This window comes from Onychostoma macrolepis, chromosome 22, assembly GCF_012432095.1.
Source record: "Onychostoma macrolepis isolate SWU-2019 chromosome 22, ASM1243209v1, whole genome shotgun sequence".
NCBI classification, from domain to species: Eukaryota; Metazoa; Chordata; class Actinopteri; order Cypriniformes; family Cyprinidae; genus Onychostoma; species Onychostoma macrolepis.
The window spans coordinates 30,356,547-30,421,289 of record NC_081176.1 but is presented as its reverse complement, the minus strand read 5'-3'; the positions used below and the strand labels follow the sequence as shown (position 1 = coordinate 30,421,289).

General features: G+C 34.8%; 3 protein-coding genes and 1 long non-coding RNA gene across 7 annotated transcripts in view; 2 read left to right on the top strand and 2 right to left on the bottom strand.

Annotated features, from left to right (window-relative positions):
• Window positions 1-7,997: 7,997 nt before the first annotated feature.
• LOC131529725 (mucin-2-like) lies at window positions 7,998-11,435 on the bottom strand (the record flags this gene model as incomplete). The annotated part of the gene is made up of 2 exons (XM_058759581.1): window positions 7,998-8,908; window positions 11,375-11,435. Coding segments are annotated over 2 exons (852 nt in total), but the record flags the coding sequence as incomplete, so codon positions are not given.
• Window positions 11,436-16,701: 5,266 nt separating this feature from the next.
• LOC131530893 (uncharacterized) lies at window positions 16,702-22,388 on the bottom strand. The gene is made up of 4 exons (XR_009268540.1): window positions 22,191-22,388; window positions 19,003-19,401; window positions 18,814-18,899; window positions 16,702-17,480 (listed from the first exon to the last, which is right to left on the bottom strand). It is a non-coding gene; the product is annotated as an uncharacterized LOC131530893 (long non-coding RNA).
• A 5,414-nt stretch (window positions 22,389-27,802) lies between these two features.
• On the top strand, window positions 27,803-42,550 carry ttc14 (tetratricopeptide repeat domain 14). Its single transcript, XM_058761143.1, has 12 exons — window positions 27,803-28,347; window positions 29,575-29,693; window positions 29,909-30,108; window positions 33,987-34,071; window positions 34,164-34,293; window positions 34,373-34,528; window positions 34,610-34,681; window positions 35,915-36,034; window positions 36,128-36,250; window positions 38,051-38,168; window positions 39,292-39,398; window positions 41,509-42,550. Exons 1-12 carry the CDS (start codon window positions 28,214-28,216, stop codon window positions 42,236-42,238), a joined length of 2,094 nt encoding a protein of 697 aa, XP_058617126.1. The 5' UTR covers window positions 27,803-28,213; the 3' UTR covers window positions 42,239-42,550.
• A 16,205-nt stretch (window positions 42,551-58,755) lies between these two features.
• The window catches only part of fxr1 (FMR1 autosomal homolog 1), an 18,494-nt gene continuing 12,506 nt past the window's right edge, over window positions 58,756-64,743 (top strand). For 2 of the 4 annotated variants that reach the window (XM_058760555.1, XM_058760556.1), the window contains exons 1-9: window positions 58,757-58,866; window positions 61,041-61,093; window positions 61,184-61,277; window positions 62,258-62,329; window positions 62,405-62,553; window positions 63,832-63,925; window positions 64,008-64,124; window positions 64,226-64,396; window positions 64,482-64,560. In XM_058760555.1, coding sequence (XP_058616538.1) covers window positions 58,816-58,866; window positions 61,041-61,093; window positions 61,184-61,277; window positions 62,258-62,329; window positions 62,405-62,553; window positions 63,832-63,925; window positions 64,008-64,124; window positions 64,226-64,396; window positions 64,482-64,560 — 880 coding nt within the window. In that variant the 5' untranslated portion in view covers window positions 58,757-58,815. Of the gene's footprint in view, window positions 58,867-61,040; window positions 61,094-61,183; window positions 61,278-62,257; window positions 62,330-62,404; window positions 62,554-63,831; window positions 63,926-64,007; window positions 64,125-64,225; window positions 64,397-64,481; window positions 64,561-64,743 lie in introns of all 4 variants that reach the window. The other 2 variants (XM_058760554.1, XM_058760557.1) reach the window with 2 other exon arrangements.

Below are 64,743 nucleotides of genomic sequence, written 5' to 3'. Positions count from 1 at the left end.
TCAACTACAGTTGTTGTTGTTGATTCAGATGTAGATGCTGACGTAGTTGATGTTTCTGTCACAGTTGTAGATGGAAATTCAGTTGTTGTTTCAGCTGTTGTCATTGGTTCAGATGTAGATGCTGACGTAGTTGATGTTTCTGTCACAGTTGTAGATGGAATTTCAGTTGTTGTTGTTGTTTCATCTGTTGTTGATTCAGATGTGGATGCTGAGGTAGTTGTTGTTTCTGTTACAGTTGTAGATGGAAACTGAGTTGTTGTTTCAGCTGTTGTTGTTGGTTCAGATGTAGATGCTGGTGTAGTTGTTGTTTCTGTCACAGTTGTAGAAGGAAATTGAGTTGTTGTTTCAGATGTTGTTGTTGATTCAGATGTGGATGCTGAGGTAGTCGATGTTTCTGTTAGAGTTGTAGATGAAGTTTCAGTTGTTGGTTCAGTTGTTGTCATTGGTTCAGATGTAGATGCTGGTGTAGTTAATGTTTCATTTGTAGACATGGTTTCATTTGTTGTCGTTTCAGCTGTTGTATTTGATCCAGTTGTTGTTTGTGCAGCTGATGATGTAAATGAAAATAAAACAGCATAACTTCAATAGATGATAGAAGAAAAGAAGATAGAAGAAAAAACATTTACAGATGGCAGAGAACAGTGACCTATGGTGGAAATAAAGCAAAAATGAAAGTGGCATCCATCTGACCTATAAATGAGTTGTTTTTCAATACTTGTGTCACTCTGTTTGAAAATGGTTTCAAGTTGATTAGATCCACTGGTCAACACTCTAATCAAGCAGCAACGACCCTTGGTGGCCAATAAGTAATCTCAGTAATTAACTGCTGCCCATTTCCATACAAGCAAAGCATTGACCAGGGGGTGTTAAGCTATCGGAGACATGTATCTTTAGCTGCTCCAGATTGGTCACCGTCTATCACAAAGGCATCCTACTGGTGGGACAGGGCTATGAACAATGAAAACTGATAATGTGGGACCAAATACAACAGCTCAATATCCTGTGATTGATTTTAAAACTGCCTTTGGTAACAAGCAATGCAGTACACAACCATTAACTATGCTACATATTTCAGTTATATTATTGAGTGTTTTTCCTTCTTTGACACTGACATCAAGTGTTTGTTTTTGCAGGAAGTGCTTTGATTTTGTCTTTTCTTGGCAGTTTGTTTTAGAATGTGATGAGCAATAATTAAGAAATTTAGGGAATTATAATTATTGTCACGAATCTGGTCTGTACACTTCCGTTCACTCACCACTAGAGGTCACCCGCTCATCACATGGACTCTTGCACTTCACCATCTAACTACATTTCCCATCATCCATTACTGATCACAGCTGTCACCAATCACTCATTGCACTGATCACACGCACACAGCTGTAACCAATCACACACTCTATTTAAGCCATGGACTTTCTCTCCCTCATCGCAGAGTATTGTATGCATTATCACTGCCCTACAGAGCCCCGTTAGCCTAGCCTAGCCTAGCCTAGCCTAGCCTAGCCTAGCCTAGCCTAGCCTAGCCTAGCCTTTGTTGGATTGTGTTTTCCCCTACTTGGACCATCGCTGACGTTTTTGGATTACCTCTCCTGTCTCGCCCCTTTGGATACTGTTCGCCGATCGTCGACCCACGCTTGTCTCTGTTAACTCTTTGCATTACCTCTGATATACCTGTCTGCCATTGTTTGACCCTGCCTGTTTGACCACGTCTCTGCTCAATAAAGTCTGCATATGGATCCGCACGTCTCTCGTCTCGTCAGCCCCGTAACAGATATAGAGCAAGAGTTGATTTAAAAGGTACAGATAAACCTGCAGAATTACAGATCATCTACTTTAACAAAGAGCAGTTTCACTTCTGAATCCCTGTTTAATCTACTCCCACATGTTGTAAAAGTCACACAATTTTAGTTTTTATTTCAAACACTAAAGTCTGTCAATTTTGGCATCAAACTAAATTGCGGAAATAATGACAAACAGGTTTCCAGAACACTAGCCAAGTTCTTCCTCTGGTTAGGCAAACAGAAAGATGTGACAGTGTAGCCAGTGTCCATATTTTACTGTAAAATTGCATTAAATATAATTACAGTTATTCACTGTACATAGAATGGAAAGTTACTATTAACCAATTAACAGGTTTTTACTGTAGCATTTTTACAGTCTTTTATTGTTAAAATCACGATCATGATTTTTTAAAAGTGCAGAGTTGTATTAAACCCATTATTGTTGTTTCATTTGTTTTATAATTTTACTATGTAAAAAGGGTCAGAGTACTCTAATGTCAGATTACTAAATGCAAAATATATGCAAATTGGCAGTATTAATTGTTCTCAGAATTTTAATTTCTTTGTAACTAACAATTTACATAAAAAATACATAGATTTTTCAGAAATGGCTAAGGTCAAGGTCAATTTATTTATATACATTCATGCATTTAGCAGACGCTTTTATCCAAAGCGACTTACATTGCATTCAAGTTACAGTTTTTACATTTTGTCCGCTCTTGCTTTCCCTGGGAATCGAACCCATGATCTTGGCGTTGCTAGCGCCATGCTCTACTATTTGAGCTACAGGAAAGCCTTATATGGCACTTTTAAAAGCAACTAGTGTATACCAAAGTGCTGTACAAAACCAATAATATAAAAACAAGAAGAAACATTTTGAACCAACTGCAAGCAATACAATGAAGACTGATTGAGACCCATATAGAGATCATTGCAATAGTCTAGTCTGGAAGAAATGAATGCATGGATAACAATCTCCAAATTAGAGCATACTTAAATAGACCATAGGTTTTAATTTGGCTATTTGCCTTAACTAGACAAAGCTGTTCTTTTTTAGCAAACGGATGAATATTGGAAGACAGAAAATCTAGATTACTAGAAATATCAGAGACAACACCAGAAGGCCCAAAGACGACAATCTCAGTTTTGCTCTCATTTAATTGGAGGAAGTTTATTGAATGGTACAGTATAGAACACAGATATTTTAAATTCCTAAATAAGACTTATTATACCAGGACAACTCACAGTATATTTCTATTTTTAAAATGTTTTGTGACCCTGATATAATTCACTTATTTAAAATACATTAAATGCATAAATATTTAATAATAAATTAGTAATATATAATCACATACATATTAAGAGCTTTTTTGCAGATTAACATTTAGATTCAAATATTTCGATTTAAATAGACGTCTTACCTGTTGGTATTGATCTACCAATCAGTAAAACCAATCCAGTAAATATAATAAATCGAAACATCTTTCAGGTTTCTTCAAGATCTCTAAGAAGAAACCTAACATAAGCAATGCAAACTTAAGGATTAATTATCTTCTCCTGCCTGGAAAATTACTGAAGACTGATGTGTTTGACTTCAAACTAAAACTTGTCTTTAAACTCCACCCACCAATTCATTTGTACTAATATAACAGGTTCTCAGAGTAAGTGACTAAGAGTTCAGTGATTTTTTTATTTATTTATTAATAAAAATGGGGACTCATTATTCAATTTCTCATTCTGATCATCAAATGTTTGTGAAACTTGTTCAATTTATGTCTCAGCTGTTTATCTTTTATATGTTAATAACAATATCTACGCATTAAGAAATTTGTTTTCATTTAAATTTTCTTCACTAAGTGTTTAACTACTTAATATTACATTTTCTTTACAAAAACAAAATTTGCAGTAAGCTATTAACTCATAAATGATTTTACTGGAAAATACTAATAATGCAAAACTTTACAGACTGGTTTCTAGTTTTTTAACACATTCTCACTGAAAACCCTCAGGTCTAATTATAGTCAGCAGAATCATTTTTGAATGCAAAATGTGGTAGTTGTAGTCTTCTTAAAAGTCTTATTTACTAATTTTTATAAATCAGAGTAGATTTTGCATATGGATACATGTCGCAAGTCAGTAACGAAACTTGCAGCAAAATTTCAGTATGAGGAAACATCATGTAATCAGTCATTCTCTGTAACACTCTATTGACTGTGCACTAGTTATTTAACTGGGGAGGAAAAGGTTGATGCATTTATAATCGATATCATTGTCATCTATAATCTTGTCATTATAATCTGTCATCTATGTTTCTTAATAATCTTGATGAAATATAGCTGTAGAAGAGATGAGATATAAAGAAGCAGAGATACTTTGGTGAACTAAAACAGGCCATTCAAACTCCAAACTATTTGAATGAAATTGGTTTTAAAGTAAATGTGAGAAGAAAATTAACTGATACATCATTTCCAAATATATTCTCATACAGTGAGTTTATTTAGGATTCTTGAAATTTCCCCATGGCTGACTCTGGTTAATCAGCATTTCACTGAGTTGCTATCTGGATAATAGCCAAGTTTCTGCAAGATACACCTTTTTCAAGGTGAAGATTGTTACCAAGTGTGACTTCCCAACATATACTAACTTCTTCCTCATTAGATAAATGTAAATGCACATATCTGGTGGATTACAATTAAAGAAGCAGATTGCCCAAAATGGACAATTTTCTGAAAATGTACTCACCCTCTTGCCATGCAAGATGTAGATCAAGTGAGAAAATAATGTTCACTTTCTCCAAATCTGTTCAGATGAAAAACAAACTCATCTACCTCTTTGGTGGCCTGAGGGTGAGTACATTTTCAGCAAATTTTCATTTAAGGGTGAACTATTCCTTTGAGATTAACCTTAGCAAAATAAGTAACAATGTTATGTTGGTCAGAGAAAATAATTGTCAGATCTTGAAGTCAAAAACATAAATATATTTACAATGCATTTAAATATATCACATTGCCTATAAATCAGCATCAGATTTTCTCATTGCATGATAAATATCAAATTATTAATGTGAATGATGTGGTCTTGAGTGAAGTTTTTTTTTTTTTTTACACAAATGCATTTGATTAGAATTTGTCAGCGCTTCAACATGCTATTATTGTAGGGACATTTTCCATCAGATCCTTAGGCCAACAATTTTCTTGATTTCTTCACAGTAATCTTTATGGTCCCGTTAATGTTTGCTTGAATGTGCTTGACAAACTGCAATGAAAAATTACAATTAAATGTACAGTAATATTTGTTAATTTAGCCCCAAAATAAAACAAAAGCTTCTATTTCTAATTATTATTGCTAGCCAACTATTTTTTTCTTGTAAATATTGGAAATTAATATAACATGTAGGTACAGGCAGGCTGAATGTATAAAAATGATTTCTGATATTAGCATGCTTAACAAGGCTCTTTTTTAACTGTTGCTCTGCCATGCTTGTGCATTTTTTATTTTTTTTTCATTCAAAGTTAGTCATGATTATTACCCAGACTGTTGTTATTCAGAGAAGTTTCCCTTGTCAGCAGTAAATCACTGGTTTAATATTTAAGAATAGTCTTTTCGCTGACATGGCATAGATTTTAGACTTGCAGCTGCAGGTCATTCTACTGTCTGCCAACTTTTTCTCAAAAGTCACACTCTAAAGTCTTTATGAGAGTTGTTTTCCTGCTGTGGGTACATCAAATTTCCATTGTAATTGCTTAATTCTTTCTTTTTTTTTTTTTTTTTTTAATTAACAGTTCGGCAACACAGATGCTTACAATTAGGCAAAAATGTTAATAACAAAATAACAGCTTACCTTTTCAATGTAAGTAATGATTTCATCATGGCTAAGCTCAGCAGAGGATCTCAATTTAAAAGTTGCATATGCAAATGCGGTCCTATCTATAAAATGAAAACTTCAATTAGATTCATATTATCATAGGTGAATAAAACTCTAATAACAAAATCTGAATGGTGTTTAATGAAAAAAATATATATCTTTGCTTACTCTGTGGGACAACATCTGGAGATGAAGATGTAGACTGGCTTGCTGGTTGAGTTGTTATTTGAGAAGTATGTGTTGGTGTTCGAGTAGTTGTAAAAGCAGTTGATATCAATGTTGATGCAATTGATCTCAAAGTTGGTGCAGTTGATGAAGTTCTTTCAGTGACAGTGGATGAAGATGCTGGTGAAGTTGTTGTTGATGATTGAATGGTAGATGTTGGCACAGTTGATCTCAAAGTTGGTGCAGCTGTTGTTGATTGAGTAGTAGATGTTGGTGCAGCGGATGTGGATGTTGTTGCAGTTGATGTGGATGTTGCAGTTGTTGTTGACTGAGTTGTATGTGTTGTTGCAGTTGATGGAGTGGCAGATGTTGTTTGCATAGATGTAGATAATGGGACAATTGATGCCGTTGATGTAGTACTTTGAGCCACAGATGTTGATGCAGTTGATGAAGATGCTGGTGTAGTTGATTGAGGTGTAGACGTAGATGTTGTTGATTCAGATGTTGAATCAGTGGTTGGTGAGTGAGATGTAGATGTTGTTGTAGCTGATGTAGATGTTGGTTCAGTGGTTGTTGATTCAGATGTAGATGTTTGAGCAGGTGTTGTTGATTGAGTTGTAGACGTAGATGTTGTTGATTCAGATGTTGATTCAGTGGTTGGTGAGTGAGATGTAGATGTTGTTGTAGCTGATGTAGATGTTAGTGCAGGAGTTGTTGTTGTTGATGATGGTGGAACTGTAGATGTTTCTGTAGCTGATGTAGATGGTGCAGGGGTTGTTGCTGATAAATTTGTAGATGTTGATGTAGATGTTGGTGCAGGGATTATTGTTGATTCAGATGTAGATGCTTCAGCAGCTGTTGTTGATTGAGGTGTAGGTGTTGTTGATTCAGATGTTGATTCAGTGGTTGGTGAGTGAGATGTAGATGTTGTTGTAGCTGATGTAGATGTTGGTTCAGTGGTTGTTGTTGATTCAGATGTAGATGTTTGAGCAGGTGTTGTTGATTGAGATGATTCAGTGGTTGGTGAGTGAGATGTAGATGTTGTTGTAGCTGATGTAGATGTTGGTTCAGTGGATGTTGTTGTTGGTGGAACTGTAGATTTTTCTGTAGTTGATGTAGATGTTGGTTCAGTGGTTGTTGGTGTCGTTGATGTAACTGTAGATGCTTCTATAGTTGATGTAGATATTGGTTCAGTGGTTGGTGAGTGAGATGTAGATGCTGTTGTAGCTGATGTAGATGGTGCAGGGGTTGTTGCTGATAAATTTGTAGATGTTGATGTAGATGTTGGTGCAGGGATTGTTATTGATTCAGATGTAGATGCTTGAGCAGGTGTTGTTGATTGAGGTGTAGGTGTTGGTGTTGTTGATTCAGATGTTGATTCAGTGGTTGGTGAGTAAGATGTAGATGTTTCTGTAGTTGATGTAGATGTTGGTTCAGTGGTTGTTGTTGATTCAGATGTAGATGCTTGAGCAGGTGTTGTTGATTCAGATGTTGATTCAGTGGTTGGTGAGTAAGATTTAGATGTTGTTGTAACTGATGTAGATGTTAGTGCAGGAGTTGTTGTTGATGATGGTGGAACTGTAGATGTTTCTGTAGTTGATGTAGATGTTTCAGCAGGTGTTGTTGATTGAGGTGTAGATGTTGGTTCAGTGGTTGTTGATGATTCTGATGTAGATATTTCAGCAGGTATTGTTGATTGAGGTGTAGATGTTTGTGTTGTTGATTCAGATGTTGATTCAGTGGTTGGTGAGTGAGATGTAGATGTTGTTGTAGCTGATGTAGATGTTGGTTCAGTGGATGTTGTTGTTGTTGGTGGAAGTGTAGATGTTTCTGTAGTTGATGAAGATGTTGGTTCAGTGGTTGTTGATGATTCTGATGTAGATGTTTCAGCAGGTGTTGTTGATTGAGTTGTTGATGATTCTGATGTAGATGTTTCAGCAGGTGTTGTTGATTGAGTTGTAGATGTTGGTTCAGTGGTTGTTGATGATTCTGGTGTAGATGTTTCAGCAGGTATTGTTGATTGAGGTGTAGATGTTGGTTCAGTGGTTGTTGATGATTCTGATGTAGATGTTTCAGCAGGTGTTGTTGATTGAGGTGTAGATGTTGGTTCAGTGGTTGTTGATGATTCTGCTGTAGATGTTTCAGCAGGTGTTGTTGATTGAGTTGTTGATGATTCTGATGTAGATGTTTCAGCAGGTGTTGTTGATTGAGTTGTTGATGATTCTGATGTAGATGTTTCAGCAGGTGTTGTTGATTGAGTTGTAGATGTTGGTTCAGTGGTTGTTGATGATTCTGGTGTAGATGTTTCAGCAGGTATTGTTGATTGATGTAGATGTTGGTTCAGTGGTTGTTGATGATTCTGATGTAGATGTTTCAGCAGGTGTTGTTGATTGAGTTGTAGATGTTGGTTCAGTGGTTGTTGATGATTCTGATGTAGATGTTTCAGCAGGTGTTGTTGATTGAGTTGTTGATGATTCTGATGTAGATGTTTCAGCAGGTGTTGTTGATTGAGGTGTAGATGTTGGTTCAGTGGTTGTTGATGATTCTGATGTAGATGTTTCAGCAGGTGTTGTTGATTGAGTTGTTGATGATTCTGATGTAGATGTTTCAGCAGGTGTTGTTGATTGAGTTGTAGATGTTGGTTCAGTGGTTGTTGATGATTCTGGTGTAGATGTTTCAGCAGGTATTGTTGATTGAGGTGTAGATGTTGGTTCAGTGGTTGTTGTTGGTGGTGGTGGTGGAAGTGTAGATGTTTCTGTAGTTGATGTAGATGTTGGTTCAGTGGTTGTTGATGATTCTGATGTAGATGTTTCAGCAGGTATTGTTGATTGAGGTGTAGATGTTGGTGTTGTTGATTCAGATGTTGATTCATTGGTTGGTGAGTGAGATGTAGATGTTGTTGTAGTTGATGTAGATGTTGGTTCAGTGGATGTTGTTGGTGGTGGAACTGTAGATGTTTCTGTAGTTGATGTAGATGTTGGTTCAGTGGTTGTTGTTGATTCAGATGTAGATGTTTGAGCAGGTGTTGTTGATTCAGTTGTAGATGTCAGTGCAGGGGTGGTTGTTGTTGGTGGTGGTGAAACAGATGTTTGTGCAGCTGGTGATGTAAAAGAAAAGAAAATAGCAAAACTTTAATAGATGACTGATAGAACAAAAAGCATCAATAGATGGCAGTAGGGGTGTCCCCGACTAAGGATTTTCATAGTCGAATCGGAATTTTAGAATCATGCCGATAGTCGACTATCGAATCATATATTTGGGGGCGGGGCAAAATACATTACCAAGAGTCAAGTCAGACATTTGACAGTCATAAATACACAGGGAAAATGTGTAACGGATGCCTCGCAGATAAAGGGTGAATAATGTTTTATGTTTTGATTAAAAGATAGTTAAAGGTCAGCGAAACCCTTAAGAATTCACAACATATATATATATATACAGTGAGGAAAATAAGTATTTGAACACCCTGCTATTTTGCAAGTTCTCCCACTTAGAAATCATGGAGGGGTCTGAAATTGTCATCGAGGTGCATGTCCACTGTGAGAGACATAATCTAAAAAAAAATCCAGAAATCACAATGTATGATTTTTAACTATTTATTTGTATGATACAGCTGCAAATAAGTATTTGAACACCTGAGAAAATCAATGTTAATATTTGGTACAGTAGCCTTTGTTTGCAATTACAGAGGTCAAACGTTTCCTGTAGTTTTTCACCAGGTTTGCACACACTGCAGGAGGGATTTTGGCCCACCTCCACACAGATCTTCTCTAGATCAGTCAGGTTTCTGGCCTGTCGCTGAGAAACACGGAGTTTGAGCTCCTCCAAAGATTCTCTATTGGGTTTAGGTCTGAGACTGGCTAGGCCACGCCAGAACCTTGATATGCTTCTTACAGAGCCACTCCTTGGTTATCCTGGCTGTGTGCTTGGTCATTGTCATGTTGGAAGACCCAGCCTCGACCCATCTTCAATGCTCTAACTGAGGGAAGGAGGTTGTTCCCAAAATCTCGCAATACATGGCCCCGGTCATCCTCTCCTTAATACAGTGCAGTCGCCCTGTCCCATGTGCAGAAAAACACCCCAAAGATGATGCTACCACCCCATGCTTCACAGTAGGGATGGTGTTCTTGGATGGTACTCATCATTCTTCTTCCTCCAAACACGTTTAGTGGAATTATGACCAAAAGTTCTATTTTGGTCTCATCTGACCACATGACTTTCTCCCATGACTCCTCTGGATCATCCAAATGGTCATTGGCAAACTTAAGTCGGGCCTGGACATGTGCTGGTTTAAGCAGGGGAACCTTCCGTGCCATGCATGATTTCAAACCATGACGCCTTAGTGTATTACCAACAGTAACCTTGGAAACGGTGGTCCCAGCTCTTTTCAGGTCATTGACCAGCTCCTCCCGTGTAGTTCTGGGCTGATTTCTCACCTTTCTTAGGATCATTGAGACCCCACGAGGTGAGATCTTGCATGGAGCCCCAGTCCGAGGGAGATTGACAGTCATGTTTAGCTTCTTCCATTTTCTAATGATTGCTCCAACAGTGGACCTTTTTTCACCAAGCTGCTTGGCAATTTCCCGTAGCCCTTTCCAGCCTTGTGGAGGTGTACAATTTTGTCTCTAGTGTCTTTGGACAGCTCTTTGGTCTTGGCCATGTTAGTAGTTGGATTCTTACTGATTGTATGGGGTGGACAGGTGTCTTTATGCAGCTAACGACCTCAAACAGGTGCATCTAATTTAGGATAATAAATGGAGTGGAGGTGGACATTTTAAAGGCAGACTAACAGGTCTTTGAGGGTCAGAATTCTAGCTGATAGACAGGTGTTCAAATACTTATTTGCAGCTGTATCATACAAATAAATAGTTAAAAATCATACATTGTGATTTCTGGATTTTTTTTAGATTATGTCTCTCACAGTGGACATGCACCTACGATGACAATTTCAGACCCCTCCATGATTTCTAAGTGGGAGAACTTGCAAAATAGCAGGGTGTTCAAATACTTATTTTCCTCACTGTATATATATATATATTTTTATTTTACAATAGTGCTCTCATTATAATGCTATGTAGTCTATATGAGTTATAACGTTCTGCATTTCTGTTTTGAGCTGCGCGCGCTGAAGATGAATGAAGCATAATAGATGATATTTAATCAATGGGATTTAACTCATTTATCTCACATAGAATACGCTTTGTTATTTATATAACATAACTTTAATTTTACAACTTTAGGCTATCTGCACAAAATGCCCCGAATGCACACGAACGCGTCTGCGCGGCTCTGAATGAACTCCTTTTGTGGACGCGTTCTTCACGCAATAACATGCAGAAACACAACTAAACACTTAAAAAATAAATAAAAATCATAGCGTTTTATTATAATAGAGTTCTCATTATAATGGTATGTATATGACAGTGCCAGTCATTTATTAATATTCTGCATTGTTGTTCACTGTAGCGTAACTCAAACAAATACATCTTATACGAGATACATAATATATACACAATATAAATAAACCGACTGAAACGTTTTGAAATCACTTGTTGTACCATACCTGATCGGAAAAAAAAGAAGAAGTTTTCCACTCTGCCTTTGTCAATTTGAGTCTTGTTAAAGATTTAAATCCCTGCCGCCAAGGATGCTCCTCTGTCGGTGACGGATTAGAAAGCGAAACTTTAATCTAAAGTTGGATTTATTCACGCACGTTAATATTTATTTAAAGCTATTTTAAGATTCTTATTTACAGCATTATCATAATAGGCTGTATATAACTTATTGGGAGAAAACCGGTAGTTCGATGTGAAATCAGACACTGAGCACCCCTGTATAGCCAAAATGGCATGACCATAACACCCCGCGAATATTCGACTGTGAGATTGGGAGTCGAATCGAAGCATCGAATCGTCGACTATTCGGGGACACCCCTAGATGGCAGGCAACAGTGACCTATAGTGTAAAACAAAACTGCAGCAGTGAAAGGAATGTTGATTACGAAGGGAGTGATTAAGTTTTGTTTGTTTTAATTTTTGTTGTTCATGCAACCATTGACAATATTATTTCCTGGTTTCATACCAGTTTTAAAGTGCCAATACAGTGTCAAATTTCCTTAACAACAGAAACATTTTCTTTTGTCAAAACACTAACCAGTTCAGGATTCGTCACCTGTTATTATAAAGGCATCCTAAAGGACTATGAACTATTATGAAAACTGATACTGTTGGACCAAATACAGCCGCTGAATGTGCTGTGACTGAAGATGGGAAGACTAGTTCAAAACAACAACCATATTTCATTATCAGTTATATTACTGATTTCATGTTTTTATTTTTTATTTTGACACTGACAGAATCATAATAACTAGTATAGCAACTTGTGTTTTGTTTGTAATTGCAGGATGTATTTTTACTTTGTCTTTTCTTGGCAGATTGATTTGTAAAGTAATGCACAATTAATGCATTTAATGAATTTACTCACATATGTTTTGTGAGCAAAACTTTTTTAAATTCCTTTCTATTGTACCTGTTCTTGGTGTTTACTATGCCACTATGATAAATATGTTACTATGATATAAACATATACCTTAATAACAGTAGTATGAAGTATTTTTTGTTTATTTTGCTTTATTACATCCCAAAGTTCAATACTAACTGTAAAGTATGATAAAGTATAATATTTAATATAATAAAGAAGCATAATATTTAACAATAAGATATTTTAACAATATAGTAATAGTGATGCTTGAGCAACACAACTCAAATAAAAACTACCGGCATTTCACTATTACAATTCACTGTTAATATTAATAAGTGAAAATATGTGCACATTGTCAGTATTCAGATTGTTCTCAGAATTTACATTTCTTCATAGCTGACAAGTTAAGGGTAATTGTATTAATTTTATGTTTAACAAAAATACATAGATTATTCAGAAATGGTAAAGCTATGGGAAAGTGATATATTCCTAAATAAAGCCTATTATATCTCTCGGTACTATTTTTTAACATATACGATATAATTCACTTACATTATATGCATGCATATATATATATATATATATATATATATATATATATATATATTTGCATCAAAGACTGTAGTTATGATTATACTTCCATATATATCACATAACTCAATTTAGATTTAGATTTAAATAGACGTCTTACCTGTTGGTCTACCAATCAGTAAAGCCAATCCAATAAATATAATACATCGAAACATCTTTCAAGTTTTTTGCTTCCAAACCTAATGGCAGAAAAGCAGCCTAACATATTCTCATAATGTACTCATAACATACTGCCCTTAAACTCCACCTACTCATTAATTTTCACTAATATAACAGGTTCTCATAATGAGTCACTAGTGAAAAATTATTTAAAAAACAGAAATATGTTATGTATTATTTTAAAATTTATTTATAAAAAATTCACATAGAGTGTAACGTTTCGAGCACACAGGCTCTTCATTATTATTATGTTTACAAATAATAGAAATACTAGACAGAGTATGTAGACATTTTTTTTAGACAGAGACACCCAAACATTTGTACAGTGTCATATCAAACTGCAAACAATAGCATATGCAAATGTTATAATTGTCCTGATACAGTTGAACACTTTCACTTTCTGACTGCATTGTCACACTTCCCATTAATTAAAGTAACACTGACCACTCCTTAACGGTAAGGAACAAAAAAGTGTCCTAGTAACCCAAATAGAGATGCACAGCATAAACTGTATACAAGTGTTAATGAACAGTTCAGATTTCTTTCTGAAAGTTTAGCTGTCCAGTTGAAGAGGAGCTTTGAAACCTGTGCATTATTTCCTGGTTTTGTGTGAATAATAACAATATATTTGGCGCTTTGTGTTTCTATTGACATAATGATTCTGGTTCACGGGTGGATCTGCATTCCAACAAACCTGAAAGTAATTTACAATGGGTCAAACTATGTCAGTAATGCTGCTCTTCAGAGACACACAGAGAGAGAGAGCCAGCAACCTACTGTTTTCTATAGTGTACAATGTGTTTTATTATAAAAAGCTTCTTCATAATACAGATTCCAAGCAATTAGCTTTGGTTTTAGAAGATTACAAGGAATTTGGTGTATTTGGAACTTTTGTTGATCACAGTGCCTAAATGCCGCTATTACTCAGCTAACGGGAAACGTTTTGGCAGGATTGTCTCAAAGTTCTGAACAAAAGTTCTTCCACATTATTAGAATGTTCATTTAAAGTGATCTTAAACTATTAAAAAATAATAAATAACTTTAAATAACGTTATCAAAAATATATTTATACATTGTTCATTGAACGTTTTTCTGAAACAATTCAAGAGCATTGGGGATTAAATTTTATGGAAGCCAATTTCACTGCATAAAAAAGGTAATGGTGAATTTTTATCTCACACTTCTGACTTTTTTGCTGATATAAACTTGCAATTGTGAATTATGAAGTCAGAATTGTGGGATATGAACTCGCAAGTGCGTGAAATAAAGTAGGAATTGCAATATATAAACTCGCAATTCTGACTTTTTTCGCAATTGCGAGTTTACATTTATTTTCTTAGAATTGCAGGATATAAACTTGCAAGTTGTAAAGTCAGAATTGCGAAATATAAACTCGCAGTTGCGAGTTATAAAGTCGGTATTACCAACGCTATCTCATGACCAATTCGTAAATATGTGGCTAATTCGTACGAATTCGTATGACCTCACTCGTACGATTTTGTACGATTTGTCTAAACCCGTGACGGGTAGGTTTAGGGGTGGGGTTAGGTGTAAGTCATTCGTACAAATTCATATAAATTGTGCAACTCGTACAATAGGCATATGTACGATTTAGCAAAAATCTTATGAATTTGTACGAGTGAAGAATTCGTACGAATTAGCCACCTCGTAAAAAATGTACGAATTGCCGTGAGATCGAGCTGTAATTGCAGGATATAAGACAATTGTCAGGGCTTTCTGGTGGAATGATCTTCCCATCCCTATCCAGAATGCTGAATCAAGCAACACTTGAAAACTCATCTCTTTTGTCACTGTTTGAAAAAGAAAAAGAAAAAATCACCTCAATCTCTCCCTGTCTAGCTTCTATTACTCTGAACTCTGTACAAGCACTTCATGTGTTTATTTGCCTCTTTATGATGAATCGCTCATTGTATTCCTCAATTGCAAGTCGCTTTGGATAAAAGCGTCTGCTAAATGAAGCCAATATGTAAAGCAAAATAAAATGGACTGAAAATGACTGTTGAATATTATAGATTGTATTTTTAAATCTGAATTGTGAATTTATTGAATTTTTAATTATGAAAATGTGAAAAATGTTTTTAATTGAAATACTCACATCTTAAATATACAACCATAAAAATGCAAACACTGAAAATACGGTGCATTAAATGCTTTTTGTTATAAATAATTGTTTTTTTAAATAGTGCAATTATGCTTATTTTGTTTCAAATAGACTACATTTCTTATTTACTTATGTAACTCACTATACTTTAAATAAACTGTTAATTATGTTACTGACAATAAACAAGTCATATGTAATTGGTTTGAAACCGGTATAAGCAAGAGGTGAGTCATATTCTGGAGCAAGGAATGCTGATCTTCTGTTTGCACCATCATGGAAAACTATCATGAATGGCATCAGGAGGTGAATTAAGGTGAAATGCCTCGTTAAGTTCTAATGGAACTCAATATGTAATGTGTTACAGTGATTTTACAATGATTTAGGCTTTATTTACATTATACTCCACCCCAAAATGAAAATTTTGTCATTAATCACTTACCCCCATGTTGTTCCAAACCCGTAAAAGCTTTGTTTGTCTTCGGAACACAATTTAAGATATTTTGGATGAAAACCAGGAGGTTTGTGACTGTCCCACTGACTGCCAAATAAATACCACTGTCAAGGCCCAGAAAAGTATGAAAGACATCGTCAGAATATCTGCCATCAGTGGTTCAATCTGAATTTTATGAAGCGACAAGTATACTTTTTGTACGCAAAGAAAATGAAAATAACGACTTTATTCAACAGTTTGTCTCCTCCGCGTCACCATAGCACCAGTTTGGAGAATATCCGCTGGACGCAAGCAGTGTATGCTGTTCTGTGTCAGCCGCGCCTCATTGATACGCTGTTTTCGTTCAAATCAAAGCGTAAATAAATGTAAAAAACATATCCATGTGGTGCGGCTGATAGAAACAGCGTACACAGTTTGCATCTAGCGGATACTCTCCAACATAGCACTACGCTGACGCAGAGCGGATGAATTGTTGAATAAAGTCTTTATTTTCATTTTCTTTGCGAACAAAAAGTATTCTCGTCGCTTCATAAAGTTCAGATTGAACCACTGATGGCAGATGGACTATTTTGATGATGTCTTTCATACTTTTCTGGACCTTGACAGTGTTATTTACTTGGCAGTCAATGGGACAGTCACAAGCCTCCTGGTTTTCATACAAAATATCTTAAATTGTGTTCTGAAGACGAACAAAGCTTTTATGGGATTTGAACGACATGGGGGTAAGTACTGACAACATTTTCATTTTGGAGTGGAGTAACCCTTTAATGCTCAGATCTAATCTTTTGAGGCTTCTTTGTTTGTTTTTTTAAGTGCCTGCCTCTTCAAATATACTTCATACAAGACTTTGACTTTTTATTTCCAGATAATGTCTGTCAGCACTATCAATTTATAGTCCTCATCTATGCCATCAGACAGGACCTTTATTTTATGTTCATCAAGACATCAGAAGAATGCATTTAAAAAGGCAGCTCCCTCTGTGAGTCACCTGTAGAAATTCAATAGATCAGAATAGAATACATTTGATCCAACATGTTTATCACATGACATTTACATAAAGATTACAATTAATGTGATTCTTCTGGTTTTTATTCCAAACAAAAGATGAAATGCATCCGTTCTGAATATTCCTGTATGTGTGTCTTGTTTCTTACAGTTTGCTTCTTGAAATACCAGAGATGCTCACTCATTTCATTTGTTGTATATTATATATTGCAATGCAAATGCAACCATAGAGCCCAGATTTATTAGACACATAATTTTTTCACATATTTTACATTAATGCAGTCTGTCTCGAACGCTGTTTAGTTAATGTTTCGCTGAACATTTCAACTTCCAAAATACGAAATGTCCTCTGATTTGTTAACAGTGCTGAGTAGTAATTGATTACACGTAATCTCGACTGCGTAATCAAATTTCAAAAAAATAAGTGCTTGTAATTACTGTACAGTACTGTAGCAGTCGCCACTGCCTTCGGGAAGTGTGTACTGCTCAGACACACACAATGGCAATTACCATCATGGGAAGTGCAGCTGATGGTGGAAGGACCACCAAGCTTGAGAACACTGAGGCCATGGGGCTTGAGCGTGAAGGAGGATCCACTGAGTTGGAGAAAGAGCTCCACAGAAAGTAATGAGTGAATTGTCCAGAAACTGTGCATATGGTACGCGCCAAAGTCCAAAAACTCGTGGATTTGATCGTCAAGGGAGCACTCGCCTTGGCGCAGGAGAAATCTTTTAGAGATTGCATGTAGAGGATGGCATGTGACATAAGTTTTCCATCACATCCTTAGGCCAACAATTTTCTTGATTTCTTCACAGTAATCTTTATGGTCCCACTAAAGTTTGCTTGCAAGTGCTTGACAAACTGCAAAGAAAAAAAATTACAGTTAAATGTACAGTAACATTTATGGAAGAGGATTAGGGCCAAGCAATAATAAAAAAATAAAAATAAAACCATCTCAAGATTAAAGTTATTATAACGCTAGATTAAACTCGTAATTTAATGAGTTGATTCTCAACATTTTTCTTGAAATTTAACAAGAAAAAAAATCTAAATAAAATGCTGAGAATGCACACTCTTGTCATGTTCATTGTATCTTGTTGGACAGTGTTAAATGAGTATCGAACTCGCTTTTCTTCATTTTCTCATCACATATCACATGGGAAAAGTGGAAATCTCAACTGCCTATCGAGTGTTTAATAGTAGGGAGGGCTTTGTTGTCCCAATAAGGCAGCACCTATTTAATAATTGTAATAAATAAAATAATTTACGCTGTTATTTTTGCGTCCTGTTAATGTACAACAATACTGAGGTGCAAATCTTTTCCGATGTGATTTGCAATGAGAAAAGGAAGAAAAGCGAGTTCGGCAAAAGACGGATTTGAACCGTAGTCGATCACATGCTACATCCAACTGCATTACTCTCCAACCTACACCACTGCAGGCGCTGTTTGACACTCTCCCACGAGATACAATGAATGTGACACGAGTGTGTTTATTCTCAACATTTTGTTTAAAATTTAAAACATTTGTCTTACATAGCAAACACCTTTGCCATAATATTATATTTTTGGATATATCATATACACACAGTTATTCAAAACCTAAAGATCTTCTTTCATGAGCTCCGAGATTGAAAGCAATTGGAAGAGAGTTGTTGATTTTTTTTTTTTTTACGATAAACTAGAAAGCAAAATTGAAACCAAACTTATTTTATTTTACTGTAAGCATTTGTGGTTGGGAATACAGCATTATACAGCACGAAAGAAAATAAATCAACCATAGTTGTGCAGTTGTGTATTTATAGGCCTATTCTAAAGCCACGATTGGTTGGTGTTAAGTAAAGCACTAGTGTTTGCACATGTGAGGAGTTAGTGTGAGGCACTGATGAATTAGTGGCATTTTGATTGGTTGTGATTGATCTTTCCTGTTAGATTTTTGTGAGTTACATATAGAATTGTGTGTTGGGTTTTGCGAAAAGTGTTTTATGAAATTGAAAACTTAGTCAAAGGCTGAGAATTAGCATATGGTTTTGCATATTTGGTGTTTGAGTGTCAGAAATTGTGTGACAAGTAAAGATTTTGTGTGAATTTGCTAGCTTAATATATTTTCTGTTATTAATTCCTCAACAGTTTGGCAACAAGTTAATGCTTACAACTAGACAAAAAAAAAAAAAAGATAATAAAATAGCAGCTTACCTTTTCAATGTAAGTAATGATTTTATCATGGCTAAGCTCAACAGAGGATCTCAATTGGAAAGTTGTATATGCAAATGTTGTCCTATCTATAAAAGGAAAACTTCAATTAGATTCATATTATCATAGGTGAATAAAACTCTAATAACAAAATCTGAATGGTGTTTAATGAAAAAAAAAATCTTTGCTTACTCTGTGGGACAACATCTGGAGATGTAGACTGGCTTGCTGGTTGAGTTGTAGATGTAACTTGAGTTGTTATTTGAGAAGTATGTGTTGGTGTTCGAGTAGTTGTCAAGGTTGGTGCAAATGTTGTTGATGATTGAGTAGTGGTAGACATAAGCACAGTTGAACTCAAACTTGGCGCAGTTGTTCTTGATTGACTTGTAGATGTTGGTTCAGTGAGTGCTGAGTGAGATGTAGATGTTGGGGCAGGGGTTGTTGTTGATCGAGCTGCAGTTGTTGATGTAGCTAAAATACATGTTGGTGCAGGATTTCTTGTTAATCGTGCTATAGATGTCGCTGTAGCTATTTTACATGTTGGTTCAGGGGTTGTTATTCTTGTCGATGGAGCTGTAGATGTTTCTGCAGCTGGTGATGTGAAAGAAAATAACATTAATAGATGAGATAGAAGAAAAGTATCTATAGATGGCAGGCAACACTGACCTATAATTAAAGCTTCAGCCTGTAAGTTTTGCCTCTTTGTCACCATCTCTGTTTGAAAACCTGGAATTGCAGCTTTTTGCGGAATTATCTTGCTTACGTATGGTTGTGAGTCAGCACGGCTCCAGTGCGAATGAATGTAATGTTTTGAGGTGAATGTGTGGCAGTCGGTCCGCACCGGTGTGGATACTGTACTCAGGAATCACAGATTCTAGTCTATGTCTTGGAATATATGACCCAAATAAGAATTTTCACCGTATATTGTCATCTGAACAACTAAGTAACAAGTCTGCCACTTTTGTTCTGACCAACTGAGGAAAAACCATTACAATAAATCGCGCTACCAATGGTGATTAAATCTAAAGATCGGTTAGCTCATATCACATCTAACCGTGCAAATTATTATTATTGTTATACTTTATTCTGAGATTATTAATGTTAACAACATCAGCATTGCGTGACTATGAGTTTAGTGTGTATTAGCGTGTAGATTTCAGTTTCTGTAAAGTTTAATATCTAATTGTCATGCCATTCGAATTTCATATTAATAAATTCTTTTAACCCAAAAAGCAAACTATGCTCCCTTCGAACTGGTTTTCTTTAAAATACAAATCCTGTGTAATCCCAGGCTATCTGTAATCAGCACATTTAAAATATAATTTAATTTCATTCACGTGTTTCATAAACGCATAATCCTTTCTGGATCACAATCCGTCATCAAAACGATACATTTAATTATTCTAGCTGCTGTGAGAAAAGGCTATAAACGATCCGTCACCTGCAGGATCCTCGCATGCGATAACCTAGTAGCTGGGACAACTTCTTTATGTGACAGACGTGACGTAATGACGCAGTGCCATGCTCGAATTTCCCGTGAAAACCTACCCGTACCACTCAAATGACAAAACATTATTATAAGCTAACCGTTGTGAATCGGGCTAAAGTAAGGCGATAGTTTTGAACACTGGCTGGTTATGTACTTGCTCAAATATTGATTTCAGATCAAAGTTACGGACTGCAGCTTTAAGAAAAGCAAAAATGGAAGAAAGGATAGTGAAGGATAGTGTCACTTAAAAATCAGACATGAGCTCCTCAACTTGAGTTAATAATACTGCGTAATGCATATATGATACCACAAAAAGATGAGCCTTTGAAGGAACTCCTTCTGGTTTAGTCACCTGCTTTCATAAAGGCATCCTATTGATGGGAAAGTTCTACTTTGAAAACAGATATTATAAAAACTTATATGGGATCAACTACAACAGCTCAGTGTGCTGTGACTGAAGATTTTATAACCCCCTTTGGTAACAAACAATGAAGTTCAAAACCACAAACTGTCCTTCATACTTCACTATCAGTTCTATTATTGAATGCTTTTCATTGTTTGACAATGACATCAAAATAACCTGCATAGCAAGCTTCATTTTTTATTTTTGCTTTGACTTTCATGTCAGTTTGATTTGTATTGTAATGCAGGAACTGGGTTAAAGTTAAAAAGTTCACCGACTTTTGCAAAGAGCAGTGTCACTACTGAATCATCATTTCATATATTCCCTTATGTTTCGTGAGATGCGCTAGCTGTTTTATTGCAAATATTAAAGCAAATATCAATATAAATACAAATATAAAATCAAAACACAAATCGAACAGACTGGAACTAAATGCACAGACCAAACGAGGATAATTAATGAGACACACCCGAACTAAACAACATAATCAAGGAGAGACAGAAACTAGGTCAAGGGACTGAAACAAGGAGGCTGAACAGGGAAACACAACGACAAAGTCCATAACTTCTGACAACTTCTTACTAATGCCTTATTTTTTAGGAAATTTATGCATTTTATTTATTTATCAGCATTTGTTGCATATAAGCTACTTTACATTTACATGTAACTGTACCTGTATATGGCTCATATGATTCTCTTATAATATTGTATAATTTCTTGAACAAAAGTATACAAGCACTTTGCTATTACGATTCACTGTTCATATAAGTGCTAAATATGTGCAATATTCAGATTTTACATTTCTTTATAACCGATAACTTTTAAAATTGTATTTTATGTTTGACAAAAACAGATTATTCAGAAGTGGTAAAGCTATTGAAAACTGATATTTTGTTTTCAACTATAAAGCCTATCATATCAGGATATCTCATAATATATTGCTATTATTATTATTGTTATTTAGTTTTTAAACATATATGTGACCCTGGACCACAACCAGTCGTAAGTAGCACAGGTATATGTGTAGCAATAGCCAACAATACATTGTATGGCTCAAAATTATACATTTTTCTTTTATGCCAAAAATCATTATGATATTAAGTAAAGATCATGTTCCATGAAGATATTTTGTACATTTTTGGACAACTTTAAAGATGATTTTATCAATATTTTGATAGTTTTTTTTGCACCCTCAGATTCCAGATTTTCAAATAGTTGTATCTCAGCCAAATATTGTCCTATCGTAACAAACCATACATCAATGGAAAGCTGATTTATTAAATCTCAATTTCACAAAATTGACTCTTGTGACTGGTTTTGTGGTCCAGGATCATAATATATAGTTGGCTAATATTCAGTACATATGCATACAAATTCAATAATAAGTAATATATACACAAACAAGCTTTTTTTTTTTTTTTTTGCATTAAAGACTTATACTTCCATATACGTTACATACTAATATTTAGATTTAAATAGACGTCTTACCTGTTGGTATTGATCTACCAATCAGTAAAGCAAATCCAAAAATATAGCAAATCGAAACATCTTTCAAGTTTATTTATTTTTTTGCTACCAAACCTAATACCAGAAAAATGACCTCTGCGAAGCAACCTAACAGGAGTAATGCAAACTAATATACTGCCCTTAAACTCCACCCACTGATGCAGCTGATGCTAATTGTCCTAATGCAAATGAACAAATGTCACTTTCTGACTGCAATGCCACACTTCCCATTGATTACAAAACAATAACATTACCACTCCTTCAGGGTAAGCAACAAAAGTGCCCTGATAACCTAAAAGAGATGCACAGCATATAGCATTTGAAATAACTATTGTCTATTTAAATATATGTTCAAATGTAATTGATTGCTGTAATGCAAATGGGCAATTCAGCATCATTTCTCCATTCTTCAGTGCCACATATTTATATGCTGTATCATATGCAGGTACCATAATACTACCTGGGTAGTAACTGATTACATGTAATCTGGATTATTTAATCAGATTCCAAAAGTTAAGTACTTGTAATTAGAGTAAATTACATTTTAAAATACTCGCAATCAGACTACAGTTTATTTTTATTGATTACATATTATTCATGCAATGGCAATAAATTGTTCATAATTTATTGATTCTCGCTAATTAATTTTTAAAATTTTCTTCTCTGAAAAAAGCCTACCACTTAAATACATTCAGAAAGTCTTCCAGTTTTGTGGATGTTCACTAGCCAGGTGGCTACACAGCATTTGACCAATGGATTTACAAAAATCATTTCAGGTTTAACATTGCATCAACTACTGATGAACACATAAATTTTTACTTGAATTATCACTCAGTGGTTATATAGCCATGTATTACTATAGCTTTGGAAGGCTTTTGTCTTTCAAACACATTAAAATGCACAAATTTGCGTTATTTCTTATTTACATGTAATGCAGACATTTCAACTTTTTTGAACATCTTTCACCTAATATACTGTATTTACTTGAAGTACCCTTAGATTTTAAAATAAATATTAAAAAATAAGTATCACATTTGCATGTTCGCAGTTCTCTGTTGGTTAATGGTGACATGACATGAAGGTAAACATTACTTTTTTTAGTAAGTGTTTTATTTTGATTGATGTTATTCTGAAATTCTAATAATTTAAAGCTGCAGTAACAAGTCTGCCACTTTTGTTCTGACCAACTGAGGAAAAAAGCATTACAATAAATCGCGCTACCAATGGTGATTTAATCTAAAGATCGGTTAGCTCATATCACATCAAACCGTGGAAATTATTATTATTGTTATACTTTATTCTCAAATTATTAATGTTAACAACATCAGCATTGCGTGACTATGAGTATAGTGTGTTTTAGCGTGTAGATTTCAATTTCTGTACAGTCTAATCTCTAATTGTCATGCCATTCAAATTTCATATTAATAAATTCTTTTAACCCAAAAAGCAAACTACACTCCCTTTGAACTGGTTTTCTTTAAAATACAAATCTTGTGTAATAAGGCTATCTGTAATCAGAAGCACATTTAAAACTGGAATATAATTTAATTTCATTCACATATGTTTTATATAAACACATAATCCTTTCTGGATTAAAATCTGCCATCAAAATTATACATTTAATTATTCTAGCTGCTGTGAGAAAAGGCTATAAACGATCCTTCACCTGCAGGATCCTCACACACGATAGCCTACTAGCCTGGAAAACTTCTTTATGTTTACAGACGTGATGTAATGACGCAGTGCCATGCTCGAATTTCCCACGAAAACCTACCCATACCACTCAAATTAGAAAACATTATTATAAGCTAACCGTTGTGAATCGGGCTAAAGTAAGGTGATAGTTTTTAACACTGGCTGGTTATGTACTTGCTCAAACACTGATTTTGGATAATTCTTAACCAAAAAAAGTTATGGACATCAGCTTTAATTAATTAAACTCACAAAGCACCTGCAGTTCATTTACGAACCCCAGTTTGGAAAACCTTTATGTAACGTAATGTTTATTGCACTTACATTGAATGGAATGTTTTTTTATTAGTCTTTGTATTTTTATATCAATATGGTACAAGATTATCCTATGATAAATGACTAAGGTCAAAAGTCATTTAAAAGTAATCAAAAAAGTAATCTGATTACAATACCTAAAATGTGTAATGTAATGGATTACATTACTAGCTACAATTTATGTAATTTGGAATCAATAACAGATTACAATTTGTAAATTCAGACTTATTGTTTAGTTGACCAGTTGAAGATGAACCCCATTTGAGAAACCCATTTATCTCCTGATCATTTCCTGGTTTGTGTAAATATTAAAAATGTTTTGGTGCTTTGTGTTTCTACTAATAGAATGAAATGTTTCTGGGTCACGGGTGGATCCTATGTTCCAGTAAACCTGAAAGAATGAGAGTTTACAATGGATCAATCTATGTCAATAGTGGTATGCTGTTCTACAGAGACAGAAAGAGACTATTGTATATATAAAAGCTTCTCTTTTGTTACAGGTTCCTACCAAGTAGCTTTGTTCTTGGATGGAATGTGGCGTATTATGAACTAAGTTAAACACAATGCCGTTATGCCAGGAAATGTTCTCAGAACTTTGGCTAACATTCTGGTAAGTTTCAGGGCCGTATGTATAAAGCCACTCAGAGTAAAATTTTAGTCCTAAATGTGTCAAATTTCTAAGAATGACATAATTTTACTCTTATTCCTAGATTTAAGAATAAGATTGATTCATAAAGGTTCCTAAGAGTTAAGACTAGGTCTGAGCTCCTAAATTATTTAAGAGAGCTGAAGAAGTCTCCTAACCTAGTTAGGAGTAACAAGATGGCAGCAAAGAGGAGGAGACAAACACTTTCCAACGAAGATATGACATACTGGAGTTATATGATGCTATGGAGTTGATAAAATGATACAAACTTGATTGCCAAGATCAAAGTTTTAATTATATTTTTTTTTTGTAACTGACAAAGTAAGAAATTTAATAACCTCTTCCACTCAACAAGTCAATGCTCTAACTGCAGAAATGAATGTAGTAATTACATTTGGCTGGAAAATTGGAAAAATGCTGGAATGCGTCGGTGATAACACTGTAAGCAGGATCTTGCATATTGCATTTCATTTAAACCATCAAAATACAAAGGACAAAAAAATAAATAAAAACACTGACCAGCGTTGCCAACTGCTTTCAGTTGAAAGTAGCTAAAACTAGTCATGCACTTAATGTTGCTAGATGACCTCATAAAGGTGATTTCACTGATCTATATTTATATTCATATCAAATATTAACTCGCCTTTATGAGGTCATGGAAGAGTCTCGTAATGTAGATAAGGTTTGTCCAAGAAATTGATTTTGTTGCTAGGCTTTTGAAAAAAACTCTCTAAAGGGTTGAGAAAGTCCTTAAATCTAGTGACAAAATAACTAAATTGGCAACATTGGCACATTGACTACAAGATAAGTTATTAATATTTAATTGGTCGTCTTGTTTTTGCATGTGTTCATAATTTCTTTGTATGACAGCATGGCCACAAATTATGACCACATGTTTCATTGCATTATTATCACAAATAAAACAACTGACTCTAAGCAACTATGCAATATGCACCTCAGTCAACACTTAAGAATCAGTCTTAGGCTTTACTGAAAGTTGCTTTTAGCTTCTTTATAAAAGTCTCCTACTCTTAGAAAAGTCCTACTTAAGTCCTATACTTAAGTCAAAGCTTAAGACTATTCTTAAGAGCATTTCTGAGGAGTTTTATACATACGGTAAGGTTCTTTCACTTTTATAGAATGTTAGTTTAAAGTGTTCTGGGCCTGTATGTATAAAACTCCTCAGAAATGCTCTTAAGAATAGTCTTAAGCTTTGACTTAAGTGTCAAAAAATTCTTAGTAAAAAGTAGGACTTTTCTAAGAGTACGAGGCTTTTATAAAGAAGCTAAAAGCAACTTTCAGTAAAGCCTAAGACTGAATCTTAAGTGTTAACTGAGGTGACACTTAACATTTACATTTAATCTTAACACTTAAGTGTTGTAAACTAAGGACTACAATGATGTCAACACAAAATGGTTGACCTTGACCTCTGAATCAGCCAATAGTGAGTCTGCTCATGTGAAGCCACAGCAGCACAACACCAATCATTTAATGTAACTGCATTAAAATAATATAATTAAGACACTGAAATATTTAAATATTTAAATGTATCTTTTTAAATGCTTTGCATTGTGCAAAATGATCACAGATTATGACTGATGCTTTGTTTTCTATTGGTACGTCTCCTCGTTTGGAGCAATGATGTGAACATAAGTTCCATCAACTCCAGGAAAGCCCACAATCCTCAAAAAACTGTCTTGTTTTTGCGGTCAGTTGGAAAGTCAATAAACTGCCGTATAGTAGTGGCCAAAAGTGATGTCCGGCCTAGGAAATTTGGCATCTTCACCTTTAATTAAAAAAAAAACAAAGTTCAAGATTTTGTAAGCATATTGCATAGTTGCTTAGAGTCAGTTGTTTTATTTGTGATAATAATGCAATGAAACATGTGGTCATAATTTGTGGCCATGCTGTCATACAAATAAATTATGAACACATGCAAAAACAAGACGACCAATGAAATATTAATAACTTATCTTGTAGTCAATGTGCCAATGTTGCCAATTTAGTTATTTTGTCACTAGATTTAAGGACTTTCTCAACCCTTTAGAGACTTTTTTTCAAAAGCCTAGCAACAAAATCAATTTCTTGGACAAACCTTATCTACATTACGAGACTCTTCCATGACCTCATAAAGGCGAGTTAATATTTGATATAAATATAAATATAGATCAGTGAACTCACCTTTATGAAGTCATCTAGCAACATTAAGTGCATGACCAGTTTTAGCTACTTTCAACTGAAAGCAGTTGGCAACACTGGTCAGTGTTTTTTTTTTTTTTGTCCTTTGTATTTTGATGGTTTAAATGAAATGAATTTTTCCAGTTTTCCAGCCAAATGTAATTACTACATTCATTTCTGCAGTTAGAGCATTGACTTGTTGAGTGGAAGAGGTTATTACATTTCTTTGTCAGTTACAAAAAAAAAAAAACCTTTTGATCTTGACAATCAAGTTTGTATCATTTTATCAACTCCATAGCATCATATAACTCCAGTATGTCATATCTTCGTTGGAAAGTGTTTGTCTCCTCCTCTTTGCTGCCATCTTGTTACTCCTAACTAGTTATAGGAGACCTCTCCAGCTCTCTTAAATAATTTAGGAGCTCAGACCTACTCTTAGGAACCTTTATGAATCATAAAGTCTAGGAATAAGAGTAAAATTATGTCATTCCTACAATTTTGACACACTTAAGACTAATTTTTACTCTGAGCAGCTTTATACACACGGCCCCTGGTCTATAATAACGTTAGCAGAATGTTAGCACAAACAACCTTATTTATGTTCATTGTATAAACATTCTAGCTGGATGCTAGTCGAATGCTATCTATCTATCTATCTATCTATCTATCTATCTATCTATCTATCTATCTATCTATCTATCTATCTTTTATTTTGAAGGGTTCTTGTGTCACTTTTATTTTGAAAACCACTGGATCTGATGCTAGTTTTTCATCACTGACTTGTTTTTCAACCACAGCCTCTCGTGCTGCTCTTGTTTAGCCAATGTTTCCCTTCAAGCGAAACAAATCACGTTTTAAATAGCTGCGTTTAAAGCTTCATCGACGAATTGTACAAATATAATCTTAAAGGATGCCCAAAAATGGTTAAAGTCGAGTCGTTCTTCCGGTTCGCTTCCGGTTTCCACGTCTTGCGTTTTGGCATGAACACGTTTACAGCTTGCAGTTATTTCTGATCAAATCTAGACAACTTCTCGAGTCCTCACACATATCTGAACGGTTAAGCGATCAGTTAGTTACTTGGTCGATCCGTTAATATAAGTCTTGTTTTATCTAATGTTGAGGGGATATTCCTGCGGTCGTTTAGTGTAAATATGCCGAGTTTGAGACGCTGATAATGGAGAGAGATTTACTCAGACAGTCCGTGTCGTATCATGGAGAAAACCTGCTGTTACTGTTAAAATGTGAGCAAAGTGAAAACCCAGACTTCAAATGTGTGGCTGCTGATCTCTCTAAAACCCTTAGTCAGAGGTAAGAGACAGTTTTATAGCTCTTACATGATTATTTTTTATCCTTCGTGTGTCATGCAGAGGCTCACATGTAAAAATGGAGGGGGGTGAAAAAATATAGGTCAAAAGTTTGGATGCATTTCTATTTTATATTTTTGCAAGAAGTCACTTATAGTCATCAAGCCTGCATTTATTTGATCACAGTTTTAATATACTTTATTAAGTTGCTTTATTTATTTAATGCATTTTATGCAGTGCTGATTTATTAGCAATGTTGGAAACCTGTGATACTTTTATTTTCAAGATTCTTTGATGAATAAAAAGTTAAATCAGAACAGCATTTATTTTAGATATAACATTTGTAACCGTATACACTACCGTTTAAAAGCTTGAGGTAAGCACTTTTATTTTTATTTTTTTTTGAAAGCAATTAGTTTTTATCCAGCAAGGATTTGTTAAATTGATAGAAACGGTGATGGTAAAGATTGATGTTGTTAGAAAACATCTCTATTTTGAATAAATGTTGTTCTTTTTAACTTTTTGTTTATCAGCGAACCCCAAAAAAAGTAGCACAGGTTTCAATAAATAAAATAAAATAAAAATAAAACAAAATTAAGCAGCACCAACGTTGATAATAAATCAGCATATTAGAGTGATTTCTGAAGGATCATGCATTGAAGAATGGAGTAATGATGCTGAAAATTCAGCTTTGAATAACATAAGTGATATTTTATTAAAATACTATAAATGTATTGTAATAACATTTCACAATATTAGGCTACAGTATTTTTTATCAAATAAATGAAGAAATTTTTAATAGCCCATAAAATCTACTTTAGGAATAGTTCATCTTTTTTAAACTCATTTTATTAATTACTCACCTGCATGTCATTACAAACATGTGTGACTTTCTTCTGTGGAACAAAAATTGAGATATTTAAAATAATGTCTGTGCTACTCTTTTCCATACCATTTCTCAGAATTGGGAGTTCATTTCTCACAAATCTCAGTTTATATCTAAAGGTTGAGAATTGCAAGAAAAAAAGTGAGTTGTAAGATAAATGAATAAAAAAAAAAATCTATATATATATATTAATCTTACAATTCAGATTATATATATTGTGCTTCAATAGACCCTACTTCTGTACTATATTACAAAAACCTTTTAAAGTCATGCATTTTGTAATTCATTTTCCTAATTTATTGCCAAAGAAAAAAGAGAGAGTAATATTTAATTGGTTTGAAACAGGGATGTAGAAGAGGTGAGTCCTGTTCTGGAGCAGTTCATAGCAAGGAAAGCTGATCTTCTGTTTGCTCCATCGTGGAAGACGTCTGTGCCAGCAGATGAATGGCAGGAGGAAACTGGAGGTTAATCGTCTGAATTTCTAATGAAATTCAGTATTTTATTTCTATTATAGCAATAGTTCACTCAAAAAGATGTATGCATCCTCATGTATCTCCAAACCCATCACAAAGTTTTGATTTTTTCTTGAAGAATACCATGTTCACATCCGGAGATGTCAGAAAGTTAGTTCTGTTGGAATGACATGTGGGTGATTAAACGATGAAAGTGTGTGTTTCAGAGGCGTACGCCATCATGCCTCCGCTGGAGCAGTTCATGGAGGTGTGTTTTGAGGAGAGACGGGAGCTCTTCTACAGGGACGTGGAGCGTGGAGACGTGGTTATCGGAAGGATCAATTCAGTGCGAGACTTCGGCTTATTTGTAACTCTTCTCTGCACTGCTGGAGGACTGGAACGAGATATTGAGGACCTGGAGATAAAGGTTGGATTTTAGGTGTTTTTTTCTCTGAAGGATGTATTTTTACACCATATACATATGTATGTGTGTGTATATGTGTGTGTTTATACATACATACATACATATACATACATACATGCATACACACATACATACATATATATACATACATACATGCATACACACACACACACACACACATGCATGCATGCATACACACACATACATACATATACATGCATACACACACACACATACATGCATACATACACACACATACACATACATGCATACATACATACATACACACACACACACACACACATACACACACACACACACACACACATACACACACACACATAATATATATGTGTGTATATTATGTGTATGTGTGTGTGTGTGTATATACAGTGAGGAAAATAAGTATTTGAACACCCTGCTATTTTGCAAGTTCTCCCACTTAGAAATCATGGAGGGTCTGAAATTGTCATCGTAGGTGCATGTCCACTGTGAGAGACATAATCTAAAAAAAAATCCAGAAATCACAATGTATGATTTTTTAACTATTTATTTGTATGATACAGCTGCAAATAAGTATTTGAACACCTGTCTATCAGCTAGAATTCTGACCCTCAAAGACCTGTTAGTCTGCCTTTAAAATGTCCACCTCCACTCCATTTATTATCCTAAATTAGATGCACCTGTTTGAGGTCGTTAGCTGCATAAAGACACCTGTCCACCCCATACAATCAGTAAGAATCCAACTACTAACATGGCCAAGACCAAAGAGCTGTCCAAAGACACTAGAGACAAATTGTACACCTCCACAAGGCTGGAAAGGGCTACGGGAAATTGCCAAGCAGCTTGGTGAAAAAGGTCCACTGTTGGAGCAATCATTAGAAAATGGAAGAAGCTAAACATGACTGTCAATCTCCCTCGGACTGGGGCTCCATGCAAGATCTCACCTCGTGGGGTCTCAATGATCCTAAGAAAGGTGAGAAATCAGCCCAGAACTACACGGGAGGAGCTGGTCAATGACCTGAAAAGAGCTGGGACCACCGTTTCCAAGGTTACTGTTGGTAATACACTAAGGCGTCATGGTTTGAAATCATGCATGGCACGGAAGGTTCCCCTGCTTAAACCAGCACATGTCCAGCCCGACTTAAGTTTGCCAGTGACCATTTGGATGATCCAGAGGAGTCATGGGAGAAAGTCATGTGGTCAGATGAGACCAAAATAGAACTTTTGGTCATAATTCCACTAAACGTGTTTGGAGGAAGAAGAATGATGAGTACCATCCCAAGAACACCATCCCTACTGTGAAGCATGGGGTGGTAGCATCATCTTTGGGGTGTTTTTCTGCACATGGGACAGGGCGACTGCACTGTATTAAGGAGAGGATGTATGCCATGTATTGCGAGATTTTGGGGAACAACCTCCTTCCCTCAGTTAGAGCATTGAAGATGGGTCGAGGCTGGGTCTTCCAACATGACAATGACCCGAAGCACACAGCCAGGATAACCAAGGAGTGGCTCTGTAAGAAGCATATCAAGGTTCTGGCGTGGCCTAGCCAGTCTCAGACCTAAACCCAATAGAGAATCTTTGGAGGGAGCTCAAAGCCAGAAACCTGACTGATCTAGAGAAGATCTGTGTGGAGGAGTGAGCCAAAATCCCTCCTGCAGTGTGTGCAAACCTGGTGAAAAACTACAGGAAACGTTTGACCTCTGTAATTGCAAACAAAGGCTACTGTACCAAATATTAACATTGATTTTCTCAGGTGTTCAAATACTTATTTGCAGCTGTATCATACAAATAAATAGTTAAAAATCATACATTGTGATTTCTGGATTTTTTTTAGATTATGTCTCTCACAGTGGACATGCACCTACGATGACAATTTCAGACCCCTCCATGATTTCTAAGTGGGAGAACTTGCAAAATAGCAGGGTGTTCAAATACTTATTTTCCTCACTGTATATATGTGTACATACATATACATGCATACATACATGCATACATGCATACATATTCTTCTTTTATTTGGATTCACAAGACAAGCAACAAAAACGGAATCCAAACACTTTGGGAAGTCAGTTTGCAAGATGACAGGTTCACTCGGCTAACATACATTCACAAGTCCTTATATTTATACAATCAACACTCAAGGATGGACAAAACATCTTCGTTTCCATATTTGCATACTCCCTATAATGGCTGAAACTGAACAAAATTTAGAAAGTTTTTTGCTTTCTTCTTTTGCAATCCACCCAACTGCAGTCCTTTAATCACATTCTTGTGCACATGACCTAAACTTCCAAATATTAGAATAATCAATTTACACTGATAGTCAAGTTGATGGATGGCTTCAAACAATGGCTGATATTTCAACAATTTAGAAAGATAACAAGTCTCAAAATACAAGTCAAAACATCAGCCAACTTCAATAACAAATACAGTGTTCAAAGCCTCGTTTACTATCACAATGTCAGGAGTATTTGGAATGTTTTTAAAATAGTCTCTGTCAGATGGGTTGTGATAGAACCAGTTCAGTTCAACAGTAGTATGCTGATAAATCTTACTATCTTTATGTATTATTTTCAAATCCTTTACAATCAAATCAACTAGTCGATCGTGTCTGGACACATACAGTCCTTTATAACAACAACATCCATTTAAGATGTGAGCGACGGTTTCATTTTCCTGTTGATTTTGGTGTAACAGACAGTAGGAGTTGTATTTTGACGGGTACCATATTGACAAATTGTACATTGTTGGAAGACATTGTAGTCGTGCTTTAATCATAAAAATTTGAATATCCTACACACACACATACACACACACACACACACACACATATACATACATACACACGTGTGTGTGTGTATATATATATATATATATATGTATGTATGTGTGTGTGTGTGTGTGTATATGTATGTGTGTGCGTGTATATATATATATATATGTATGTGTATATATGTATATGTGTGTGTATATACATACATGCATACACACACACACACACACACACACACACACACACACACACACACACACACATATATATATATATATATGGGTCAAAACGACATCCCATTTTGTTGAGTGCATCAAATTATATTTACAGAAGTGATTTTATATAAACAGGAAGCATATAAAATGAAAGTCTTTCAGTAAGTTGCGAATGTCAAAATATAGAAATATTATAGAAATAATGTTCTATCATGATTCAGTGTAACAGATATTTATTTTAAAATGAAACGGCACACTTATTTTGACCTTTACTTATAAAATAATAAGTGATCATACTAAATTTTATTATATTTTAAATGATTAAAAACAGCACTGTGATCCTTAAATAGAGTATTTCAGTGTCTGCTAATGATTCTTGATCTAAATATACCTTAAAAGATTTATTGTTATATGAACTATTACACTTAATGAAATTATTGGTAAAAATGTATGACAGTCATTATTGTTTGCTCAGGAACAAAATAAACAAAAAAACAGGGCACATATTAATGCACAAAAGACTAATTAAAGCTATATTACACTTTTATTGTTTGGTTGCTTGAAAACCCCTTTCATCTTTTACCTGTATAATTATTATATTTATAAATATGTATTGTTTTATTTATTTTATTTGTTCATTTCTTCATTCATTCATCAATAGTATATGATATTTTTAAAAATGCATTTGACCTTGAAGTGCATTTTAAAACTTTTTTTAATAACTTGAGCCATTCAACTGAAACTTGGTTAACAGTGTTAAGTACTTAGTTCTATTTTTTTTTTTTTTTTTTTCTAGAAATGTTAAACTACATTTTTTAAATACTTTTCATTCAGTTGCAGCTTGTCAGTCAAATGTGATTCTAAAAATAAATGTTGTCTATTAAAAGGCCCTCTGTCCATTAAGAGATGTACCTTCAACTGGAATTCACGATGATCCTTTGTCTTATTACCAAATTGGGGATTTGATTCAAGGTATGATACTTTTTTGGCTCTTTTTAGAAGTGAATGTCTGTGTATTAATAATAAAATGATTAGATTTGATAAAGTGGTATTTTATGCCGCAGCTGGGGTGAAGGACATTGACCGCTACCACGAGAAGCTGACATTATCACTGTTTTCATCCTCACTGCCTCCTCACTTGGATAAAGTTAAGCTGGGTGTCATAAGCAAAGAAGATCTTCCTCTTCATTATACGTACGTAAAAACAGTAAAATGAATATGGACCCGTTTGTCTCAGGCTTCCTGTTGTTGAGTGTTTCCTCCACTCTTTCAGCCGGGGTGAAAAGGTGGCCGCAGACAGCAGCGAGACGTATGAGAAGCTTTTGGAGAGATCTCTTGGTTTGTCCAACCCTTTAAATGTGGACTACCTCCTGGGAAAGCTGGGTATAAGTGACACACAAACACCTTCACTAATGAGGGGCTTGCAGAGGTACACGCTGTCTTTGCCTTTTGTCATTCGCTGTTTTCTTGGTGTTTACTTGGTTAAACTTTTTTTTTTGTATATACACAGTAAACACTTCAAAGAAGATGATTTTGCAACAGCTATTCGGAAGAAACAGTCTGTATCCTGGGCCTTGAAATGGTTTGTTTACCTGATTTTTCCTCATATTCCATGAAATTAACATCTTTTTATTATTTAAAAAACATTAATCTTTTTAATGTTATGTTATTTCTAAATTGCATAAAGTCTAAATTGTCAGGAGGATAAATATTTAAATAACAATTTTAATAATTTGAACGGTTAAGAGATGTACACTCAAGTTTTTAAGCTATAAGGAAAATATATTACGTTTTACTTTATGGTTGACACCACAACTTTTTTTTTTTATTACATTTAAAGTTTCTTGAAAGTGCTGTAAAAAACTGAAACAAACATGAGTACAAGGTGTACGTTTACACACATTTTTAAAAGGTTGTTCCTTTTTTTTTTTTTTTTGTGGACGCTCTAATTTGTTTAATACATATTCTGCTAAATATATACTAAATAACTCTAAAATACAAACCATCATAAACTAGTGCTATTATTAGCTACAGTGTTTGGAGAAAGTTGTTTTTAAAAGTAATGCATAACAATATTGCATTACTCCATTTAAAAAACAAACAAAAAAAACAATTGTGTTACTTAGTTACGGAAAGTAATGCATTTCATTACTTTTTTGTTACTTTTTATTACCTGGGCTTGCTTATTCGTTTTTTAATAACAAAAACTCCAAAAGTTATATTTTTGGCAACTGTAAGGGCCCTTTCACACCAAAAATGAAATTAATAAGCCGTAGGCTGAAGGACAGGTGTGCTATCAGTGAATTAATGGGAAAACAAAGTAACTTGCGACGTTACATATTTGAAAAAGTTGCTCAGATATTTTCTTGTAAATTTAGTAATGCGTTTGTTGAAGCCAATTAAGAAAATGTTTTTTTGTTTTATATTTATGTTTAAATATTATTTGTTTGTGTTTTGTTTGTTTAATTTGTTAATTATGAAAGAAAATTGTATAATTAGTAAACGTCATAAAGGGCGTGGTAATACATGGAGTGGGTCAGACAATTCTTTACTAAATTTTAATCAATGTTTTGTTGATCAATTATCTAATCAAATAAATAAGAGCAAAGAAAAAACGCATTGTGGAATGAAGTGCATAACGAAATGCAAACCCAGTACCATGCTTCTGCGGCCTGAATAAAAAGCCAAAACAGCGTTACTTTACTAGTTACTTAAAAAAAAAAAGTAATCTGATTACGTAACTTACATTACTTGTAATGCGTTGCCCCCAACACTAAGTTAGTAGCGACTGTGTCATTTCTTCTTATCGTTACAGTGTTAAAGTTGGCGTTGAGCGTTTCAAATCGGGCCGTCATGTAGAAGCAATGAATGAGTACAACAAGGCCTTAGAGATCGACACAAACAACGTGGAAGCTCTTGTAGCACGTGGAGCTCTGTAAGTCACAATAAAACCATGTTCATGTGAAGAGTAATATTTGCTTGTTCTACTTTGTTAAATAATTACTGAGTCTGTTTTATTTTATTGTAGATATGCAACCAAAGGAAGCTTAATGAAAGCTATTGAGGACTTTGAACTGGCCTTGGAGAACTGTCCCACGCACAGAAACGCCAAAAAATACCTCTGCCAGACACTAGTGGAAAGAGGAGGACAGTACGTCATCGAGAAATAGTGTTTCTACTTCTAGTTCTTCACTGGAGATTAGTTTAATACTTACGTGTGCCAAAAAATAACAGAAAAAATACACAAAAAAAGCTTTTGAGGAGTTATGCATTACAGCGATTTTTACCATGATTTAAGCTACATTTACATTGCCAGACTAAATGATCAGTTTTTGTGTGACCTACCTTTTTAAATATACTTAAATTAAAATTTGCTGTTGATTTACTCGCTCTCAGGCCATCCAAGATGTAGGTGACTTTTTCTTCAGTAGGGCAGTATAGTAGTAGTATATTTTTAGCTGAAACCGTGGTCCTTGGATGATTTGTGAAATTCAAGTTAGCGGCTGCCCGTTTTTGAGAATAAAAAAAGCAAATCAAAGGACACAACATAAATACCCAGAACTCCTGACGATATATCGAGGTCTTATGAAGCGAAACAATCGATCTGTGCAAGAAACTGAACATTATTTACAACATTATTACCTGTAATCCAGAGCCTCAGGCAAAACAGTCTGGAGTTATGTCTGTTTCCCGAATTAATCATTCTTTTGAATTGATTTTTTTTTTGTGAAGTAGTTGATTCACTTTATATGCTTTAGACATGTAAAACATCCACTTTTTACATCATTATTGGGTGTAGAGGGCTGCATTGGGATTGGGATCCCGCGGGACCCAATGCAAATCTCGCGAGAGTGGGTGGTTTTACTTTAACTACGGGTGGGAAAGGGCGGCCAGAAAAATGTAGCGCGGGTCCTGCAGTCCCACGATTTGGCGCATACCACTGTTTGGTTGTATACCGATTACATTACTTGCCCATCACTTTATTGCACAGACCTATTGTTTTGCTTCCTAAGACCTCAATATATCGTCAAGAGCCACAGGTATTAATTTTGTGATCCCTGATATACTTTTTTTAGTTCTTAAAAACGTGTAGCCGCTGACTTGCATTATATGAATCACTGAGGACCACAGTTTCAGCTACAAATATTCTTTCCTCTTCTAATAAAGAGAAAAAAAAGTCCCCTACGTCTTGGATGGCCTGAGGGTGAATAAATTAACAGTAGATTTGCTGTTACACTTAACTGTCCCTTTAAGACATGACTAAGTTTGTTTACTGTAAGACGCACTACTATGTTTGTCAGCACTGTCAGTTTATAGTCCTCATATCTGCCGCCAGACAGGACCTTATATTCATGTTCTTCATTATGACGTCAGAAGAAAGAATTTAAAGAGGCAGCTCCATCTGTGAATCACCTGTAGGAATTCCTGTCTGTCACCTGACATTTACATGCGCATTATAAATAAGATGATTATTCCGGTTAAGGTTTTATTCCAAACAAAAGATGAAATGCATCTATTCAGAATGTTCCCGTATGTGTGCCATGTTTGTTTTGTTTTTACTGTTTACTTCTAGAAATACCAGAGATGCTCACTCATTCAGTTTGTTATAATTAAACCTCGCTATTCAAGTGCAAGACTTGTGCAATCATCTGAAACACCCTAGAAATCACCTATAAATAACCAATTGTAATGCTTGAGCAGCTACCAAAACACCATACCAGCCATGTAGCAATGCCCTAACAACAGCAATATCCGATCAATTTTCAAGAACACCTTGGCACACATCACAATAAAGGTCCAAGTTGTCAAATATCAATATAGACATTGTAGAAAGGAAGACTCGCTGTTGTACAGCATTTTTAGCATTCTTTGAGCACTGGATTTTGTAATAGTTTTGGTATGCCTTAAACTCTTAATTTTGAGGCATAACATTTTTTTTTTTTTTGCATAGACTCGAAGAGGAAGAAAAGTTGGTGACTGCTGAGGGTCTCTACAAAAGAGCTATCGTATTAGATAACACGTTTCAAGAGGCAGCAGAAGCTCTGGAGAAACTTCAGATACATATCCAGGTGAGCTGGATAAACCTGCCTGTCATGAATGCATGGTTGGCCACCACTGCAAATATTCTCAGAATATTAGCTTTCAGTGTTACAGGTACACGGATACAGTCTTGTGTTTAAGGAATAGTTCACCCAAAAATTGAACTTTTCTGAAGGTTTACTCACCCTTGGGCTATCCGAGATGTAGATGAGTTTGTTTCTTCATCAGCTTTGGAGAAATGTAGCATTGCATCACTTGCTCACCAATGGATTTTCAATGGGTGCCGTCAGAATGAGAGTCCAAACAGCTGATTAAAAAACATCACAATAATCCACAAGAAACCCACACCACTCCAGTCCATCAGTTAAAATCTTGTGAAGCCAAAAGCTGCGTGTTTGTAAGAAACAAATCCATCATTAAGGCCAAATAATCCATAATAACACTTCCTCCATTGAAAAAGTAATTTAATCTGAATCGGGAGAGAAAAATGCACTGATCAAGCACACATCTCTTCACAAGATGTTAATTGATGGACTGGAGTGGTGTGGATTACTTGTGGATTATTGTGATGTTTTTATCATCTGTTTGGACTCTCATTCTGACGGCACCCATTCACTGCAGAGCATCCATTGGTGAGCAAGTGATGTAATGCTACAATTCTCCAAATCTGATGAAGAAACAAAATCATCTCCATCTTAGATGGCCTGAGGGTGAGCACATTTTAGCAAATATTCATTTTTGGTACACTGATACACTGCATTTTTCAAGACGTTCATTTTAACTGTCGAGTATTGGAGTACTGATGAAGTATTTTTGTCATTTATGTGTCTATCTGATCTTGGACCTGTGAAACCTGACTGATGGGACCTTTAACTCTGATTGCACTGGGTTGACAAATGCCCCATATGGAAATAAAACCCCACCACCTTTGGTTTGTATTCTGTTCTTGGTACGACGGTAACTGCATCTCACGATCATTGCTAAATATAAAATGTTTTCTCGCATTTTGTCTTTGCTTAACATCCTGACGCCTGGGGGTGTGAAAACGGCACTTGTGCGAAATTGCTCGTGCTGGATGCCTGCACGCATGCATGCTTGATTAATTTCCTGAAAATTGTTCCAATTTTACCCTGTCAATGAACTGCTTTAAAGAAATCGCTTAAATTGAAAGAGCAGGAAGCTGCAAAAGAGCAGGAAAACACTAAGACTGTGGAGACGAGTGCAGAGAAATTGCGTAAGATCCTAAAAGAAGAGAAAAGGTAACGTCAACACCACCATGTTCATTCACGTTTTTATTCCTGTTAAGCACATATTTGGTCACATACACACTGCGTCTAAATACAGTTGGTCTGTACACACAGTCCATTTATTTACAGAAATCAGGTAGTAAAGGCCTGATACACACCAAGGATTATAAGTATAGAGGAATGATATTTTTGGAATCACTTTTTTTTGAGCTGATAAATGATATAAACATTGAGAGCCAATCAGAATCCATCTCATTTTAAAGAGCTTGAGCATTTAAAACGACAGGTGACATAACAGCAGTTTGTTTATAATAAACAGGATGTTGTAGTTATCATTCTTGGTGTGAACAGGCCTTAACAACTGAATTTACATTAAATCTATATAGTTATACTGACTCCTATAATCCCGTTAAGTGATAATTTAGGTCATTCAGTCCAACATTTAAATTAGGGCTGGGCAATATACTGAATATTCACAATATATTCACCATGATTATTCTGGTGATATACTGTTAAAGGGCACCTATTATGCCCCTTTTTATAAGATGTCTCGGGTGTCCCCAGAAAGTGTCTGTGAAGTTTCAGCTCAAAATAACCCACAGATCATTTATTATATCATTTTGAAAATGCCTATTTCTGAGTGGAAGCGGAAACACGCTGTTTTCTTGCATGTCTCTCTAAATGCAAATGAGCTGCTGCTCCCCGCCCTTTTTCCAGAATAGGACTGTGCCTTTACGGCTGCTATCTCAGATAGTCTGCTAAAAACATCTGTTTGGTTTTGTTTATCATGTCTATTGTGCTGAAATCATGTGTTTTAAAGCAATATCAGTTTAAACTTCTGATATTCGGTTTTCTTAGCGCACTCATCCGAAGCAAACGCACAGAAAACGGCTGTCACACGACATGCGAGTACTAAACTAAGTTCTCTTTCATGTCTTATTGCGCTTAAACTGTCAAATACACAGAAGTTTATATTAAAAACACACAAGTTATAAACAGTCAGTTACGTCTGTGAAGGTAAACAGCTGGCAACAGATGGAGTAGATCGCTTCCATCAACACCCCCAAAGCTTCACAGTCCTAAACCACTTCCTGGATTAACATTTCATTTGGCAATGTTAGGTAGTTTTGATTTTATATGCTGTTTAAAGGGGTCATATGATGCGATTTCAAGTTTCCCTTTGTCTTTGGAGTGTTACAAGCTGTTTGTGCATAGATAAGATCCGTAAAGTTGCAAAGACTAAAGTCTCAAAACCAAAGAGATATTCTTTCTAAAAGTTATGACTTGTCCACGTCCCCCTCCTAAAATGCATCATTTAAACACGCCCCCACAAATCTATGTCACTGTGTTGGGAGATTTGCATAAAACCTCCCAAATGTTTAAGCAAAGAAAAAAGGCACAACTTTTATTCTCACTGTAGTATTGTTGCTGCCGCCACCTTGTCGTGGAGACGCTGTGTGTTTCCAAATATGGTAAGGGGCATAACATTTCCGTCACACGCTTGAGTTGTTCAGCCAATCACATCGCACTGGATTGCTGGCCAATCAGAGCACACCGCATTTTTCAGAACGATGAGCTTTGTAAAAAAAAAAAAAACACCGTGTTTCAGAAAGTCATAGAGGAGCAACAATATTGTACGGTATGTGGAAAATGTTTTTTGAATCTTAAACTATGTAAACACATTGCATTACACCAAATAATTTTATTTTTAGCATCGTCATATGATCCCTTTAATGTTTGATCGCGTTGTTTTCATATGGATCTGCTTGCATACGATCACTTATTTCTGCTGCTGCTTCACCGTATCTAGATTCAGTACTCTTTCAGAAGATGTGTAATAGCGCCTCCTACCATATAGTTGTGAAAACGAGGAAAGCCGGAAAATTCTTACAATGGCAGGGAAAGAGTTAAACTATATCGCCTAGCCCTGATTTAAAAATGGTTTGCCACTGCCAAAACTTTGCATTGTGTATGTGACCATTGAAATCTTTTAAGTATTTCTTCCATCAAAAAAGGTAAGAACTCTTCTATTTTTATGGTTATAATCATTGCTGACGCCCCATTTTCCGATGGGCGCTCTCAATGTCCTGCAAGTTTCAGCGTGATGTTTGCTTCCATGTAGAATGAAGAAGAAAAGGAAGCGGTCGACCTCTTCCTCTACATCCTCCGATACGTCCTCAACTTCAAGTGACGACTCTTCTTCAACCAGTCGTAAAAAGTCGAAGAAACGGAAACGCAAACGCCGCCGCTCGTCTCACGGCAGTAAGAAACACAAGCGGAGAGTGTCGTCTTGTAGCGATAAAACGGCAGAAGACGACAAAGAGTGGTTTCCCGCTCCTGCTAACACCTTTGCTTCCTACATTGACCAGAAGCAATCCATAAGCAAACTCATCAGCGAAGGAGAACAGTCTTGGGAAAAAAGCCGATGTGAAGATGGCAGAGGTAGGTTAGATGATGCAATTGAAAGAAGTCTGGAGAACCTCAAACATGGAGCCCAGTCTGAAGCATCTAGACTGGGACGTCCCGATGTGAACGGCGAGGTTCGAGATCGACACAGGACTCAGAGCACCTCTGAATGTGCCAGAAACAGGAGGGATTCATCCTCCTCAACCCAGTCCGAATATTCCCAAAAATCTGATCGGTACTCTAAGGAATTTTCTGCGCAAGGCAGAAAACATAGTGAATCAGAAAGAGGCGGGAATGAGAAGATGGATAGAGGAGAGAGAAGTAGTCGTGATCAAAATGATGGCAGGAAATCTGGTGGATCCCAGAAAAAAGAAATCCCTTCCAATTTGTTGGACATTTTCAGTCGAATCGCTGAATTTGAGAAGGAAAAGAAGCTGAAAAAATAAAGTAGTTACTCTTTAGGGCTCTCAGGAGTAACACTTGTTGTGCTTTCAATACTGGAACTAGCAGGTTTAACTCTCCAGTATAGTAATTGAAATAATTGATAGTTTACGAAAAGTTGATCAGAAATGTTTATTTTAATCATTTCATGTTAGATTTATTTTTTTTTTGCTTTTGGGGGGGAAGCAGTCTGCCTTTAAAAACTTCTACAAGACTGAGCAGTGGCCAAAATGTGATGGAAATGATGCCTCAGTATTATAAATTGCATTCAGTATAATATCAGTGTTCGAATAAACGAATGTAATGGTCAAAAAATTGCTACCGTGTAGTGTTTACTCTTGGATGTTGAAACAGTTTTTTAAATTTCCTATGGTATGCAAAGTGGTCTTCCAGCAAGGGTTTAGAAAGCCAGTCATCAGCTAAGTCACATTAAAGTTTTAGGACTTTGCACACTAAAATGTAATGCAGACTTCGAGGAATATCAAGTTGCATTTGACCGTTAACTTCGTAGTGTCAACTTAAGGTTCATTTTAATGCTCTTTTTGACATTATAATGAATTATTAAAATCTTGAGACAATATTATTTAAATAACAAAAAGAGAGCGAGAGAAGAATAATCGGATTTATTCAAATCCATGCTTGTTTTTTTTTTTGTTTTTTTTTTGCAGTATACTTTGCAAATACAGTGAGATCTGAAATGGACAAAATCTGTCAAATGATTACCAATTTAAGAAATCTTCATGATGAAAAAAACATCTGGAATATTTCTTAATAAATTAGCCATTTTTCATGCACTTAAATCTGAAGCTGAAGGAATGTAAAATTCATCCCTTGTTATAGTGAATCAAAAAGCTAACTTTGTTTAAACTATATTGTTTTTAATATTTTATTACATTATTTTAAGACATGAGGACATAAAGCTATAGTGCTACCTGGGTTCAAACAATTTAAGACACAGTTTAAAGAAAGTACTATGAATATTCAGTTGATATAGGCCTATTTATTGGTTCATAGTTTTAGTTCGATATTGCTACTGTACATATGAAATATTAATTCAAAATGTCACTTTTTTCAGATTCAGTGTGTAGTCCATCAGAGGGCAGTGTAACACTGAGCATCCTCTGTAATGCCCTTTGATGTCCTTTTGCCCTCTCCATAATATTGTAATAACACAGCCTTACAATAACTGAAGCACAGTCCATTAAGGTCAAATGCAACACATACATATTTTCAATGGAGCAAAAAAAAAACCAATGAAATAAGACGGTGTTAAATTCAATAGGTTTGATTTCATTGATTGATTTACAGGAGAGTTACTGTCCTGCTTAATCGTGTAGAACAGGGGTTTTGACTTTTCAATACCAAGGACCCCTGAAAATGTGGTGATCCCTTTGTTAGAAACCCCCTTCCTAAAATATATTGTAGATGTTATGAAGACATGCAACTTAAAATAATTGGCTTTTAATATGTTCCTTTTACAGCCAAATGAAGTATTTCAAATATTATCTGTAAAATATTAATATAAATATTACGCACGTTAAATACTAATATATACATTTTTGTTAATATGGTACAATATTATCCTGTATGAATCAATGTGATAAAGGAGTTAAGTCAAAAGTAATCTAGTCTGATTATATTACCTAAAATATGTAATACGTTACTAATGACAATTTTTGTCATTGTAATTTGGAATCAGTAACGGACTACAATTTGTAAGTAATCTACCCAGTGTGTTATTTATTTTTTTTTTTTTACCCACTTAAGTAGTATATCTTTGAATGTAATTGTATAATTTTGTTGTTGTCTTTGAAATATGATTAAGTGTACCGCTGAATGTAAACATAAGTTTGTAGGCCCTCTCAATTTTTTTTCAAGTAGCCTATACACAATATATAATGAATGAAAGCACATATATATATATATATACCTGTATAGCAGAAGATGTGGGCACTAAAGGTCCACTAGTCCTTGAGTAAGTCGTAATAATGGCTGTGGGCTTAGGACAGACATGACTGCGTTTGATGAAATGGCAGATTTTCTGTCCAGGAATTACCCATCATCCCTCTGTGCCACTCAGTGATGGAAAACTGGACGGGCCCTTTCAGAGGAGAAATTTGGTTTGTATGAAGCTATTCTCTGAAAGGATAATCAGACTGAGGAACATGCTGACTATGAAGAGGCTTTCAATTCAAGCTGAAACAGGAAAAAGACATCTGGTTAAACTAAAGGAATCACCTACCGAGTTCTTGGAGCATGACTTTATGTTCGAAAGGAAAATGAACATAAAGTCTTACCAGTGCCTTAAGTTTTTGATTAATTAGAACGTAAAGGCCCTTTAAACTTCTTGGACAAAGGAATACATTAGATATAATAGCAAGAAAGAATAACTCTTCCAGCTCCAAATCTCATGGCCCACATCCGTCCCTCATAGGTTTATATTTTTGTTTCGTAAAAGAAAATGTGGCTGGGATCATATCTCATATTCTAGCAATGCGATCACATTCGCAAAATGTAGGCGAAATTTCGCGGGAAAAAAACCGGTCCATTTTCCCTCACGCTAAACTTCCATTTGCACAGATTCCTATCGAAATGAATGGAATTCGCCCGCGAAATTTCACAGAGCAAACGGTAACCGCACCTTATATAGCATATCATAAAAACAAACAAACAAAAATGTTTGGGCTATTTACAGTAGGCTAATGTTCTAGGTTTAATACAAGGTATCTGTGATAATTACAACAAAATGTCTTCTTCAGATTGCAAAATCGAGTAAACCACATTTACAGTAATGTAAGTCTGAGGCGAGCCAATATGGTGGGATAAATGTTCAAATATACAAACATTAGGCTACCATGGAACTAATTCTGTAGTTTTGACCACATCTCAAACGATGTATGCCTGTTGTGGTTAATATGTGGTGGAAATGAGGTGGTCGTTTTTTGAAAAAAATGAAAGGGCAAGTTTTGTCTTCATAAAGCTGTTGCTAGCATTCCATGTATCCAAAGTACACACAATTACATAATATAACATTTTCTTGCATAAATAGAGCTTGATTGGAAATAACACATTTTATTTCAGTCTATTTATGTTTATTTTTCTTCCCAAGGTCTTGTCATGCTCTTCACAAAAACTATGGTCTCCTTAAAAAAAAAGTAGTTTTCAATTTTATTGAGTAGTTTTCATAGTTTAAGTCTGATATACATATATATATATTACAGACCCCCACCCCCACCCCCAAAAAGCTTTGAGAATTTAGTATTTTTTCCCCCCATGTCATTACATTGTTTAGAGCATAAGAAAAGATTGAAAGAAGATTATAACATTTTTGAAAAATTATATTTTATGCTATGTCCTCTGTAGAGGACACTAGGACTCAGTTTTTCTAAAAAAAAAAAATAATAAAATGGCTTGAATAGACATCAAAAAGGCAAAAACAATTGGATTAAAAAAAATTAATCACCAATCAATTTTTAGGTTTCAGGATTTTTTTTATACTAAACTTTGTTTAAGGATGATTCTCAACTATGTTATAAACTATATAACAAAATGATTTGATATACCATTTTGTTTTATGTAATATGTGTGTTAAAATTCCATAAACTGCGTTTTTGCCATTAAACACAGTGTATTTAGACACTGTATCTAATTTGCATATTAATGTGTTGCTGTTGGGACAGCATGTTGAAAAATAAGAAGAAAATTGGCCAGATTGTCATAATAATATGTAATATGTTTCATGAGAAAATTGACATATAATTTATTAAGTGTTATGTCTCCCAAAATGCATAATAAACATGCTTTTATTCCTGGTGTCCTCTACAGTGGACATGTATGAAATGATGTCCTGTTTCATAACAGGAAGTCATATTTGAATTTGAAAACCCATAACATTTTCCTGAGATGTTGCTTTATGACAAACAATTTGAAAATTATTCAGATTTAAATGACAATTACAAAATATAATCATATTTCCATAAGGATGTAAAAAATTGTCACTAAATTAAATCTGCCATCTTTAAAGGCCTAGGAGAGGGAGTGGTCATGGTGAAACTTCGAAACATTTAGTATCTCTGAAAACCCCTGAATGTGCTCTGTACAGGACATCCAGACTTAAAACTGTGACGTGTGAGGTCTCAGAGAAATTCACTAAAATAGAATGTCCACCACAGAGGCAAAAACTCGGCATTTGAAAAGTAGCAAAAAAAGGCCTTTATAGGCCTATAACAAAATGAAAAAATCAAATAAAATCTGTTTACATCGACATTCTTTTTACTCCGAACATTCTTTTTAACAATATCAGGTACATTCACTTTAGTTTGGCTGTTTATTTTTATTTTTTAATCAGATCAAGAAAAAAAAAAAATATGTGTGAGAAATCACATTCACAGGACTTTTTTGCTCAAATGTTTTTCTTCTTATCAGCAAAACACTAATTTACTCGGCACGTTCAAAAGCACATTCAGACATTTTAGTTACTCCTAAACATTTTAGCAACTACTTTCTAAAAAAGCATCCAATCAAACTCAAGAAAAAATTACAGTAAGCAAATGCACTTGCAACAAATCAGTATGCAAATGAGCAGATATTGTGCCGTCCCTGCGCACGGCGTCTCCAGGCTTGTTGTTGTAGCAATAACCTATGATGCAACACGATTAGCGCCAAACATGCTTTTCTGAGCATTGACATTTTGTACCGTGCTGTCCCATGTATTCAGACGCATTTGAATATACAGGTTTAGAAAAGCCAGTGAATTGCATTACACTCGTACCCTAGAAAAGATTTGGGTTAATTTGGCAAACACAGAGTCTCTGAGTCTCTGAGTCTCAACAGCGCTATAGAAATACTCAGACACGAGGATGAAAATTTCAAGAGAGCAGAATTTCTGAGACAGGAAGGAGAAAAAAGTGCTGACTCCGGTTGCTGGAACCGGCCTTGGCTAAATCCAGTGAAGAGATATGAACACTTTCTAATTTGCTTCCCCCCTATTTTAATAATAGCTGTGCATAAGTAATTTATGAAAGGCCAGCCGGCACTGGGCATGAGAAAATTAAACTCATTTTATCGTAAAGCAGGTGGATTTCTATTTATCATTAGCATGCATACAATTTTCACAATGTTATTCCTCATACTGATGGAATGTAACCAAATAATGTATGAAGGGTTTTTTTTGGCTTTTGCACAAGTGAAATTCAAAGATAAAAGTGCCAGGCGCTTGCAATTTTCTGCCACCCCAACCTAATTCTGGAAGCTTCTTATTACAGCACAGATTCATTTGCTCCGAGTTAAAGCGACATTAGGATTCACATCTGATGAAATGCAGGACGTCCTTTGTATCATTAGTCGCACACCGCCTCCAAAAGACGTGCAAATTTGAATCACGGCCAGCAGAAACATTCCTATTACATTATGCATTATCGCATCTGTGTCAACATTAAAACTGTGCCATCTAAAAACTTGTTTTTACATCAAATGTGCATGTTTCCGTCTGTTGTGGTTGTGTGGGAACATGTGTGGGACGAGGAAAAGCGCTAATTCGGAATATATATGAACCTGGGACATAAGCAGATTATAGGCATTTAGAATGGTTTGTTATCATAATATTCTGTGCAGCATATTGCAAACTTGTGTTGGCCAGTTTTAAACATGCCGTTGAAGATCATAGTTAATTCTGCTGATTTATGGTAATTCTGTGGCGCTATCACATGTGGCATCAGAAACACTAACAAGCTTAGCATAAGCTTCTGCTGAAACCTTATGAGGTTTGAATTCCTGGAACGACTGCGGACGGTGGCGCAAAATCTCGCTTCAGCAGAAACGGGCCGATTCCGGCTCTAAAAATTAGTGCTACTGCATATATTTTTGCAAGGGAAGGTAGTCTGGGCCTTGCTGGAAAAATGCCATGTTTATACATTTGGGGAAAGTCAACTCTTTTCCACAGTAATCATTACTGCGCTGAATTTTGCATGAGTTAGTATATCTTTATTTTTATAAAAAATAACAGATTTATCAGTTAAGTAAATGTAGATTATGTGATCAATATTTAAGGATCAGTAAGTAATATTGGTCATATATTAGGCATGTTATCTCAATGAACACTTAAAGGGATAGTTCACCTGTCATTTTCACCCTCATGTCGTTCCAAACCCGTAAGACCTTTGTTCATCTTTGGAACACAAATTAAGATATTTTTGATGAAATTTCTGATCCTCCCAGATGACAGAATTTTCATTTTTGGATGAACTATCCCTTTAAGTAACCACATCACATGGTTTGTGTTACTGACATGAAAGATACCTCAAATCACGAGGCATTATTACTTTTCTAAGAAATTGCAACAACAACATCATAATATTCATTGAAGGAGCAACCTGAACCATATCTAAAGACGATAATATCACAGAAACTTGAGGATAGGCTATTTTGACCTAGGTTAGTAAACCACCACCTAGCAACCACTTGAAAACCCTAGCAACCACATAGCAATGTGCTAAAAACCACCCAGAATGCCTTACAACCAACCACTCTGAACAACCAATATTTTCCAACCGCATAGCAAAACCCTAGCAACCATCCAGAACAACTTAACTAATATCAGAGCCCTAGCAACCACCATAACAAATCTTATCAACAACAACATAGCAGTGCCATATGGCAATCAACCAGAGAGAAACCACACTTTAACAGACACCTTAGCAACCAACCAGGATACCTTAACAACCACATAGCAATGCATAACACTCTAGCAGTACCCTAGCAACCATCTGCTAATGCTGTAGCAAATACACAGAGCACATTCCAACCACATAGTTTTCTACATTGTTTATGCTTTGATTTGAACGAAAACAACGTATCCAGCTGACACAGAAAAGCATACGCTGTTTACGTTCAGTGGATACTCTCCGAAATGGCGCTAGCTAGGGTGACGTGGAGGAGACGAATTGTTGAATAAAGTCGTTATTTCTGTTTTCGTTGCGTACAAAAAGTATTCTCGTAGCTTTGTAAAATTATGGTTGAACCCCTGATGTCACATGGATTGTTTTACCGATCTCCTTGGTACGTTTCTGGACGTTGATCATGGTAATTATATTGTTGTCTATGGGAGGGTCAGACGGCTCTCAGAATGCATCAAAAAATATCTTAATTTGTGTTCCGAAGATGAACGGAGGTCTTACGGGTTTGGAACGACATGAGGGTGAGTAATTAATGACAGAATTTTCATTTTTGGGTGAACTATCCCTTTGAGGATAGCAAAGGCCTAACAACCATACTGGACACCATAACAACAGTATACTAATCAGAGGCGGACAGTAGTGAAGTATTTTTACTCTGCTTTAAAAGTACTTTTCATGTGTCTGTACTTTATCAGAGTGTTTTCTTTAGAAAACTACTTCACAACATTCCAAAGCATAATATTGTACTTTTTACTGCACTACGTTTCATATTACATATAATTTAATACTTAATTACATTAGAAATCTATTACTTTCTTACTTTTACTCAAGTAAAAGTAATTCAAAGATTTACTCGAGTACAAGAAAGTACTACATTTTTAATGTTCTCAAGTATTAAAGGTAAAACAAACAACTTTTTTTTTATGAAATGTAGTGCAGTAAAAAAGTATGACATTATGCTTTGGAATGTAGTGAAGTAAAGTTTTCCAAAGAAAAACACTACAGATACTTAAGTAAAAGTAAAAATACTTCACTACTGTCCGCCTCTGCTACTAATGCCCTATTAACCGCTCACAACACCATATTAACTTATATCAGTGCCATAGCAACCACCTGGAATACCATAACAAGCACATAGCAACACCCTAGTAACCACACAGAGCACCTTAAGAACTTAGAAACACCCTAGCAACCACACAGTACACCTTAGTAACCACTCAGCAACACTTAAGGATAGTAAAGGCCTAGCAACCACCCTGAACACAATAACAACTTAGCAACACCCTAGCAACCACACAGAACACCTTAAAGTGCCCCTATTATGCCATTTTTAAGGTTGCTAATATTGTCTTATGAGTCTCCAAAAAACACTTTAGTTTTCTCAAAAAATTAATTTTACCTAATTTCTAAATGATTCGTAAATGACTCGTGCGAAGCAGTTCGAAGAATCAGTCTCTCTAAACCCATCCTTTCTGTGAGCCCTCACTGCTGTGATTGGTCAGATGGCGCAGTCCTTTGTGATTGGTCTACCACGTACAGAGCGAATGACAGCCCATGGGCGGACATTATGCAAATGTGTTACTTTATGACGTACAGCCGTAACAGAATAAGATTCGAAATACCTGACGACTCGTTTAGGCGATTGCGAGCCGACTCTTTTTTTTGATAGACAATAACTTTATTTATCGTGCACTGTCGGCTTCACAACTTTGCAGATAATTTATGTTCACATACAGCTACATGATACACTGCATGAAAGGTAATATTCGAAAAGGCATAATAGGGGCACTTTAAGAACTTAGAAAACCCTAGCAACCACACAGAACACCTTAGTAACCACTTAGCAATGCTTGAGCATAGCAAAGGCCTAACAACCACCCTGAAGACCAAAACAATTGTCTACTAATGTCCTAGCAACCACCCCGCAACACCTTATGAACTTATATCAGTGCCCTAGCAACCACCTGGAACACAATAACAAGCACATAGCAACACTCTAGCAACCACACAGAACACCTTAGTAACCACTCAGCAACACTTAAGGATAGCAAAGGCCTAGCAACCACCCTGAACACAATAACAACTTAGCAACACCCTAGCAACCACACAGAACACCTTAAGAACTTAGAAACACCCTAGCAACCACACAGAACACCTTAGTAATCACTTAGCAATGCTTGAGCATAGCAAAGGCCTAACAACCACCCTGAAGACCATAACGATGGTCTACTAATGCCCTAGCAACCACCCACAACACCGTATGAACTTATATCAGTGCCCTAGCAACCACCCGGAACACAATAACAAGCACATACCAACACCCTAGCAACCACACATAACACCTTAGTAACCACTCAGCAACACTTAAGGATAGTAAAGGCCTAGCAACCACCCTGAACACAATAACAAATTAGCAACACCCTAGCAACCACACAGAGCACCTTAAGAACTTAGCAACACCCTAGCAACCACACAGAACACCTTAGTAACCACTTAGCAATGCTTGAGCATAGCAAAGGCCTAACAACCACCCTGAAGACCATAACAATGGTCTAATGCCCTAGCAACCACCCACAACACCTTATGAACTTATATCAGTGCCCTAGCAACCACCTGGAACACCGTAACAAGCACTTTTCATAATTAAACACTAACTTGCAGACTGATGATAAAGAGTCTCCATAAAGACGGGACTCAGAAATCGTGCTCTTTAGACACGCAGCAGCATTCGGTCACGCAGTCCAGCTGGAAACATCATTTCACGACCTCTAAACCTTTCCCCCTCATTTACTGCGTGTGATAATTCAACACGGGACAGAACAGTCACTTGTAGCAGGTTACTTGGAAATTTCATTATTATAAACTCTTAGTATTATCGAAATTATACATTTGGAGCGCGGCTCGACAAAAACGGGGGAAAGATGAGGACAGTCTCATCTCATTAAAAGAGATGAAATAGTGGAATTAGCTTCAATCTAATTACAAGCCACACTATCTAATGTAAAAACATGCCTGTTTTTTTTTTTTTTACTCTTATTCATTTGGACTAGTAATTAGTTTTGGCCTATAAAATGCCACCCTTTAATCATCCAAAGGCAGATGTGATTTGCAGTGCAATTTAATCTTGCTTTAATGAAGAACTAATGGATGCATTGCAAATTACTTTTTTTTTCCTGTACAGGAGGGAAAAAATCTATTTCCTGCTTTTGAAAAGATCAAGAGTATCTTTGATAATAGCCAGAGAGGGCCGGAGAGCTCCACTGCATCGAGCCAACAAGCTCTTTTACTCGACTCGCCATTCAATAGAAAGGAGGCCACAATTAGCAACAAAGCAGTAAAAATGCATCTGTACAGCAGAATCGCTCGCCGCGGCTCAACCCCTCGGTTCCCGGAGCCTTGTTAGCGGCAGGGCTAAAGTGTCACGGAGGAACAATGGGCCGTGATAAATTACCCTTCCCCAAAAAAAAAAGATGTACGGCTAATTTTCAATTATAGCTAAAAATGCATTGCAGATTGAAGAGAAATTGAACATGCGTGGGGCGCGAACTAATAGATACACTCGCTCCCGTGTCAGCCTCTTCAGTTTTGTCTGATTATGAGAAAACAATTATCATTTCTCATTCAGGAAGATTTGAGAAGAGTTACGTGCGGTCTAGCTCAAAACACTGATGTTTACAAACTGCACAGCACCATACCGGAATGTTACGGGAAGGAAATTTGAGAAATTGAGTTTATTTAATAATGTTATAGGACAGTCTTTATTTGCATTAAACAACTACTCTTTCTGACAGAAATATTGTGGCGTATTTGAGCAGATGACCCCTTGTAGTGCACTTAATAGTATTAAATGTGCACTTGTAGTGTACTTCAAATCTTAAAAGTGTGTATATAAAGAGTTCAGATGCAAAAGCCTCTTAAGTGCCATCTGAACTTTTCTTCTAATATTAGCATTTTTTATCAGGCTCCTACATTTATGTTCACTTACTTAACTTTAATTGCATAGAAAAGGACCTATACATTGCCATTAGAGTAAAATTACTGAACCTAAACATAGGAGCCTCATAAAAATGCTCATTTTAGATGAAAATTTCAGATTTTGCATCTGAACTCTTGCAGATAATATTAAAATAAAAGGCCACTTAAGTGCCCACTTAAGTTACTTTAAAGAAAAGTTAAATGATTAGATTTGAATAATCTTTTGTCATGCTTTAAAGTGCACTTATTTCCATGTGTTGACTAACATATAAATCATACGTAAAATGCTTATGCTTATAAGTATATACTGATATTTATAATTTAAAATGTAGTGTTATATTATGTTTAAAGTTATAATTGAAATGTACTAAACTGCAGCTTCATCATTCCAAAATGTATTTAAATGCATGATATAAACTTTGATAGAAATTATATTAAAAACATTTTACCATAAATGCTATAAATTCAGCTGTACACTTTATAACCGTATTTCAAAGACAATCGAAATAATTGTGAAATTTCATAAAAATAAATAAATTTGAGCTTATATACGTATATATATATATATATATATATATATATATATATATATATATATATATATATATACATATATATATATACATATATATATATATATATATATATATATATATATATATACATACATATATATATATATATATATATATATATATATATATATATATATATATATTTTTTTTTTTTTTTAATTGCAATAGTCATGCAGTTTCTCTCTCTCTCTCTCTCTCTCTAATTTGTGTGGTAACACTTTCCAATAGGTCTAATTTGTTAATGCATTAATTAACCTAAACTAACAATGAGCTAATGTAGTAGATGCTGAAATGAACATGATCTAAGATTATAAATGCTTGCTCATTCTCAGTTCATGTTACCTAAAGTAGTTAGGTAAAATGTTTGCATTTCCATCAAGAGTACTTCTTTTTCACTAGGAAAGACTATTAGATAGCGAATGTATGATTTTTGTTAGCATCCGAGACAGTCAGCATTCTGACTGAAATATTAAAGATGGATTTCATCATATAAACGCACTGAAACTAAGGAAGGGGCTTGTCCAAATGAGCCCTGGAGTATCTCGGTGTGTACGCGTGTTTCCTAAAAATGAGAGAAGACGAAATCCTAATAGAAGTTGGGCTTAACTCCAGAAACAGCCTGCCTGTATATCTGATTACTGGGTGCCAGTAATTTCTTTTTTAAATAAGGGAAAAATTGGATAGAATGAATGAAATTTCCCTGTCGTAGTGCAATGATGGTACCACGGGAGATTATGTATTTTTATAATCATTCATCAGCGGTGAGAGTGCTCGGGCTTAGCATAATGGAATTCGTAAACTGGTTTAAGTCTGAACACGGGCTATACTATCAGTCAGGCCATAAACGCTTATATGGCGGAGCGCTGGTGAAGCCCGTCAGATGCTGTAGGTTATTTTGCCAGCAGATTTTACACATGTGGGGTGAGAGTGATTGCGGGAAACCCTGCCCCAAATATTTATTCCCAGAAAGAAAAAAAAAAAACATTTGAATTACATTTGCTAAAGAAATTTGCCTGAGCTTTGGACCCCCAGACATGTTAATGCATGTAAATGCTTAATGCATATCAAATATCTAAAGTGGAGGAGTGTTCTGTAAATAAAATATGTAGGTAACTTTAGTTTAATGTCACTTTGCTTATTCAAGTGTTTGAACAGACTACATTTTAGTCATTTTTATTAATAATGTATTGTATGTTAACATGCTATTTTCATATTTATAATAATTATTTAAATAGAATTTCTAATAAATATATAGTATATAAACACATTAATATAAATATAGGCACACTGCATATATTATTATACAACTAATATATAATTATATTAAAAAGTTTATATTATATTACATTTTTTTTAAACGTTCTCTTTTTAAATCAAATATTAGTGGCTGAAACCAGTGTATGAGAATATCTAAATACAATTATTGGTATTTCACCACTAGATGTCAGTATCAGATTTGCCCAATTTTTCCAACTTCTTGCACTTGATTTGTGATCTCATTCATGTGAAAGTGCCTAAGACAGTTATTTTATTTTATTTTCATAGCATGGTATTGTCCCAGCCACAATTTAAAATACATAAATTAAAGAAATAATATAATAATATAACATAAATGTAATATAAATGTGTCATATTTAGAAAATATAATATTTGGTTGCATTATTCTGCTGTTACACTGTTATTATGTAATTTCATCATGAAAATGCCAGTAAAAAAAAAACTGGTATTATATATATAATACCACTAATGTATATATATATTTTGGATGCGTTTGACAGCACTAATATATATATATATATATATATATATATTAGTGCTGTCAAACGCATCCAAAATAAACGTTTTCTTTACATAATATATGTGTGTGTACTCTGTATATTTATTATGTATACATGTACATGCATGTATATATTTCAGAAAAATATGTTAAGTTTATACATTTAAAATATTTGTATATAATATAAATTATATGAATATAAATATATACATGGAAATACATGGAAACATTTTCAAAATATATACTGTATGTGTGTGTATTTATATATACATAATAAATACACACATATGTAAACAAAAACGCATTTTGGATGCGATTAATCGCGATTAATCGTTTGACAGCACTAATATATATATCTATATCTATATATCTATATCTAGAGAGAGAGAGAGAGAGAGATCTATGTCTATATATCTATATCTATCTATCTATCTATCTATCTATATATATATATATATATATATATATATATATTTTAAGTCTGTATGTGAACATTTACTGTATGTAAATATGTGGAATAATAGAGGATTAATTCATTAGTACGTAAGTGTAAAATTCACATTTGTCAGTTAAAGTAAAGTAGCCCATGCAAAAAAAAAAATCGCTAATAGTATTAACTGATATTAAATGTACCAATTATCAAAGGAACAAGTGAATGACAAGAATAATGGTGCAGCTGATTATACAGTAGCCATGGCAACATTGATGATTGACGGTGCTGGAGTCTATGGCAGGATATCCAGAATATCTCTGCAACTGATTAAATGAGCGAATGAAACATGCTGGCATGCCCATATATATATATATATAAATGCCCAAATAGCATTTTCTTATTGGTCACATGTCCCTGATTGTATTTAACATGGTTTTGTAATTCCTGTAAGAAATATAAGCAACTTTTCGGTCAACTGTAGTACACAAAAATCACAGAATACCCACCAGGCACTCATATAGTTGTAAAAAAACTACCTTTACACAGGAGATTTTTACAAAAACATAGCAGTGAATATTTACCCCCACCTTCATCTACACAGTTAAAGAGATTCATTCATCAATATTTCCTCAAATAGTACATTTTTATATCATAATGTCCTGTGTGACAGGACTGACTTTATGGATTTCTTTGATGCAGAAAAAGTTATGTTTTGGGTTCTTAAGTTTTGATAAGCATTCCTATTTTAAATTATTATTATAATCTTAATGTTAATGTAATATTAGACTGGTAAAGTTACTGTCACACAACCATATAACAGTCATTAAAAGGATACACTATTCAATTATTGTGGAGTTCTATGGAAATATAACTTCATAATATATAAACTATGATACAGCAGATGTACTCAATAGACATTTTACTGAATAGCACAATGTAAAGTAACTGATGCCACATTTATACGGCTCAGTAACAATAGGGCAATACTAATGTACATTATTACTTAGGATATTACATGGTAATTGCATGTCATTTCCTAGGTCATAATGTAGATATTACCATGGTATCACTCTGTTATTACCAAGCTGTAATATGAAGTGATGCTGTGACGGTAGCCCTTTCTAACCTCGAAGGCCCTGGAACTGAGACCTTTCTCTTAAGACCAGATTTTTTCTGTAGCTCTCTCCATAATTTGCACCTATGTCTTTGGTCTCGTTCACTGAACTCATGAATACTTGTCCTTTTTTCCTTTTTCCGCCTCCATCTCTCCCTTTCTTTTTGAAGATGTTTTTCCTTTCTCTCAGGGTCTGCATTTAGTCGTTCACGACGTTGCCTTCGTCTCTCAGCTGCACTAACTGGAGCCATCTACCTGCCACCTGTATGAACTGGAATAATTACAGTCATCATTACTCAAAGCTAACATAGATGACATTTATATCTATATATCTATATAGACCTAGGTAAAAGAGGTACAAAATAAAAATAAAATTGTCAATGAGCATAAAAAGCTTCAAATTTACAGTGTAATGTCTATTTATTCCAATAATGTTTTACAATGTCATGGGTCATAGCAATGCCTGCTAGCATGCTAGCATAAAAACCGTTAACATGTAATATTTTTAGACATGTTTTGGATTTAAAACAGTTTCATTATTTTCTGGGATGTTTTATCGTGACAGGGCCTGAGCCTTTAGCTCGTCCTCCTCAAAAAAAAAAAAAAAAAAACATACAAAAACAAGCTTAAAATAAAAAATAAATAAATACAAAACTCATCCTTTATCAGTGTCAGCTTCACCTCAGGCAAATGATGTCATTTCCTCTGAGTCATACCCCTTAAAGGCTTATTAAACACATTTTATGTTGAGTTTTATGTAAACGTGACAGGACTGACTGAAAACATGGGGACATAAAATAGCATTTATTTCTAGAATTTATGTTTAATTTCATGTTTTTAATCAATTGATGTGAATGATAACAACTTAAACTTGTTATTGATGGAGATTTTTTTCTAAATAACATTTGTTAGCGTAACAAAACTATGAAAGCTGTAGGTCTACTTTGGCTGAGGACAAGGACGAAGACGGGATTTGTAATTTTTAATAAAGAAACAAAATATCTGAGAACCTAATGAATGACATATTCCTTTACAGAACAGCTCACAGAAATCAACCATCAGTCAGTTTTAGAAATTTTTTGGATGAAATACTTTTTTTCACTGTAAGAAGTCAAGGACAGATAATGTGCGTTTCTGGTAGAATGTCCCAGCAATTGTTTCATTGTTATACCGTTAATACTTTGTTTTCCTTTTTATGCATGTGCCACATATAAACGTTGCAGTATATGTTTAAAGAAATGTGAGTGTTAATTTAGCTGTTTCAGATTAAATTAATTTTACAAGTGTTATCAGATATTTTCTAGTCACTGATTAACACGTGTGAAATTTTTGATTTAAACTGTATTAACATACCGTATCTGCTAAATATTACAAATATGAACCATTTTCTTAGGTTCAATGAAAATTACTAACTTAATATGCCTTTCACATCAACCATAATGTTTAAGCCGTTTAAATAAAATAAAATAAAATGTATCAAATTAATTTATATCCAAAACACAAGCTAAAGTTTAAGTGTATTTTGTTCGGATTACCCATAACTCTGTTACATTGCCCTTACGAAAATTAACCATGGTTTTATTGTAGTAAAAGTGTAGTAACCGTGTTTTTTTTTGTTTGTTTTTTTTTTTGGCATATTGATAACCATTTGTATAACCACAGTTTTACTACTAATACCGTGGTTAAACTATGGTTAGTCTAGCAAAACCATGGTTAATTTGTGGTTACCACGTTTTTTTTGGTTTAATTTGTAGTAAAACCATGGTTATTTTTCGTAAGGGTGATTCAGATTTGCGATTCATGAAACAAATCAAATTAATCATTTAGGCAGTTTGAACCAATTTCAAAATGTAGTGAAAGTAAAAGTAAAAAAAAAAAAAAAAAAAGTACTGTTTAAATACGTTTGTTTATACTTCTTTGCTATACACCACCTCAGGCTGTAGTACTGTATGTAGTATGAAGGAGTTCCTCAGGGTTCACTGTTGAGCCTTGTAGAGTTCTAGAACTTTACCCAGCATCCTCTTCGCGCTCAACATGGAGGAACTGACGGTGGAGGTCCGTGGCTCCAATGGAGCTTATTATAAGGTAAATACACGATTTTACTCCATTTTCTTTTACTATACACACGCATGTGTCTCTTAAGATAGCGAGGATGATAAAACCTTCAAGAAAATATTGGAAAACGAGCTACATTATGTACTTTTGACGCGTATAAATAGTGCTCGACTCTGTGGCTGTTAGCCGTTAGCCGGTTAGCAGCTGCGTGAGGATGATATTTAAATAAGAAAACATTACTTAATTCCGTGCTAACGTTTATTTATCCTCGACTTCAAATACAAAAGTGGTTTCCATTACGAGAAAACGAGGTTCAAGGTCAGAATAACTGACTTTTGGTTTCAGTTTGGTTTTATCTGCTAACGTTAAGTTGTATTGAATATTATTCAGTCCGGCGTTCGGTTAAATCGTTTTTCAACGATTTATAAGAACAGAACCACAATGAATGTTTGGATAAAAGCTAATAATACTTCATTACTAAAATAAACACCAGTAATTGGGCATTGTTGTTCGTTACAAACATGCAATCGGTCAGATTCATTGGTTTTACTATCATTATAGTGAAGCTCATAATAACCTATTTACCAATTCAGAACCATTTATAAATAAAACAAGCTGTTTAGTTGAACAAGTGAGATTGATATGTGGTTTCAGTTGAGCTAAAAAGACGCCAGGAAGCTTATATTCATAATTTAAGGTGTGGTCAGAAATGATCAGATTATATGCAATTTGTATTCCCAGACCAGATTTTGATTCTCTCAAGAAATTTCCAAGTAATGTGTCTGTATTGTGTAGTACTTACTCTATACATCATGCATGAATCTATAGCTTTCTACATGGAGTAGGATGTATATTAATAAACACGAGAGTCTAATTGAAGTTATTACTCCATCTCCATCTCATGCTTATCTCAAAGCACGTCAGCTGTTCACTTTCCATCTGCAGCTGTCATTCAGCGCAGCAGATATTTTAACACCGGTCTATTTTGAGATGAGGCTTAAGAGATACCAACTTCCATTTTGGAGTCAGTTGCCATTGAGAGGCAGCGCTGACCACCTAGTATTGAAGTATCAGTTTATTTTATATAATAACTAATTGGTTTAATATTTGATTGAGCACACTGAACAGAATAATAATCCTTTTTCAAACACATTTGAATGTTTTGTGTGTATAATAACCACACTTCATATAAACAAGCTCTCTGACATATTCGTCAGCTGTTCGTTAGACTGAAACATTATTGAAGGATTCATTGAAAAAGCTGGTTCATAATTGTCAAGCTATATGCTTGTTCTTGTGTGCGTTCGGGTGGGAAAACAATTATTTAGTGATGGCTGAGACTACAGTGTTAGTATTTTGTATATCACTTTTTAAATGTGTTTTATAATATATTATCCCCCGGTTTCATAATCCCAGACTAAAATGTAATTCTGAGCTGTTTCAACTGAAAGAAACTTGCACTGACTGATCTTAAAATATATCATTGTCTTTGTTTTGTCTCGAGATGCACACTAGTAATGTTTTTTTTCCAAAAGCACGTTTATAAAACTGACCTAATTGAACTATGGCCTAATCTTGGTTTAGTCTAAGCCCTGTCTGTGAAACCAGGATGACAATTTTTAAAATATGAATCTTTTTAATCTCATAACTGTGGTATAAGTGTTATTTTAGTATTATTTAAATATTATCATTGTTTTTAAAGATATTTTGAATTAGCTTTCAGTGTACTTTATATTTTTTAAGCTTATTTTCACTTAATTTTGAACTAAACTTAATTCAAATTTTTGGTCAGTTTCGTGTCTAATAATTACATTTTATTTTAGCTTAATTAAATTAACAAAAATTGTTTTTTTATAGTTTTAGCTAACGCTGTTTTGCACAGAAAATTTAGTATTTAGAGTAAATTTAGAAAATGTAGCATTAGTGGATTGTCACTCACACTTGATGAAGCTTTTATAAATGTATTATTATTTTTGACTAATATTTATACTTTATTTGATTTCAGCTTTATTTAAATTCACGATGATCGTAATAGTTTTAGTTAACGACAGTAGTCCTGTTTCACACAGCAAATTCGCAACTTGTATGATAGCATTAGTAGATTCACTTTTTAACAAAACTTCCCTTTTTAACTAATCATTTTATCGGTTGACGTAGTTGTTTGCATTTATTTTAATAACTAATACTACATCTCATTATTCCAGGGCTTTGTCAAGGACGTTCACGACGACTCGCTCTCCGTTTCGTTTGAAAACAAGTGAGTAGAAGCTAATAGTTTGCAATCATTGCATTAATGCCTTTGAAACGAGCTTTTATGAGCATCATTATATGAAAATGGTTTTCTCAGCTGGCAACCTGAAAGACAAGTTCCCTTCAACGATGTGCGGTTACCACCTCCTGCTGACGGCAAAAAGGAGATCGCCGAAGGAGAAGAAGTGGAGGTGAAGTGAAATATGTTTATTATTAGTATTGCACAACCTTTCACAGCTAGAAGCTCTTAAAAACTCTTTTATGAAGTGAACTCACTTAAAGAGTTATTTAGTTTAAGTTTGCCAGAAAAAGTTGTAGAATTTTTATCATATGTGACCCTGGACCACAAAATCAATCATAAGGGTCTTTTTTTAGTTAACTTATTTTTTTATTGAAATTTAATTGAACACATCTTCTGAAAGTGGAATAAATAAGCTTTCTGTTGATTTATGGTTTATGACGACAATATTCGGCGAGATACAACTATTTGAAAATCTGGAATCTGAGGGTGCAAAAAAATCTATATATTGAGAAAATCGCCTTTAAAGTTGTCCAAATTAAGTTCTTAGCAATGCATATTACTAATCAAAAATTAAGTTTAGTTATATTTACAGAAAAAAGTTTACAAAATATCTTCATGGAACATGATTTTTACTTAATATTCTAATGAATTTTGGCGTAAAAGAAAAATCTATAATTTTGACTCATACAATGTATTGTTGGCTATTGCTACAGATATACTACTTAAGACTGGTTTTGTGGTCCAGGGTCACATGTTAATGTAAAAAAATCTTGTGTAATATAACTTTGTTTGCTGGTTTGTATTGTATTTGTTATACTTGTATTTTTTTTTATTGCTTTTGCTGTGAAAATAGCCTACACTGTAAAAAAAAAAAAAAAGTTGAGCCAACTTAATATTTTAAGGTAACCAGCTTCAGCAGATTTTTGAGTTTTCTCAACTTGTCGTTTTAAGTTTATACAACAAAAATTTGAGAATCTCCCACAAAAATAAGATGAGCAAACTAAGAAGTCTGCTGTTCCTGGTTGCCTTAAAATTTTAAGTTGGCTCAACTTTTTTTTTTTTTTTACAGTGTAAGATGCTGACATGGCATTAAATAAAAATATACTACTACTATTAGAAGCTCTTAACGCGTGTTGTTCTGTGTTTTAGATTTACTCGCGAGCAAACGAGCAGGAGCCCTGCGGCTGGTGGCTGGCTAAAGTGCGCATGATGAAAGGAGACGTGAGTGTGACGCACCTAAACTTCCTGTTTCTCCCGAAACAGCTCCGAGTTCACTTTCACTTTTGTTTCCTGCAGTTCTATGTTATCGAGTACGCCGCCTGTGACGCAACCTACAACGAGATTGTAACGTTCGAGCGTCTCCGCCCGGTCAACCGCAATAAAGCTGTGACGAAGAACACGTTCTTTAAGTGCAGCATTCCTGTGCCAGATGATCTCAGAGCAGCGTGAGTACAGGCCTCGGTATATGGGGCGTTTGGACACAAATATTACTGTTATTAATATAAGGAATAATTTAGACGATCACAACTAAATCATACTTAATGAGGTGCATCCTGGGATGGTAATATATACCGTTTATATATTTTATATTATATAATATCTAAACAAAAACTCCTGTATTATCCCAACTCAGTTCTTGTCATGAAGATAGCCTTAGATGCTGACATGGCAATAAAAATAAATAAATTACTTCTACTATTAATATCTCTACGGAATAGAAGCTGGCACTTGTATTTGGTGTTTTTAGTCTTTTTATCTCATAACGTTTGGATTATTATTTTATTATTGTTATTTAAATTCTATTATAGTTTTTATTTATGCTTTGGATTAGCTTTTTTGGTTTTGGTTTAATTTGTTATTAGTTTTTATTTATGTGCCGTTGTTTTCCAGTTTTCTTTAGAAAAGTTAATAAAATATATTTAAAAAAAATACAAATATGAAAGTAATATAAAATAGTTTATATAAAAATGTAATATAAATATTTAAAAACCTGAATTCTTTGAATTTGTAAATAAACTTGTAAATGTTTGAATTAGCTTTTATTTGATTTTTTTTCTGAAAATTTAGTTTCTATTTAGGTGAAAGTTATTTGTACTTAACTTAAGTTGTTTCCAGTTATTTTCAAGTCTTCCTAAAAAAAGAAAGTTAATAAAATTTAAAGAAAAAAATAAATATGTATATATGTCTTTTTTATATTTTATTAACTTTTCCATATTTTTATATACACACACATGCACAATGTATAATTTCACACATTTAATCATAAATTGTAAAAACAAAGTTTTTTCTTTCTCTTTGAAGCATTATTATAATATTTTGTGAAATTTTTGTAAGATTTTCTTCTTGCATCCATTAAAAAAATGGCTGTTAGAGCCATAGCATTGAGGGCAGTGAGGTCATTTCCTGATCCTCTTCCATTGTTTCCTGTTGCCTCCTAATGCTGTCCTGTCAAATAAAGACAAAAAGGCCAAAAATATAACTTAAAATCACAAAAAAAAAAAAAATACTGTTGCAGTAATGAGGATCACCACTGAGAATGAGCAAAAAGCAAAACGTCTTAATGACAATTTGGGTATGAAAATGTGCTTAATTATTTATTGCGCAAAAAAAAAAAAAAAAATTCCCTATTTGATCTTGTTGCAAATTATGTCATATTTATAATTCAGTTGTTTGCATCAGTTTTGGTTAAACCCATGCACTCATTTCTTTTTTGCCCATGTTAGATGTGAGAGCGAACAAGCCCACAAGGATTTCAAAAAGGCGGTCGGAGCCATTCGGATTGTTTACAGCCCGGAGCAAAGTGAACTGACTGTATTGGTGAGTCCCAGTTAACCTCGGCACTTCTGTTAGTAGAGCTAAACATGACAAAATCTTGATCAGCATGATGTTCCCAACACAGTCCATGAACGAAGCCACCGTCAAGCGCGTCTCCCTGCTGAGTGACATGCATTTACGCAGCATCCGCACCAAACTCCTGCTCATGTCCCGGAACGAGGAGGCCACCAAACATCTGGAGGTAAATCCACTCACTCCGTCTGGTTTTCTTGATTATTAAAGTGGGATGTGTACTCAGAGAGTATTAACCCAGGGTTGAAATGTGAAAATCTCTGTTTGTAGAGTACGAAGCAGCTGGCCTCGGCGTTTCAGGACGAGTTCACTGTGAGAGAGGACCTCATGGGTCTTGCCATCGGAAGCCACGGCAGTAACATTCAGCAAGCCAGAAAGGTGCCGGGAGTGACTGCCATCGAGCTGGACGAGGCGACGGGAACCTTCAGGGTTTACGGAGAGGTGCGTCAGCCTTCTGTGCACACTTCATTACGTTATACAGCTTCTCTTTAACGGATACAGTATATTCTCAAATGTTACATTGCAGACTGTTGAGGCCGTACAGAAAGCAAGGAATTATCTGGAGTTTCTGGAAGATTCGGTGCAGATTCCTCGCAATCTTGTTGGTATGTATTTTTTCATTTAGAAACAGTTTGTATAAAGTCAGATGTAAAAGATATAGCTTATTTCACCATTATTAACTTTGATTTAGCTCTAATTTATGTTTAAGTTTTTATTTTAATTATTTATTTTATTTTTTGGGAATTTTATGTTTTGTTTATTTGGGGGGGGGTAATTTTTATTTCAAG

Coding starts and splice junctions, on each gene's coding strand:
- ttc14 (XM_058761143.1), top strand. CDS start 28,214: ATGGAGAGAGATTTACTCAGACAGTCCGTGTCGTATCATGGAGAAAAC. Junction 34,682..35,914: donor GTATCCTGGGCCTTGAAATG/GTTTGTTTACCT, acceptor TTATCGTTACAG/TGTTAAAGTTGGCGTTGAGC. Junction 38,169..39,291: donor AACTTCAGATACATATCCAG/GTGAGCTGGATA, acceptor ACTGCTTTAAAG/AAATCGCTTAAATTGAAAGA.